Source organism: Catharus ustulatus, chromosome 6, assembly GCF_009819885.2.
Source record: "Catharus ustulatus isolate bCatUst1 chromosome 6, bCatUst1.pri.v2, whole genome shotgun sequence".
In the NCBI taxonomy this organism is placed as follows: domain Eukaryota; kingdom Metazoa; phylum Chordata; class Aves; order Passeriformes; family Turdidae; genus Catharus; species Catharus ustulatus.
This window is the reverse complement of record NC_046226.1, coordinates 18,133,974-18,194,921: the sequence shown is the minus strand read 5'-3', so window position 1 is coordinate 18,194,921 and position 60,948 is coordinate 18,133,974. Positions and strand designations below refer to the sequence as shown.

The following is a 60,948-nucleotide window of genomic DNA, read 5'->3' as shown; positions in this document are numbered from 1 at the left end:
ACATCTTTCTTATGTAATCTTACATCTCAAGAGAGATGAGTAACTGACAGAAGCAGTAGCCTGCATCTAAATGAGTTAGCTACTAAGGGATACGGGATATTTCTCCTCAGAGCTGCCTGAGAAATTTTAAGGCATCAACAGAATTTCAGGATCTGTTTTTAGGTTCTATTTCTGGTTTTATTGTAAGAATGCACATTCATGAGGAGAGTATTATGAATGCACATTCATAAGGCTGAGTATTAGCATTTCTAATTCAAGAAATAAGTATGATTGATTGATGCACAAAGGACTCCCATGAGACTTACAGTAATGTGAGACAAAGTCAACCTATTGCATCTATGTTTTTAAAATGAAAGTTGTATTAAGCGTTGATGGGTTCTATCCTACTCTCTTCTGTACATACTTTGTAAGAAGCTAATTCATACAGCTCATGATACATGAGATACATTTAAACTCAGAGTTTAAATATTAAGAGACTGTCAAAGAAAAGTTATAAAAACATCTGGAAAATGTAAATAATTTAAGGCATCTCAATCATTTATTCTGGAGGAGTGCATAACGACGAAAAACATTAAAGATATCTATCCATTCAGAGCCAGTATTCAGTATCAGTTTAAAATGTCCTCAGCAAAAAGGAAAAAACTATTAAAATAAAAGGTGAAAATGTGAAGCAGATTTAAACCTCTAAGCAACATTTCATCGTGACAAGGTATTGAAGAGTTAATTGAAACATGACTAAAATCCAGTACACAGTTACAGTTGTCAAAAAATCTACGTTTTTTTAAAAAGCTATTATACAAACCCATGTGTTTTCTGAATAAAAATAAATAACAATTCATTCTGTTTAGTAGAGCTCCATGATATTTTCATCTATAAATAACTACAGTGACAGTTTTTATTGCAGCCTATCTCAGGGACAAATAGTTTTCAAATCAAGAATAAATAATTGATAGAAGAGGAGCTGACCTTACTTCTGATTCCCGAATTTTTTGTTCTTGGTTCAAATAAACGAAGCCAAGGTTCAAATTACGTATGCAGCAGTGATATCATCACAATACTCAGGCTGTAAATAAATCAGCACCACTAAACTTGCTGCCCATTCACAGAGGAGGAGAATAGTCACTTAAAACATCCCAGTTAAGGTCAGGTCACCTCTAATACAATGAATGTGCATAGTTATACAAGACAAGCACATGACTTTTCTTTAATAAACCCTGGTGATTTCTGCAGTTATGTCACATACCTATCATTGTCCCAATATAGCACTGACTCAATAAACATGGAAGAATTCATTATAGTTGGAGAACATTTGACTATTATGATCAATTAAGAATTTTTATCTAAGGTAGTGGAAAGGACTAACCGCTAGACTACAAAACTTCTGGTAAAAAATTGCAGACAAGCCTATATTGCACTAAAGCCAGGCAAAATCCACATTTCATAATATCACACAATCAGACACTACTTGTAACATTTCATACGGGAAAAGATTTTGTCCACCTAGACAACCTCTCCCAGGATGCTGCTATTACAAAATTCTGATTTTTTTTCTGTCAATGTTAAACCAAAAAATTAAAATTTGTTCTTCTCCTACAAATCAAGTACATCTGAGGTGTAACTCCTCGAATTAATTTTGTTGAACTTCCCATAAAATTAATTTTCCTCATTTTGAGAGGGTGGGTGAAAGAAGTAGATAGCTCTAGCAAGCTACAAATAGTGCCTTAGCCCTGAGCTCTGGGAAAGAAACAAAGCATATTCAAAATAATTCTTTTTCCACACCCTACACACAAGTATACCAAATGTAATTCCTGAACACTGAGATTTAAGCACTACTAATGGTACTAAAAACAACCACTATGATTTCCCACAAGCCACTGAAAAGCTATCTTGTGATAGCTAAAACTTCCAGCCACATGACAATCTGTGTTGGTGCAGGCTCCTTGCAGGAGGAGAGAGGAGCCCATGCTGGAACAGGTTCATGGTAAGACTTGTGATCCCATGGAGGGCCCACACTGGAGCAGCCTGTTCCAGAAGGACCTGAACATAATTCCTGGCTGTTTAGCTTCCATGCAGTTACTCTGGAGGGGGACTGACACACAGGGCTCTACAAAGCACACAATGTCAGTTACAGGGACTCTCTGTGATGTATTCCAGGATTTTGTTAAGTTAGAGAAGTGGAATGTGGCCCCCCACAGAGATTAATATTTGGAGAAAGTACTGGTAAAAAGTTCAGATAATCAATACCAATGAGAATCCCCATGTTAGAAAGCTCAGAATTTTCCTCCACACAGGAAGTGAAAAGCAGTATTATCAGTGGAAAAGACTTCAGAGATGATATGCATAGGATGACCTGTGTACCAATACCACAGAAAAATTTTCTGGCTTCATACATCATGTAGAAACTGAAAAAACCTCCTTATCTGCAGCCAAACAGAGAACAAAAACCCCTTCCAGGGGGTGACTGGAAATAAGGAAAATTAATTTTCCTGTCATTTGCGACACTGCAAAATCTCATTGTAAAAAGCTGAAGATGCACCTTGATCTAATTGCTACCATAGGACAATATTAGTTCAGCTTGATCACTAAGTGCAATGAATACCTTTCCCAGCAGTACAGCAAATGAAAATTGCTGCAGAACCATCTTCCCCTTCCTTTTGATGAGAAGCTATACTGCAGCATCTACCCATCTGACTTCAGACTGTGACCTTTCCACAGGGTCACAGCTCCCTTTGAGCAGCCACCTGCTTTCTTCAAGCATTCTCTGCTGCCCTGCAGTCCTCCATGGGCTGCAGAGGCACAGCTGCCTCACCATGGTCTTCACCACAGGCTGCAGGATCTCTGCTCTGGTGCCTGGAACACTGCTTCCCCTTCTTTACTGACCTTGGTGCCTTCATAGTTTTTTCACATATTCCCAGTCCTGACTTGAGCTGCAGTCGTACAGGTTTATTCTCCCCTTTCAAAATTATTATCCTAGAGATGCTACCACCACTGGCCTTGGCCAGGAGCTCTATTGGACATAGGGGAAGCTTCAAGCAGTTTGTCACAGAAGCCACTCATATGGGCTCTCACCCAAAGCCTTGCCAATGCAAACCCAACAGACCTGTGCACTGTTTACAGGACAACCAAAGCAAAACTACTACTTCAGTTCAAGCCACTTACTCCCATAATTGAAGAAGTGATAGTCCTGGGACTGCCACTTCTGCTTCTCCATCTTTGCACCTGACATTGATCTTGCTAGCCTGGGTATTAACTTCATGCGTCTTAGACAAATTGGTAGTTTAAGTGAGAAAAAAGCAATAAAACCAGAAGGAGCTCTTTAAATGGCAAAAATGTGATTTTAGCAATCTTGTCAGTGTTCATCCCTTAAAGATTTTCACACCACAAATGCAGTTAGTGCTCCAAGCATCCCTAGGCATTCTTTCTTTACTTTGGTTGATGGTTGCAATCACCATTTTACAGTACACATAATCTAGGAGCAATTGTAGTCCAACTTTTAAATCTCTAAATATCTCAGTCTGATAATTTCCCTGCAAAAACTAATGAACTAGAGGAACTGATAGAGTCTGCAAGGCTGAAAAGTGTTGTTCACAGTAATCTGTACTTTTCTCAACCAGGGCTCCATGGCTCTTAAGAATATTTTACCAAACATGGATTAATGGACTGTATTATTCTTGTTTAGGCATTAACTCTAACTCCTCCAGATAACAGCACAGAAAATAACAACAGTTAAGAACAGTGAGGTTACTGGAAGTCTGCTGGTCCCAGTATTACAGGTCAAACTCTGCCTTCAGTCACCAATGTAATAAACCCACGAGAGGCGCTGGCAGGGAGGGGCCCGGCCGAGAGCAGCTCCGTGCCCGCGGTCGCAGGGCAGCTGGCCGGGACCCGGACCGGGCCCGGGACCGGCGGGGCCCCCGTAGGCCGCCCAGAGCCGCCTCCCGCACGGCCCCGGCGCTCCGCCCCACCGGCCGAGGCGGGGCTCGGCGGCTCCGCGGCAGCACCAGCGCGGCCCCGCTCGGCGGCAACGCGGGGCCCGGCCGGACCTCCTCGGTGATCCCGCCGGCGAGATGGGGCTGGAGCCGCTGTTCCAGGCCTGGAGCTACTTCAGGCGGAGGAAGTTCCGGGAGTGCGCCGATGTCTGCTCGCAGCTGCTGGAGAGGCCGCCCGACGAGCAGGTAGCGGGGGCCGGGCCGGGCCGGGCTGGAGGCGGCGGTGCAGGCTGGCAGCGGCCGCGTCCCGGCTGCCTCAGCTCCACGGGACCCCTGTGTGCCTGCTGCAGCCGCCGGAGGGGCGGGGTGTGATCCCCGTCAGCGAGGAGCGAGCGCTGGGCCGCGCTGAGCCCCCCGAGCAGGAGGCGGGGCAGTGCCTCTGCCCCGGGCCTGCGGGCGGTGAGCGGGCGCTGCGCTCCGCCCAGACACGCCCCGGGGGAGCCTCCCCGCCCGGCCCCGGGGTTGGGAGCGGGGAGTGGTGCTGCGGGTGCTGCCGGTGCTGCCGGAGTGCTCCGTGACAGCTGTACGGGCCAGGCTCTTCGCAACGAGAACTTTAACACACTGAAGGTTTTGCGGAGTTAAAGAAAGAAAAGCTGAGATTAAAAATCAGATCTGCTAGGGATGTTCTGTTGATTTGATACTGATGTTGAGATATCATTGCTGCTGTATGGACCAAATCACATGAGGTTAGGAGACTTGGATTTTAGCTCAGCTTACCTACGAGCCCTACCTCGTGTCAGGAGACGTTTGCATCTCTCTCTCTTTGCTCTTTTTCCAGCTGCAGAGTCTCTGGAAACGTAGGACACGTTTTTCAATGCCTACATATTTTCTCACCCTTCTGTAAAAGCACAGGATTTGGGAAAGTTGTTTCTGGATTAATGTTTACATTCATGTAAACATTTTTTACGCCGTATTTTAAAAACAGTAATTGAACAGACTTAAACACTTTACAGTAAATTTGTAAGTCTTTCAAAGCATCCTATAGACAGATGTTTTAAGGATCCTGAACATAGTGCTTTTTATCATAAAGGACAGGTCTTTAAAGAAAGCTGCATGATCACACAAGGGTGTAAATATAAAGCACAGTAATTATTTGAACAGGTTTAGGATAGATATTTAAAATACTCTTTTTAAAAAATGTTTTATACTGTAAACAAACAAGGAACCATCAGCAGAAACATTTTTAGTGGAGAAAGTATTCCAAGAACATTATTCCTGAACTCTAAATGGGACTCAGTTTTAGTTCCATGCTAGTGCTGTATTATTTATTTGTATTTACATTATTGGGTCGTTATATATGTGATCTTTGCATATGGAAGAACACTTGATTTGTGCAAGAAACTCTTGAAATAGCACAGATAACAGTAAATAAAAGTTGTAAAGATCATAATGCTTCTGTAACTCTTAATTTATAAAGTATTTAATGAGTAAAACATTTTTCAATCTATGATCTCAACATGGGAATGTAAAGACAACTTCATTTCTACTCTGTGCTTAAGCTCAAGTATAAAATATCAGCTCCAAACTTCTGCTGGGCTGTTTCCAGTAGCCCTGGTAAGGAATAGAAGATGTATGAGGCTGAGAAAAAATGCTTAGTAGAAAATTAACAAAGCAGCAGTGGGAGGATGCAGTTGGATAAGGCCTTGAGCAACCTGGTCTGGTGGAGGTGTCCCTGTCAATGGCAAGGGCAGGGTGGAACTAGATGATCTTTAAGGTCCATTTCAAATCCTTCACATTCTGTGATTCTCTGGTGTAGATCCTAATTGGTTTTCCTTCTTCCAAATATAGATTACACATCGTGAAGCATGTAAGTACATAAATTACATTATTTTCTTAGACAAGGATGCATTCTCCTTAGAGATCAAGGACCTTATATGCCAGCAATTAAGAGAGTTTTTCCAAATTCTGTATTGAGAGAAACAATTGATTACCTAATTGAATCTTTGAAATGTTCACACCAGCCTATGAGCTTCATCTTTTATAAGAATGAAAGGGGAAAAACATTTAAGGTAATTTCCTTTGAGAAGTGGTGAAGGGTGGTGTTGTGAACATTGTCTATACCAGATCAAATCATAGGCTCTTAGAAGTCTTATGTGAAGTCTCTGAATTTTAAGATCAAGTTTCATCATTACTTTGAAAAAATTTTCAGGCCACAGTTGTATGCAAATGACCAGACTTTATAATTCAGTATGTTCATTTCAGAACTGTGTTCCTGTTCACAGTTTTGTGTGCAAAAGGTATTCTTTAGCAGCACATTTCAAACCTATGGGAAAGTTCAGATGGAAGACAAGCAAACTTGAAATAAGATTAATTTGGTTCTTGCCTCATATAATCTTCTTGAGGAATCCTTATTAAGAACTCATTTTAAGCAGGAATTAATGACTTCTAAAAGTATTTGAAAATATATCTATTTGAGATTAGGAAATGTCAGTCTTTATAATATTTAAAAATGCATGGCAGGATGTTTCAGTCTTTGTCTGAAAAGATTACATACATGTTAAAGTAAAGTTTGTAGACACCAGGTGGATTTCCATAGAAGTATTTCATGTAAGGAATAACAATTTAGAGTGGAGAGATGATAAATAAATGGAAATTCAGCATGTTGTTTCAGAAGGATGATGGAGTATACTGCATTTGTGGTGTGTAATGGAATGGCTACACAGCTCTTTTCCATCATTCCTCTCTGTTAGTCCAGACAAAAAGCACAGCTCCTTACATGAAGACGTGTAGCATTATTTATACCACCTGTTCATTGTGATACAGCAGGTTGCAGAAACCAGAATATTGGTTTAAATAAATTGGTTAAATAACTTTCAAGAGTGCAACTTGAACCAAACTCAAACCAGTTCAACATAAAAATGTTATACCTAAAATCTCTTCATCAAAGCATTTTTTATTTTCTAATTAGAATATAACATTCATGGCAAGCTTAACATGTAACAGCATTTCTCTCTGTCAGTCAACTGTGTTCATGATATTGAGATTTTACCCTTTTTATTGTAATAAACTTTAAATCCTAATATTTTCTAGTTATCTGTTCAAATAAGCCTGTATTTATTTTATTATGTTGCTTCGCATTTGTAAGGGTGTTTTCCTTACCCATGTTGTTGCACTTTCACCTCATTACTTTCTAACACTTGCTACTTTCAGATTGCAATCTATCCTCTTTACCCTGTTAAACTTCAGGGGTGGAGTAATGGAAGTAGTAACATGCCTCAAGAATATGTTTTTTATGTCCTTGGAGCCTTACAAACTATTTTTAACTTACTTAATACAGCAGAATGAATAATTGAATCATGTTTATGGATGGTAGCATATACACCTTGCGTTTAATAAAATCGTTATTTTTCTAAAACCTTTGAAAGGTACTAAGATCCAAGGCTGAATACTGAGACTCAAATAAGTGACATATATTACTTAACTCTCCTGGATTGCCTAGTCTAATCCTATTTTACATTATTCTAATAAAAGTGAATCAGCTAATTCACTGCAGTTGTGAATATTGGAAAAGTGATCTATGATTATTTTATTTCCACATCAACTGAGAATCCAGGATCATTCTCAGGCAGTTTGACTTTGAGTTCTGATATCTCTGTTATTTTGAAAGGGCATGTTAATGAAATCTGTAGTTCCTAAATATTTTGATTGAAATTTTATTATCATCTTCAGCCACCTACCTGAAAATGTGTGAATTACATTAGTAATATTTAATATAAGCTGACAAATTACCTAAAAGTATGTATCACTTTTAGTACCTAAACCAGTAAGTGTGGTTTATAATGCTTAAAAACAATAGCAGTTCTGGCAGATTTAATGGTCAGGCTCTTAATGGTAGCACTTCTGCAAATCAAACCCAAGATATGCCATGTTGGGCACCAGAAAAGCAGACAGACAAATGACAGCACTTGCAGAAGGCTTGGATTAAGTGAGCTGCTGTTCAGCACGAGGCAATACTCAATGGCTGTAATCACTGTGCCATCTGTTCTTATCCTCTTGTCCCATATTCTGCTAAGCATGTGCTTTCCAACCTCTGCAACCAGGGAAAGAGGGGTCTTGTAGGAACAGTAGCCTCTCTCACTGTTCAGGGACTCACTTCTTTGAACGGCATGCATTAGGATATAATTTAAGCTACAGGAGCTGGTGTCCTTTAAAGACATGCCCAGGTTGAGTTAAAGAGTGACTTTTACAGGTCAGAACATTTTCGTGCTCAGGTAACTGGCCTTCTCCCTTGTAAGACATGTAGCACCAGATAAGTAAAGGAAGAGACTAACAATGCCTAACTGGAGAGTGTGTTCGTGCCTAAAGGGATGGCCTTTCCTGTGTGAAAGCCTGCACGTTTTTCCCAGCTCATCTGCTAAATCACAGCACCACTCCTGCTCCATTGCATCTGCAGCACTGTCCTAGAGTTATGGGCTGCTGAAACAAGGTTTTTACAATAGCCTTGGATGTAACTGCATTTTTGCCACCACACTTAGAAATGTAGTAAGAAATTTTCTTGACCAGTGTATCTTGACCTATGTCTTGATTTACCACTCACTGTCCATATAGTTTAGTATTCAGGATATGTTTGTTTCACAAGTATAATGACAAGAAGTTCTCCTTTAAGAACATGGCAAAAGATGATACAAAGATTTTAAAAATAAGTTTACTGATGATCCAGTCAATAGTCACATGTACATACATTTAGAGTCTATCTTAATTGGTGCAGAACTCTCTTTGAACCCTGTCACCAGATGCAGTAAGCCCTAGGAGGTTTTTAAAGTACTTTGTTGACCTTTTAGCTAACTGGGTATGGATCAGAAATATTCTTACATAGCAGTATCAAATACTGTGCCATTATAAATCTTGAACTCTTAAAGAGCACAACAACAACACAAAATTGAAATGTTTTAAAATCAATTAAGTTTTCCTGAACAGTTCTTAATAAATATCATTGTGATAGAAGAATAATTAGCTGCTACTGAGTTACATCTTGTGGAAGATTGCATTTTTTTTCTCTAAAATATCCTGTGCGTTTCTTCATTTAAGAATTCAGAATATAAATGGAATATAGTGGAATTCACTTCTATGCTGACATTCTTATCTTGAGACAAGTAAAAACTGTATTTTTGTGACTAGCATTTGGGCATAGAGATACATAAAATACTCGTGTTCAGTTTTATTATTTCCTATTGGAAGCAAACAGGCCTTGTCTTCTGTGTTTATAGTAATAGCATGACCTAGAGGAAATACAATCCAGGACTGTCTCTGTTGATCATCCTGATTAATCACCTAATCTGATTACTCTTTGTGTTCCATATGTCAGATTCAAGGCAATAAACAGAACCCATGTATGAGGCCTGCTCTAGTTTAACAATAGAAATAAAATGCCTAATATGATTAATAGACATATAGTGGATGTTCTTTCTTTAACTTGATTAATGGTCTTCTATGAGGATTTCCTTTTGTGCATTCATCCATTCTTCTCCATGTTGAACTTTCAGCTGCTCTAATTTGAATACTTGTTTTTGTAAGATCATAATAAAGTTATCACAGTTATGTTTATGGGCATTGAACTTGATTTGGAAAAGCATCTTCAACTGAAATCACTTATTGGTGTAAGAGACTGTAAGTTTATGCTTGAAAATAGTGACATTTTGGGTGAAGTCATTATTCCTTGGTAAAGGTTTGGGGTCTTTTTCTGTGTTTCTGCTCTTAATCATTTGAAGAGCATTTTCAGAATATAATAATTTTAATATTTTGCATGTATTAAATTATACTCACCTGAAGTTGTAGAATGAAATCTTATTAATAATATAAGGTATGTAATATATTCCTTCTTCCAGGCTATAAGCATAAAAAAGATGTAATTATTCTAAGTATTTTTGATATTCAAATAAACTGACTTTACGTTTTAATAAAAAAGTGCCCTCAGTGGATTTAGGGATCTGGATTAAATAGTTCCTTCATTGCTTTCACAATCTTTTGACTTTCAAGAGGGCTTTATACGTGTAAATGAAGAATAAATTTGAGCTTTTGTTTTGAGAGACAAGCTTACAGGGCAATGCTATTTGTTAATCCTCTCAAAGAACTCTTTATTTAAAATCTAGTTCCTGTGGATTACTTGCATGTGTAGCAACTGCTGGATCCACCCATGTTAAAGTATATTATATTTTAATGTAATTTGTGTTATTCCTTACATTTGTTTAATCTGAGGGTCTTGTTACTTGCTTGAGGGTTATTTAAAATCTAAAGTTACTTCTTGTCAAAAACTGAAACAATATATTAATATGTATGAACAATGCATACCCTCACCTACAGTTATGAGAGTGCAATAGTTTTAGTATTATTGATCAACTCTACTTTTTGCCAAAATCATGAGGGATAGAATTTCTGAATTTTATGGTAGTTTAAATGCTCTAACATAAGCAAATTTGTTTGATTTTAAAATTATTTTTTAACTAATGAACAGTGCCTCAAGTAAGATACACATCTGTAACATCGAGGCATTTTTGTATTAGTGTTGACATAATATTCTTAACTTGTCTTCATTAGTTACTGTAGCACATATGGTATGGAGACCACCTACTGTTCTTAAAATGATCTGCATATGTACTGCAATACTCGGACACAATGGGCTGAATAAAATGCAGGCTGACATATCTCAATGTCCTTTATTACTTAGAAAGCTGAATATTTATTTTTTCAGAAAACATCTGCTACACATAAAAGAATTGTAGTAGTTCATTTAATCATACAACTAAGATGAAAACCCAGTTTCAGTGCCTTAGTCAGGCCCAGGTATGTCACAGTCAATAGAGATTAATCCCTGAATTAATATCTAGTTCCACAGACTACTCAATATATAAGGTGTATTATGCATTCTGATACTAGTGAACAACTTTAGGCTTCAAATGCAGTCCTTGAAAGGCCACAAATTCCAGGACACTACAGAAGGAAGATGTCCTTCACCAATATTCCAGGTCCCTGCTGTCACAGAATTTACTGAGTACAAATGTTCTAATTGAAAGTAGACCAATGTCTCATACTACAGAGGGGTGATCTTGACATGGCCATTCTCCATGGAATAGAAGGCAGCTCTGTGTCTTGGCTGCAAAGCAAACCAGCAGCAGGGCAGTGCTTGAGCTGGGAGAAGATATTGGTGTGATCTAATAGCAGCCTTCTAATACATAAAAGGGAGGTTATCAAGAAAATGGAACCAGGCACCTCATGCAATGATGCAGGGAAGTGAAGGAGGCTTTGGCTTTGTATGAAGAAAAACATTTCTTGATAAGGATAGTCAGCAATGGAACAGGTTACCCAGTGGCATTGTGCAGCCTCTGTCCTTGCAAGTTTTCAAGATCCAATTGGACAAGACTTTGAGCATCCTCAAGTGACTTCATAGCTGATCTTGCTTTGAGGGCTTTGGACTAGAGACCTTCAGAAGTCCCTTTATAGTCTGAATTTTGTGAATATTGTATAATCAGTCTGATAGAATTGGCTTGTGATAGATTTACACAATGCCAGATATGCAAGAAATATTTCACTGCCTCTAGGAACAGAAATGATCTGACAGTACAAAAGATTAATAATGATTTTGAGAAAGTGACATCTATCTCCCACTTTCCTTGTCTAAAACTGAAGTAATGCGTTAGGAAAAACTCCTTGCAAGTCCCTGGAAGTGAACAGCAAAAGCACAGAAGGGTAGTATGTAAACATGATAATTACATATTAATTGGTGATAAACCTACATTTCTTCCTATCAGTATTTATTCAGTTTTACCAGAAGTTTTCAAGTAGATGCAAGCTCCAGCTTTTTCACTTATAGTAAACTTAATCTGGTCACTTTTCTTTTGTTTTTTGGTAGTGCAATAGGCTATTAATTTGACATTTATTCCACTTGCAATATTAGTGTCCAAATGCAATGAATACCTCATTGTCATCATAAAAGTACCATGAAAAAGGGCTGAAATTTTCTTTTGTCTTCTTGAATGGTATCATTGTGATCACCAGCAGCAGCTAAAAAAAGTGTGCAAAAATTGATTTTATTAAGTAGGCATTCTAAAGACTATGATGTGATAATCTGGTTAATTTTTAGGAGATGTGCATACATCTTCCAGGTTCATTTTCTTTTAATCTATCATTTTTCACCTTCATAATGCATGAATGTTAATCTAAGATTTGGCTAGGATAATCCAGCAGAAGCAAGAAAGCAAAGGTATCAGAAAGATACGCTCATTGCAAATTTGCTTTCATTGTGCAAAACGTTGATTAGTTCATAATGGGTGTAAGTTGAGATAATGTAATAAAATGGAAATTTGGATATATGTGTCAGAGAGAAAATGTTTGTGCAAAATGAGGTTGTCACAAAGTATGAATGCGTTTGTATTGATGTTTTTATTGTTTGGCATTTCCATTCCTCAGTTTCTATTTTCTCTCTTTTCAGGAGCTTGATTCTGAATACACTGTGTCTCAGGTAAAGTTCTTTCCATAAATGCAATTATTAGGTGCAGTAATTGGGAAGAATTTCTGATGCACTGAATAGTGGTTGTTTTGTTGTTAAGTTCTCAATAGCATGATTTTTTCTGTTGTTATTGGTAAGGCATTACATTTGATAAGGGGAAGATTTTTGATATTTTGAGCGGGCAGCTTTTATATTTGATAGAATTTTATTTCTCTCTTATTTTTCCTATATCTTTATTCAGCAGTTCAGTGCTTTCTAAAAGCTAAATTGAGTCTACCTTGAACTGAATGACCTTCATCTGCAGATGAGATTAGGAAGAAAACAATGTGTATTCACAGACAGAACAATGTTCGTGCTCTTAGGGCTCACTTTCATGTTTTATTTAATGCATGTCATGGTGGGCTCTTATCCATGCTGTTCCTGCTCTTGCAGCTCAGGCTCACTGCCTACCTTGTGTGTACTTTGGTGGCCTTTTAGGTGCTTGGTGTTGATTTGCATGAGTGATAGAAGACTGAGAGGAATTAATTAATTTTTACTCAGCTCACATTAGCTCTAGATTATTGCATTGGCAAGAATAATATTGTGCAAGTCATGGCATCTTTTGGCTCTAACCCACAGTCGAAAGAGATTAAATGCAATGTGAAATGGCACCTTTAAATACAGCTCCATAACATATTTTACAGGTCTTTAATTACACTCCATGAATTCATGCAAGGTGTTTTACATAAAGAATAGTTTGACTGATACACTGCAGGATATCTTCTTGAGTGTATACAACCTCTTAGAAAAGTTTATTCATATTCAGAGAAAACATTTAAATTTAAATACTAAGTTTATATTTTTAATTTGGTTTTTGGACTTTTCAGGAACAAGAAGAAAATACTTGATTCAGTTGCAAACTTCTCAAACTGAGTGAAAAATATTTTTTCACTTTTCTTTCTGGAGTTTAGACTTACATACTGTATACTGTATAGTACTGTGTGATATTTGAATTTTTTGTTGGCTGTGAAGCCTTGGACGAGGAGCTTTAGACTGGAAGAGATGCCTAAGGAATCTATTTTTTTATGACAGATATTTGCCCAGTAATTACAGAGACATGTTGATTTTAAAAGCACATTTTCACATTTTAGTTAGTGGAAAAATCACAATAATACACTTATGCCTATGTAAGGAACTGACCTCAGTATTAGAAATTAGTGTAAAGGAATTACTTCCAATTTCCAGGAAAAGATCATTACTATGGGCAGATTTTCTTACTTCTGGTAAGAAATTAGCCTGTGGTTGGCCAAACAAGAGCTCTAATTGAAGAATATTCCCAGTATAGACATGGCTATGTTGACTGCAGATATACATGTCTTTGAAAAGAACAGAGTACCATCAAAGTATTAAAAAATTCAACAAACTAAATACTTCATAGAATCATGAAAAACCGTTAAAGGTGTTGAACATCTAACAGAAATCTCAACCTTAATTAAAGGCTGTCATCCTACTACATGGGAAGAAAGTAAAAGAAAATAAAGCAGATCTGGATTATGACTGTCTGGCCTAGATTCAGATCATCCTGCTGAATTTCCTTCTCTTCATTCTTGAATAAAGATTTCTAATTGTGGTTGAATCAGCTGGCTGAAGCCCTCCTTTACTTCTGCTTGGAACAAAACACATTTTAAATGAATAGTTAAATATTTCAGCATCTTTAGATACACTTTCTTTTTGATTGACACAAATTTGCATAGAAGGGAAGTCTAGAGGAAAAGACAGGATGAATGAGAAGTGGCTCATTAAATTATTACTTAAATTATTAAATAAGCCTGAATTTCAGATCTTCTTGTACCTCTTACTTAGGGAAAAAACATTTCCATGTGTTTGACCTTTATTTCTATTTTGATAGCATCAGTCTGTTTCTGTTTTGAAAGGTCTCGTTAGCAAATATTAAATATGCTTTTCCACCAGATTGCTGTTCTCTGTGTTAGAAAGGAAACAAATCTAATTATTTTGGCAGTGATTTTTACTCTGAAAAATTTGTGATGATCTGTTCAATATCTGATGGGAGATCGGAGACTGGTTTTGTGACTTCCTTTATCATGCCAGTTCTATGAGTACATTACAAGCATATCAAATTATCAAAGTGGTTGGACCTGCACTTACTTTGTTGGGATTTCTATATGGCTACCACTAATTTTTCTTGGTTTTTTTTTTTCTCCCCACTGTCTTCGCAATCTACACAAAGCTTGTCACATAGGCTAGAGGTATACTTGCCTTTCCATGCTGCACACATTATCCTCAGACATACAATGTAATTTTTATTCCAATACTCTTACAATCTGAAATGCCTAGGGTGTGTATTTATACAGTGTTTTACAGCTGATGCTATGAACAAAGGACTTAGTCCCCTTTTATACCTCCGACAGATGGATATACTCAGCTGCTGTTGTAAGTCAATACCTTATTTAAGCCTAATCAAGCTGTGAAATGAATAATAAAGAAATGGTAAAATTGCTGATTAGAGTATTTACTTTATGTCTTGAAGATATTTTACTCTTTACTTATCCTTATTCAGGCTGCCTGGAGCCTGAAAACACGAGCTTTGACAGAAATGGTGTATGTGGATGAAATTGATATGGATCAAGAAGGAATTGCAGAGATGATCCTGGATGAAAATGCTGTTGCTCAAGTTGCACGTAAGATTGACTTTCACTTAAATACATTGAGATAACAAGAACTCTTTTAGCCATCCCTTATGTCATCTACCATAGAATAGTACAAACAGAAGTGACCTGATATAGCATTTAGTATTGGTTCAAAAAGCATTTTAGATCCCTTTATGGTTGCATGGCAATGTTGAGATCCACCATGTGTTCTTGATGTAGTACTTAGGCCTGTCAGATGAGAGTTCAGACCGCACTTAATCAAGTTTTGTCAGTTTTTCCTCTACATTTGGGGAAATGTAGTGAGCATACAAGTGGTCACTTGCTTTTTCCATCGGTGTGTTGATTTCTTTTGCTCCTTTCTGGCTTCTTTAGGCAGTGTGGGAAACTAGAGAAAAAATCTGCCGTCGGTGTACTGTGAATTTTATCCATGTCCCTATAGTGTGGACAACAGTCAGATATCACCTTTTGGCTCATGCACTGCAAATGTTATCTGAATTGATTTTCTTTCTTCTGCTTTTCTCTACTTCATTTTTCTCTTCCTTCATAGAGCAATTTTTCTGCTCTGCCATTATTTCTTCTATGCAATTCTTTTTCAGCTTCATCAGTTTCCTTCCAAGTGGATAATAATTAGTTGTTTTCCACTACTTTTTTGGCATTATTTGTATTTTTCTCTGTTTGTTTAGTACAGTCCACATGGAAATTTTTATGTAACTTTTTAAGTATGGCTCTCAACCACATGCTATGTGGAATTCGAGGGAAGAACTGGACATAGACCAGAACGATACTTGAAGTGTTAAAAGCTTTTCTTGTCTGTACAGATGCCGGCAATTGCATATCTATCTGATTACATTTTTTAAAATTTTCATTACATGCTTAGTCACAATCAGGCAGTACTGGAGATGTGTATATACATCGTGATCAACTAATTATATATTTCTGTCTTAAAATACCATAGTAATAAAATTTAGAGTTTCATTTGATTTTGTGCCCCCTGTGGTAGAGATTATCTTCCAAGAAAAATAGTTTGATGAATACTACTTAGAGATAAGACATTCTGGAAAAATATATTCATACTATGTTGGAACTGAAAAAAGGTGACTTTCTGGATTTCAAAACCAAAGAAAATTATTACTATAGTGTAACCTACACTTCTGAATCATTGAGATAAGACTTTGCTATTTGTGCTTCAAATCTGCTAGGTGTGCCAGAGATAGTATATAATTTTCAGAAAGTATAAGAACTTTCCAAAGATAGAGAACCCCCTGCAGTATTTTGTAAATGATTAAATTTACTAGCTTTTGTCAGTATACCCTGTCTTTAGGGGGAATTAGCAACTATAACTCCGCCTGTTGCTTCTTTGTGAACATTGTATACCTGATATGAAGTTATTTTCAAAGGTGTGTTTCCAAAGTAGTTAAATCTGTCATTAAATCATCCAGTGATCTTTTTTCCTTTAACTGAGTATTTAGAACCATCTCATCAACATCCACTTAACAGGTTAGAAAAACTGCTCAATCAAATGTCAGTGAATGAGAATCTATCTGCAGGACCTAGTAATACTTAATGATCCACTGTCAAAACAGAAATATGTGAGAAGGGGAGCTCTTTGTCAGTTGACCTGGGCTCAAGCTGGTTCAGTATTTTCATCGATGACCTTTGGATATGGATGAGCTCACACTTTACAGTGCTCTAAATTGTAGGTGGGGATCTTACCAGGGTCTAATGTCATGAGATACTATTCTCCATCTGCTCTGTAGGTGAAGGTTTAGATTTACTTACTCAAGTCTGGGTACCAGATAGAAAATATACCATTTCAAGTTAGCCTAGTCCTATTGTCTCAGTAACCTTCTTTCTTTAGCACTGTGTGGTGTTTCTGCAATGTTCTTGAGAATTGTTGGGTCAATCCCAGTAGGTACAGGGACTTGTTCGCTCCCTCCAGGTGGGATGGAGAAGAGGATGGAGAGGTGGAAAGAAAAAAACAATATTTGTTGTTTGGCAGATTTCTTTCAACAGTCTGTCAATTTGTCAGTAGTAGAATGCAGTATTTGGGGTTTGTCTTCTTTGCTTAGTTCTCTGTCCTCTCAGTTTAAGTAAAGAAATTTCTGGTTTACTGTTTATCATAAAACACAATCGTGTATGAAGTCATCTGGACAAGGGAGTAATATCTCAAAGTGAAGTGGAAAATGGTCTTTTTTTGTAGGACCGGGAACATCTTTGAAACTTCCTGGAACTAGCCAAGGTGGAGGCCCCAGCCCAGCTGTTAGGTATGTGATAGTCTATTTGTAAAAATGTAACAAGTTAAAAGTGAACAAATCATAAACCTGAACTTCTGAAAATTATATGTTTCGGGTATAACTGTTTAAATTCCCTGTCAATAAATACCGCTTAACATAAGGATAATGTACTTAACATCTTCAGGCCAGTAACTCAATCAGGAAGACCTATTACAGGATTTGTGAGACCCAGCACGCAGGGTGGACGGCCAAGCACCATGGAACAGGCAATCAGAACACCTCGAACAGCTCTCACAGCTCGTCCAATCACTAGTGCTTCTGGGGGATACATCAGGCCGGGCACGGTGAGTTGCTTGCCTCTGTTCCCAGACTGAAAGATTTCTTGGTCACAGTATCTGGCACAATGACACTGTAGTTTACTTAAATGCTGCATCCAAACTCAAGTTTGAACGAGGCAAATATTTTTATTTTTAAAAATTATTTTCAAAATACAGTTTGAAAATATAACTTCTTGTGCATTTGCTAGTCTGTTTATATATAAAAAATTACAGTAATTTCACGATTATAAGCTGCACCTGATTATAAGCCACACTTCCGGCTGTTGGCAACATTTCGTTCTTTGTCCATAAATAAGCCGTACCGGATTGCAAGCCGCACTTTCATTCGCAGCGAGGATCCATGTGCAACTTTCACAGAGTTGCCAATTAGTAACAGAATTGCAGGATCACGGGGTTTACTGGCTTGGCTCAGGGCTGTGCGGGCTCGGCTCAGCGCTGCCCCGCCGCCGGAGCCGTGTGGGTGCTGCTCGGTGTGGGGCTGCTGCGGGCTCGCACTTCCGGATTGGCAAATTTCTGTACTTCATTCATATATTGGCTGCTCTGGAATATAAGCTGCACTTCCAGGTTTGGACCAAAATTTTAGTCAAAATGGTGTGGCTTATAATCGTGAAATTACTGTACATAAATTCACAGTTTCACCAGGATTCATATAAATTCCAAATTCACAGACTTCTTGAGACATGTTTTTATTCATGGAAGACCATGCAAAGACTATGACATGATTTCACCATAAGTGTCTACTACAAAACAATTGCTAACCACTCAGTGTCAAAAAATAAGGAGAATAGTCTATACTAATTTATCCCATTCCCTTGGCAAAATTAATAAACTGCAAGCAGCATGAATATGTAATACATATTCAAATCACATTACCGGCAAAATGAGGCATCTTCTCACAATTGCAGGTAAGAGCTAATCTTCCTAAGTATTTTTTGAAGATTTCTTTTGGTTTTGTATCCCAACTACCAAGCTACGTGCTTAGGCACTGTATGGAAATAGTGGGGAGAGACAGAAAAGAAGGGTCTGTACTGCACAGTAGAGCAGTGGATCTAGAAATGTTTCATTTGGAATTTTGGTGGTTTTTTGTATACTAATAATATTTTGAAAATCTTCAGGAAAAGTGTAGGGGATCTTCCCACTTAAAAAACTTTTTTCCTCCTCAGGCTTCAATGTTAACAAATCCAGATGGCCCTTTCATAAATCTATCTCGACTGAATTTATCAAAATATGCTCAGAAACCCAAACTGGCAAAGGTATGTAACAATTTTAGTTAGTGTTGTGATACCTTTTTCTTGTTTGCTGGTGTCATTCCAATATAACTGTGTGTGGGATTGGGGATAAAAACGATGAACAGTGGTTTAGATACTAACTTCAGAAAAATAGTGTGTTACTCACCTTTTGATAGTGTTTGCCAGACTTGAAATTGAAAGTATGTCTAAAGAGGTTACGGTGAAAGCATAAGCTAGGAATAACATTCCTATAGGAAAAAAATATTCCACTGATAAGTAACTTTGAGCTGTGGATCTAGGAGTGATAACAGGCAACTAAAAAAAGGAAAAAAGAGGCCAGGAGCAAAAAAGCCAGCAGAACCTTCCTTAATGTCTGGAAATACGGTTCGGTGTACAAATAGATGGCAATCCTGGCATACAATTGTTCACAATGTTTGGATATTTTCCTTTGCTTTTATGGCATGAGTTAACACTTTTTATATAAAAAGGTACCATTTTTTGTTCAGAATACTTCTTCATTTTCAGTTAAGATCGTCTGATTGATGGTCAATAAAACTATCTGATAATAGAACAGGTTTTTCCAGGTTGTCTGCTCAACTTACAGGTTTCAGCTCTAAGTGGCAGAGAGCTGAAAGTTGTGTGAAGATTTGTCATTCTGTTGCCTTTCAGTTGAATCTTTCCCCAACACAACCAGTTAGCTGTGTGGTTGAACATGTTTTCTGTGCATAGTGTGTTCATAAAAAGCAACTGTTGGGCTGAGGCCAAGTGCTCATTTTGCACAACAAATCAAGCATTATCTCTAGGGAGCACAAGGTATCAAACACTCTAGGGGGCTGTATTTGGCTCTCAGCCTAAAGGTAAACAAACCAGTATGAATCAGTCTGTTTTGGGAAACATAATGGTGAGCATTGTTAAGAAGACTGGCAGTATGTGCTGGTGGAAATAGCTCTTCCAGTCAAAAACTTTGGTTAACAGTTTTTCATAAGCAACCGGGAAATTTCTTTGCTTTTTAAAGCCTGATCTGATGTAGGGCGTTGCATTTCAGTGTGATTTTGAAAGGAAATAAATCTTGTGTAATTGCACTGTACCCTTCACCCACTACTTGCATCATTGTCTCTTGGCCTCTTAACCAAACTAGGCAGAGGAATAGTTATCAAATGTACTAAGTTCTAGTCTGGTGAGGTAATTGAAGACTTCCAGACTAACATCTGAGGGCAGTTACAAATCAGTTCATTATCAGTACTGGAAAGATGCTGTGTGCTTTTGTCCAGTTATGTCCTTGCTGGCAATCAGCCAGCAGACACATTATTATAAATCAGTCTGGGAAACAGGGGTAATATAAGAAAGCTGGGAAGGATTAAAAAGCACAAGGAACATCCATAAAAACTAGGCTTAGTTCTTCTGCTTAAAGACAGCTACCTTTTAATTGTGATTGCTAACTACATGCTATTTAAATGGGTAGGTTAGCTTGCAGAGGAAATATTCTCAATAACAGCTCTCAGGAATAAGAAACATACATATTTTTAACAATTTTGGATTTTAATTAGCATTTTCTGTGGCAGATTTGTCTTCCTTCAGTTTCATATGAAAAGAAGCTTAAGCCAAAAAATGTAAATCAACAGTCACAGAAACATCCATAGGCAGCAAGTGTACTTGTCAGTATTATGAAGCTAATACATTATGACATTAACATTTCACACAGAATGTAAGATCTAAGTTAAATTTGGAGCTACATAGATTTATGACTTTTTTTTAAACAAAACAGCATTAAGGCTAAAGCCAGAGCAGGAGGTGAGAATGCAGACTGCACTCTCTGTTAAGAATAATTGATCAAAGTTTTGAAACTTTTTGAGCTGTTGCCTCTCCCAGTGCATAAAGGTGATAAACCTTGCAGTTGATGAATTCACATAATTAGCCAGTCTATTAATGTTTGTATATGAATACCTCCTACATATTTCTTCCTTATGTGTTAGCCTCACTGTATCTTTATGAAGTTAGATTATCTGTCTGAGGTTTTCCAGTGTTTTGAAGTATACAGAAATGTGGCTTCTCTTTGACTAACATTAGCCTTAATACCATGGTATACATGTAAGATATCACCTGTCACCAGAGAAAGCCTCTGGTAAATCCCAGTTAGCAACCATTCTCTGGTATGAAACAGAAAGCTTTCTTTTTTAGCTTGTGAATTTTTAATAGACTTATTAAGATAACTCTAGATATTTTTATCCAAGTGACTGTTCAGTCACTTAAATCCTTTTGAAGGTCAGAGTCTGTGCATAACAGCAGTAAATTCCTCATGTCAGCCGTGCAAGAAAACATCTTTTTTGTCACTTTAGATTTACACACTTTTACTGAATGCTTTTCTGTTATTGAACTAGAGGAGAAAATGTTCCACTACTTCTTTACTGTCCATTCTTTTCTTATCTACCTATTCTAAGCTCCTTATAAATGTGTTGCTATTTATAATTCTTTAATGTCTTTTAATCATCTGTTCAGAGTCTATTCTGACTGAAACTAGAAGAAAAGTAGGTTGTGGTGTATTTTCCTCACAACTTACAGTTCATTAGTAATTTTGTAGTTTCCTGAAGGTAAATATTTTAATAATTTTGTCTAAGAAAATCTGGCAGAAGGGTCATGGAAGCCTTTAGGAGACTGAGGTCTTGTTCTCTATTTCTTTCTTTATAGGGCAATATTTTCTCCTGGCTTTTTAGAATGAATTAAATGAATTTAGAAAAACATTCTGTTCTTTTGAAGCAATTAAGACTTGGGATTTGGATACAGAGAAAGGTTAAGGTTCAGCTCAATAACCTTGTGTTACTAGCACCTATAATAGATTTTTGGGAACAGAGGCTTCCAATCTTCACTTAGTTATCCAGTATTTTTCAATGTCATTTTATTTACTGAAAATGCCACCCCCATTACCTGATATATACTCATCTAATATTCTAGTGCAGAAGAGCTACGAGGTAGTATGACTTAATTAGCTTTATACTGGAGGAAACAAAGCTGCAGTTGTTTTGCTGTGTAATTGTTGTGAGCTTTTAAGCAGTTAACCATAGCACAGGTTATGAATGTGACTTCTTTAAGCTTTGATGTTATGATGGTGTGTTTGAGTTTCAGAAGCACAATATTATTAGCATTTATTTATAATTTGCAAACAATTTTCTAAAATATTTTTTTACTTCATAGATCCCAAAATATTGTAGAGATTAAAAAAAATTTTATCTGAAGGCAAAATTTGCTCAGCTTGCATTCTTAATAACCTGTGTTTTTTTAAGTAGGTTTAGCACTACATAAGCACCTCAGTGTCCATTGCAAAAAGCTTTTTTTAGATCACCGATTGTTGATTTTACAGTTAAAAGGTCATTAAAATGGTACCAGATTCTTGAATATATATTCACTTTCAAGTTATAGCTGCCTTTTTTGTTTTAAAGTGATGTTAAGCTCCAAGGATAAGAGGCAATTCCATAAATCTTTTGCAACTAATTAGGAATTAAGATGCTTTTCTGTGATGATAATGTAGCAAATCTCTAGATTTTGTCTATTGGAGTCTTAAATAAATGTAAATGTCAACATTTTTTATGTATGAATGTGATTGTTTTCCCAAAGAATTAATTTCTGCTTAGCATAATCAGCATTCTGTATTCTTCTAAAAGAATATTATCAAATTTTCTCATCAAATGTGACAATGTTTTAAATGTTCTTCTTGCAGGCATTGTTTGAATATATCTTTCACCATGAAAATGACATAAAAAATGTAAGTAACTCATGTTCCATTTTCAGATGTTATTATGTTTGATGCAGTTATTTCTGTCAGTATTCTGCTACACTAGGATTCCAAGTATAACATCACAAGTGCAGAAGTGGAACATTAATAGTTATTTAAGATGAAGAAATCCTTTCTTACGGGGGTGATAGTCAGGAATGATAATTGGCAAGTAGAAAGATATGGATTGCTATCTTTTTTGAGAAGTGCAACATTGTAATTCTTAAAACTGGGTCTCTCAGCTATCAATATGAAAAGTCTCTGAATGTAATGGATTCATGTTAATGGAATTTATTGGAACCTGAGTGGTATCTGAACTGCCTAGAAAGTTCAGAATCATGAGGTTTGAGTATAAGTTACAAAAGACTTTCCATTAACAGAGGAAGGTGAAAATACCTGACAAAACAGGTATTGTTGAACATCATTTGACATTTTGTACTCCTGAGATGATTGCTTAGGCATTTGGGTGAATAGAAAGAAAATGTATTTGGTGAAACTACATAAAAATAAATATCAATAGGATTTTGGATAATTTTTCTAGAAAGGTAAATCTGTAGTGCTGACTTGTTTTGTGATATCAAGAGAAAGATTATGCTGTCCATACAATTGTCTGTAACACTTATTCTTCAAATATTTGCCTAATTATAGTTTCCCTCTTAACCTATCCAAAATTTTTCTTCTGTGGTTCTTATGTTACTGCACTGAATGGGAAAAACCAAGTTTGGGTGCATATTGTTTAAGCTGTCAGAAAGGAATAAACGTTGCAGAGGTTTTATGGCAGTTCACGCAGGGAAAGAATCTCTTTATGGAATTAATAAAGTGTCAATGTATTTCATTGCTATCTTAGATACATGCACCCAGTTGAAATGGAATCACAATGTTCAAGTTTGTTTGAAAGAAGTTATTGTTAATAATGCATAGTTGACTAAACAATTAATGAACTTTCTGCAATACTACTAGCTGGTGTGCAATTAGAACTGGAGTTAAACTCTCCAGTTAATCAATAACACACACCAAAAATACTTTGCTGTTGTTGATATAGCTCCTAATAATTTCCAAATGTACTGCTATGTGAAGCTTTTTAATCTAGTATCAAATGATTATAGTTGTACACTGTCAATTTATTGCATAGCATTCTTTTAAGAGGATTGAATTGTAATTCACTATTAATCCAAAATATCATTGAAACAGTAAGTACAAGTGTCAGAAATGTCAGAGAGAAACAGAAATTAATATTTACCTATCCAATACTGAATATGAAAGAAGTACCTGGATTTTAACCCACTAGTAATTAAGAATTGTTGTTTGTTACTGAAAATCCAGTTCACTAAGAATAAAAGTGTCACTTGATATGATGCTATATGTGCCTACACTTTAAGGACATGCAGGATCTGTAGGCTAGACATAGATTCATATAACGCAAGTAATTCTCCAAAGACTCCAGAAAAAAATTGGAAGATGTTATTGCACTGTACTGCATGTATTTTGAAATCCTTGCTGAGAATCCCAAATCACTCTTGCAGAAAAAGCTCTGTCTATATGTTTTTACCCACCTGAGCAAAGCGGTGTCAGCTTAATTATCATCATTTACTGTGTAATGAGACAGAGATCAGTGTTTGGAGTTGAAATCACACATATGACATAATGAGGTATCTTTATAATGTAATGTGTATCTCTGAAGAGATATGTTTTAGCTGTTCAGTTCATTTTTTCTCATTTGCTTTCACTGACTTTTCTTATGTGCTTTCTACACCATTTTCAAAATAACTCCATTCTCCAAACTGCTCCCCCTTCCTTTTGAACCTCATCTGCATTAATTTTTCTTAAAAAAAAAGGAAAAACTTCCATGTCTGCTAAAATGTGGCTGTATCACTGTTCACCTCTCCTAGCAATGGCATTTCACAACTTCAATATCTTGCATCTCCCTGAAAAGAATTTGGTTACTTAGGGTTCTTCAGAGAAACAGCACATATGTTAACTTTTAAAAGTTGATCTGACTCTTGCTTGATCATTTTTTAGAGCATTCACTGACATCTCTTACATCTTTGTATTTCCTGCTGCTCTGTGATGATGGACATTCTTAAAACCCAACACTTTTCTGCATGAGATGAGATGAGATGAAAGAGCTTGAAAGGCTTTTAAGCCTGGGAAATTGACTTAAATTTAAAAAGTCTTTGCTTGGGGCTTTCTACACAGATAGAATACCACTTCTTGCAGTTTGCAAATAAAACACAAAGCAGTAGTGACAATATCCTTTCTTTGTCACTGTGCTGAACTGGAACAGTCTGTACCGTTCTCATTTGCATTATTATTTGAGAAACAAAAGAAGTTTTATTATTTCTGTTTCATATTCAACCAGTGTATAGAAAGAAAGAAAAAAGACTCAGCAATTTCAGTAGAGAATTGCCATTAATCAGTGCGCATTCAACTGGATAAATAGTGTGAGGAAATTGGTTCAAATTAAAACTAAATATATCTGTAATCTATCAATTATCAGAAACGTGGGTATGCAAGAACAGAGAAGCACTGAGCTTTTCAGTGCCTGAAAATATATTCAAAAGTCTTTTGTCTTATATAATGAAAAATTAAACCCTTGTCTGAAGAAAATACTATTTCTGTATCCATTATTGCTCTTGACTTGTTTCCTTTTGAGCACATATACTTAATAACTTTTTGAGCTATTTCTAAAAGCCATTTTATGGGCTAAATCCTGTAAGAGCAGGGCAGTTTCAAAGACTTACTGAGAAATAGTTCTGCTGCTACTTATTTTGGTAGACCGTGGCATTGTATTTTGCCATTATTCACAGGTGAGTAATGATGACAAAAACTTTGTCCTGAGGAAGCACAAAGATTGTACAATATATACTTGTGGGCAGAAGTCACAACATCTCAATTTTCTTTAATTCTTCTCAATACTTAGTAGTTTATACTCTCTGATAGAAATCTATTTTAAATGGAATTATTGTAATCTACAAAATAGAGAAATCCAGAAGACACTCACCAAAATAAATGGTGCTAAATTGGCAATGGCTAATGTAATTTCCTCAGCTATCTTACAGACTATCTGGTGTTGATTTTCTACAAATAAGACTTTAGTCAATAATTGTTGCTGGGAAAATGACTGCTATTCAACAGCACATGAAAGAAGCAGCAGATGCTCACTATTGTTTCCATCTATCTAATTTCTAGGTGCATACAATACTCTGTATGAAATTACTGTTTCAAATAACTGTACATTTACCAATTTAATTTTGCAATATAATAGTAAATTGCCACAACCCTACAGGCTATTTTGTACTGCATTACAGCTGGTAGATAGTTTGGAAGTCTTAGTTATAATACTGTTCAGCTAAGGAAAGTAATGGTGAAAAAGAAACTCAGAATCATGCTAAATACAATTAAAGAGTCTACATTAATTTTCATTCTTTAAGAAAAACGTTTTTTTAAAGGAAGCAGAAAATCCATCAAGTATCAGGATTTTTAAAACATTTTTATTTGCACAAACATAAGAACTGAGAGTAAAATAAATTTGTTCTGAAAAGCTACTCAGGGTTAAGACTGTTGTTGAAATGGACTCTGCATTCCTGATATGCTCAGTGCTCTAGACAATAACAACTTCAGCTCATCAGTATGTCCAGATGATGAGTTATATCCTAAAGTTTATTAAAACTTTCAGACAAGAAGCGTTTCAAACTGATTTGTGTATTACAATTTAAAAATCCTTAAAAGAGCATTCAGTATCTGCCAATTCCAAAATCCTTCCTGTTTTTCCCTTTCAGTTATTAGTATGGGTACACCAATGTCCAGCAACACACAGGAGTGCAGGACAGGCATATCACTACTGCTCTTATGGATTGGTTTTAAATTAACATACTGTGCAGATTGAACATTGATTTGTACCCAAACTGTACAATTAAAAACCCAAAATTTGCAGCAAACTGAAATTTAAATATGCTAGCAGTTGTTAATGACATGGCAAGTTGAAAGCTTTTACTTTTAAAAGACTATTTTAATCCATTTACTAAAATTTCAAGGGCCAGATTGTCAAAAGATTTTTTTAGTAATACCAACAGAAGTTTTTAACTGTTAGCATGCACAAAGCCTTCTCAGGCAAACACTTTTCAGAAGTATTTGTAACTTTGGTAGTAATTTTTGATTGAAGTTATTGTAATTGCTTGTAAAGTATCAGAATCAGGATCTTCCTACTCCTTTCCTTTTTCATTAACTGGAAAATATAAAAACTGGATTGAATTTAATAAACTAACTTCAAATTGAAGTCATGCTGTGTTTCTTGATGTTAGTAGGAGATCCCAGGAAGAGTTCAGGATCTGCACTGACAGATAAACTGCTGATACTACTGTCTACTAAGCCTGAAGCAGTCTTAGTTCCCATTTTCCAATCACAGCCAAAATTGTTAACCTTGCATCAAATAGTTATCAGAAGCAATTAGGGTACCAGAAAGAAACCTGAATGTGTAGCTACAGAAGAGATAATTTTCTGAAACTCAGTCCTCCTTGAGCCCTTGCCATCAGAGAGCTCCGAGGAAAGCTCTTTGGGGCACAACATTTGCAGTATGATCCTTACTCCTCTGGAGTGGCTGCTCCTGCTGCGTTACAAGCAGGTGTGGTATTTGACAGTTGCCCATGTTGTTTATACGTTTGTAAATGTTTTGACATCAACTACTTCCTCAGATTTTCCAGTACTGGGACAAAATTGCTTATGTATCTTTATATGAAAGGACGAATCTGTCTGGAAGGGTATCTGCACAATTTCTGTCTTGAAGCAAGCTTATGCCCCGTTATTGTGGTAGCATCCAAAGGCCTTGTTGGGCAATTTGCAAAGACATTAAGAAACAAAGAGCAACCAAGGTAAGGGCTGCTGTCTAAGGCCTTCAAGAATTCCACCTAACCTGAAGAAACAGTGAATTCAGAGTTGTAAATTTACCTGAGTTTTCTCTCTCCTGTCACAGAGGCAGGGAATGACAGATGTCCCTTTCTGTTAGAGACAGCACCGATGCAACTACTAATCCTGAATTGCTACAGCAAACGAATTATTCTTTCTCACAAAGCCGAAAGAGAGCTACTTGTCTAAATCATCATAGCTCTGCTGACTTTTCTTCATTATGTCAGATCTAAACCCACTGACTACTTGCAGCCTCATTTTGCTAACAGAAAGGACAGGAATCCAGCATAGGTGTAGATGTCACTAAATTGGGCTCTTATAGCATTTCAAGATTCAGATTAATTTTTCCTGGAATTATTTTTTTCTCTGCTACTGAATGACTGGTGCACAGAACTTTTGCATGTTGTTCCTAATAGATAACTTGTTTCTGATTTCTGTGGTCTGCAAAGTGTTTACCAAAAAAGTAGGCAAGAAAGGTCAGTTCTTTATTATAAAAACTCTGTACTAAAGCTTTTTGCCCTACTTCTGATGATATCCTGAAAATATAACAAACATAATATGGCTTTGATATGTTCTGAGACAAAATGAAATTAAAAAAAATAAATGAATAAACACAAGTGCTTCTATGGTAGTTTGTGGTGCAAAAAAACCTTATATTTGCTTTAAGAGGTGTTGAAATTATAGCTAGAACATGAAAGGCCACAGCTTGTGGCTATGGTGACTGATCATATCACACTGATTAGCTTACCTGCTTTTCCAGCACACCAGACAAAAGAGATTTTAGACCTCCGCTGTCTTCAGTAGATATCTATTTCTTAGAATATTTTTCTGTTTTTCCTGTAATAAAATAATTGTTTACGTTACAGACCTTTTAAAGGTAGTAGTATTTCTTATTGTACACATTTGAGAGTTTCCAGAAGTGATGGCAACCTGGTATTAGCAATGAGGTGAAAATTTCTACAGTATTTCAATCTCACTGGACTTATTTCTTTATTTCAGTTTTATTTTTACTTGGTTTTAACAACTTTTACTGAAAAAGGATGGGAAGCTTGGAAGAAGTGTTTGTGCTTAAACAAACAGAAAATTCTGAAGTGGCACTGCAGGAGTCTGATCAAATTAATTTTCAATTTTCTCTTTGATTTAGAAGAAACCATAGTGCTTATCTTTATAGGGACAAATAATCCTTTCAGCTATTTTATGCACTGAACTATAAAAGTAATAAACAAAAAGCAGTGCCTCCACCTCAAGTTAGCTGACTTTTGTTCAAAATTTTCTCTTCACAAAAATCTTTACTGTGTTTTCTTTGTGTAAACATTAATTTTGAGATGATGGGTTTGTTTTGGAAGGCTCTAGATTTGGCAGCCCTTGCCACTGAACACGCACAGTTCAAGGACTGGTGGTGGAAAGTCCAAATTGGAAAGTGCTACTATAGGTAAGCCATTGTTCATTTCTTCTGTAGCGAGTGATTGTGAGTGCAGGACCTGTACTGCTGGGTGTGTTGGGCAATGCTGAACAGAGAGAAATAGCTCAGAAAGTGTTTTGCTGGAGAGTGCTGTGCTTGCACTTGAATCTCCTTTAATGTACAGAGAGACCACTGCTTGAGATAAAGGCATTAGTTGCAATTTTGCCTTTGTTAATGGATTTCAAAGTAATTATTTGAAAAGTCAGTCAATAAATGCAAAAGAACTATTGTTAAAACAGACCACATAAAATAAATATTACAGTATTAGTTTGAGAAATAACCTGTCAATGAGGGCTTCAGATTGATGAAATAATACAGAATAAAATATTCATGTTAGACACTTGCCGTCAGAATTACATATGCTGAGGCCTCAGGCTGGCACCCCCATACACAAGCATCAAATCAGAGTAGGATAATGAGAAATATTAGCAATTCTTAAAACAACTACCTGCCCTTTCCTTTTTCCTGGGCTCAACTTCACTCCCTATTTTCTCTAACTCCTCCCTTCCCAGCAACACAGGGGCACAGGGAATGGAGATTGCAGCTAGTTTGTCTCTGCTGCTCCTTGCTCCTCAGGGGAAGCACTGCTGACACTTCCCTTGCTCCAGCATGAGTCCCCCCAGTCCCCCACCACTGCTAGTAGACCTTCTCCAGTGTGGGCTCATCTCTCCACAGGGCCACAGATATTGCCAGGAGTAGCTTCCAGCAAGGGCATCCCATGGGGTCACAGCCCCCTTCAGGCATCCACCTGCTCCAGCATGGATCTCTTCACATGCTGCAGGTGGATCTCTGCATTCTCTTATTCTTCCATGGGCTGCAGGGGCACAGCTGCCTCACCGAGGTCTTCACCAAGGGCTGCAGAGGAATTTCTGGAGCACCTCCTCCTGCTCCTTCTGCACTGACCTTGGTGTCTGCAGAGCTCTTCTCACAAGCTTTTACTCTTTTCTCTGCCTGCCACTGTACTGTTTTTATCTCCTTCTAAAATGCATTATCCCTGCATGTTATTCCTGTGCTGATTATGGAGGCACTGCCACCATCATGGGTGGGCTCAGCCTTGGCCAGCTGTGAGTCCGTCTTGGAGCCCTCTGGCATTGGCTCTGTCACACATCTGAGACTTGTCAGCTTCTCATAGAAGCCATTCCTGAATCCCCCAGCTACCAAAACCTTCTCATGCAAACCCAATATGTGAGCTTAAGGTCATTCATTATTTTCAGGATTTTTATGGATGATGTTATAGAGATTAATGCATCCAGGCAGGTGCATGGACTTCCAGGATCCCAAAATACCTTATGCCCCCATTGGCTGTGTTTCTTTGTTTTAGCTGGCTTGTTCTGTTTGTGTTTTACATTTCTTCAGCAAATACGTGTTCTTTGGCTGAAGGAAACAAAAGGTAATTTGTGTATGAGAAAGTGTGCCATTTTCTGTTGTTGAAATTGCACAGACCTCTTAATTTGTAGTTATGTAGATTTTATCAATTAGTGCAAAACATTTGACTGTAATTATGCAAAATAAATGCCTTTGAGATGAAATAGACTTCAGTGATGTTCATACACAGGGGAGACTACCAGTGGGATCTTTACCATGGGTGAGGAAATTCTGGTCTGAAACTGTTTGGGTAGAGTTGAGACATTAATTGCTCATTTTCTACCATCTGTTCTAAGAGCAGGAGGAATTCCTATGAATATGAGCACATCATTATTCACCATTCAGCCGTTCCAGAAGGCTCCATGTGTAAGAGGGGACCAAATTTCATGGATTTTTCTTTTTTATAGTTTTGAATGGTTGTTTTTTTGTCTTTATATAATGACATGGTTTTTGTTAACATGCCCACAGATATGTGATCATAAAGTGTGCTTTCAGGCAGTTTAAGTTTGATTTAGTTTAAACTGCTCCATTATTTAATAAGCTTTTAAAAAAATATTTTAAAACCCAAATAAACAAGTATCTTCTATATGTATGTTGTCTTTTTAGGTTGGGATTATATCGTGAAGCCGAAAAACAATTTAAGTCAGCTCTTAAGCAGCAGGACATGGTTGATACATTCTTGTATTTGGCAAAAGTAAGTCATAGATACATCATTGTGTTTAAAAGTGTGTGGTCTCCATGCCTGAGGCGATACATGCTAACAGTTGCAACGGAAGTCAATAGTTTACAAAATTATTTTAGAGCTCCCAGTTTTCACAAACAAGATTTTAAAAAATCTCCTATGTTACTGAATTCTTTGTTCTAAACTCCAATGAGGATTATGTAGCTAAAAAAATTATTGGACTTCCAGTATGAAGAACAGTGTGGCTATATTTGGCCTCCTAGGAAACAAATGCAATAAATCTGTAAATAAAGAGCAAAGCTCAAAATCCTGCTTTCACAAGCAAAATCAAAACAAAGTGAGCTTAAAGGAAGCAATCAGAGACCTTGAAATAGGGAATGCTGTGTCAAAATAAAGGCACAGCTAAGTCTCAGAACTACTTGTTTACCTGGATACACATTAGATTCTAAATGTTTTCTAAGACATCCAAGAAAAGTTAGACTGTGAGAAACTAAAACTGCATCTTTCTTCATCATGTCCTAGAATGAGATGAAACCAGCTGCCACAGACCTGTCTAAAAGTCATCACTGGATGGATAATTCAGATATTCATATGAGTAATTTATGTTTTGTATTTTAATTAGCATCATTGCTATCTAGAGACATGTCTTCAGTACTGTGTTCGAAGTTTATTGAAGCTTATTAATTTTCCTGTCTCTATCACAAGTCACTCTACAAAATACATAGAATCACAAAATGGTTTGGGTTGGAAGGGATGCCAAAGATCATCCAGTTCCAATCCCCACCCCCTCTCCCATGGACAGGGATGCCTTCCACTAGACCAGGTTGCTCAAAGCCCCATCCAACCTGGCCTTGAACACTGCCAGAGATGGGGCATCCACAGCTTCTCTGCATAACCTGTGCCAGTGCCTCACCACCCTCATAGTAAAGAATGTCTTCCTACTATCTAATATTAACATAACGTCTTTCGGGTCAAAGCCATTCCCCTTGTCCTGTCACTACATGTTCCTGTAAAAAGACCCTCTTCAGCTTTCTTGTAGAGTCCTGTCAGGTACTGGAAGGTTGCAATTAGGTGACCCCCACATCCATCTGTTCTCTAGGCTGACTCAATTCTCTCAGCCTTTCCTCCCAGGAGAGGTGTTCCATCCCTCTAATCATCTTGCTGGCCCTTCTCTGGACTTGCTCCATGAACTACACAGAATTATTGAATTGCTAGAGTAATTGGATTAACAAACAGCGATTCATTACAGGAGATTTACATCCCCCTACATCAGTATTTCCTCAGGCAGGACCTGCATTTCAGCTTCCACCTCCCACTCTGTAGACCAGCTTGCTCAAGTATAAACATTGCACAGCATGATTTAGTGACTGTCAGTGGACAAGAAATAGAGTAAGACACTGAGATATGGCTCAATTTAAAAGAAGTGGAAAAATCAGGCTTGAGTTAAGCAGCCATTAAAAGATAATAAGATTGTATAAATTTCTGTGGAAATATACTGATACTATGATACTAGTTAGTTTTGTTTATATTCATTATTGAAACAGCTATCTGGGTTTTTAATAACATTTTCTTGAAAGTGAGCTCTCCCTTGAAATGCAGTTTACAAAAATATAAGACCAAAAGAAAAAGTAGGAGTCTAAAGCAGTCAGGACCTGCTGCGAAGTTATAAAGTATTTCATTACCTAGAGGAGCTAGAAATGGAGTATTTTTACAAGAGATAAGCGAGAGACCAAAAAGAGAAGAGAGCTGTTCTGCTTTTAGTGTATAAACCATAATTACTATAGCTGTAGTACTTTTAAAGGGCAGGTGTCCCCAAAGCAACTGCAAGTAGATGAAACTTTCCCCACCTTTTTTTTTAAGTTTCTCTTCCCACTTAATCTAAAGAGCAGCTCTACTGTCTACAGAGATGCTGCATATCACACTGGATATGGGAATTCCATAGCAGAGTACTGTGGCTGTGTGGTTTTAGCATTGGTAGTGAGCGTATCTTTGGAGTCAACCTCTAGATAAAGCAATAGACCAGATTTAAGTCATTAATGCTCAGAAAACATACTTCATAAACAAATATAATAATGTAAAAAGGGGTAGATCTAGGGGAGTTTCAGACTGTCCATTTTTTTAACTGGATGCATCATTTATGGATAATGATGTAATTAGTTCAGTTCTAATCTACTAGGTACCAAGCCCTCCAAAACCCTTGCCCCTTTGTAGATTTTCACAAGAAGGCATTAGTTTTCTAGCTCAATACAGGAAATGTGAGTGACATTAGCAGAATGAAATGCCTGTATTTTTTTCATTTTGTCAATGACCAACTTGGAATAGTAGTCCCTTTCTTGGGAGACACACTTGTCAGCTCTTTGACAAATAAGAATGTCATTGAGTGGTCATAAAAAAAATTCTTTGCAAATGTCTACAGCAATATATATCTATGGGATTGCAAAAAAAGTTGGCAGTCAGAAGTCCATGAAGTTTAAGGGCAAAAGCAGAAATCATGATTGGAAGTTTCTCAGATGTTCATATCCTGAATGAAACTATTTGTCTTACATTTCATCACAAAAAGGTTGTAGCAAGGATACCAGTCACAGATTCTTTCTCTTTTTTAGTAGCATCAAATATTTGCACTGATTATTATACTATTTCTCTAACAAAATCCTTTTCTACTCAGTGGAAGATAGATAAATCATTCTAGTCATCTGGTTTCCCAAAGCATGTGTGTAAAGTTTTTCCCTTTGCTGCTGCTGTGTGTTCCATACCCCACAGCAGGAGGGCTTTACAGTTGCACTCTCAGACAGCAGCTGAGGTGCTCCCTATCAACACTGGACATATTGGATGTCCAGTTCTCACACAATTATTATCCACATTGCACATTTTCACAATCAACACAGAAGTCAAAAATCACAGAGGCAAAACTGCTCTCTTTCCATAGGATTTTATTGTTTGTGACAGGGGAGGTTGGTTGAGTGGTAAGGACATTTGAAAGTGTCACCGCTCTGCACAGTACAGTCTTGTTTGACTAAGTAAAACATTCTGATATTCCAGTATTATCAACCTGAAGTTCCAGTTCTTTCAAGACTAAACACAAGTTTTTGAAAATACATTAAACAGGGAAATATCCAAGGTGATACCTTCACCTCAGTGTCAAAATATATTATAATAAATAACAAGATATTTTAAATTAGTAATATTCGAATTAATAATATATAGATGGTATGAGGTAAATTTAATTATCTTAAGTAGCCTATTTTATCCTCATTACACAGATTTATTCAATATTCACTCCATTATTTTGCCAGTACTATTCATCATCTCAGCTAATGGTTTACTGCATAAATGGAGGTGTCATCCTTCTATTTATCTCCCTTGTTAAACAGCAGTACATGTATAAAAGCCAGACATTTGACATCTATATACACTTTTTATTTACTTAGGTGTATTTGCGCTTGGATCAGCCTGTAACAGCTTTGAACCTTTTCAAGCAAGGGTTAGAGCGATTTCCTGGAGAAGTGACTCTCATTTGTGGAATTGCCAGAATCTACGAGGTATGAACCCACTATCTAATCCTTATGGTGACCAAATTTAGCTACTTGAGCAAGAAAAAAGAGTAAATAGTTGAATATAACTGTAAGGTTATCAAAAACCAACTGTGCTGATTTTCAGTGTCACTAATGCAGAACAGGTAACTTTCCACAAAGCTAACAAGGTAATAATGTCAGGGGAGCCCTGCAGGCCTGTTTGTTTCAATGATTAATCACTCCAGTGAGATCCCATTTGCCCTTGGCATGCAGAACTGAATCCATATTAAGTCAAGTTGTCCACATGTTGTCCTTGCTAGTTTATATATTTAATCATACTAAAGTTCAAGTCACCAACTATTAAGCAGCAAAATAGTTTATTTGTCTGTGTTGTTTTTATTAGCACTATGTGTTACCATTAGTTTCTTAACACTCTGAGAACAGTTAGAATGTGAATGTTTCTTGGCTAGGAAATAAATGTTGTTTAAAGTAGGATTAGTTATAAAGTAACTTAATTACTAGTTATTAGTTATTAGTTATAAAGTTTCATTTTAGCATGGTAACAATGTATTTTGTATTTTAAAATTATGTATTTTCACATCAAACAGTAGACCTTATATTGTTTTTCACTGAAAGTTGGTAATGTACTATTCCAGAACAAATGTTAAAAACAAAGTAATGAATGTATTTTTTTGTCTATATTCATGCTTGGCATTCTATCCTGTTCTCATCATTCTCATCCAACCCCTAAGCCTTAATCCATTTTCATATTAAATCCTTTTTGTCCTTCAGCAAGAAGAAAACAGCTGCATAATTTTTGGAGGCTTTTCTTTCTGAATTGTTGAATAGTTTTTAATATGGATATTATTTTGCAGAACCGTACATAACATTGCATAACCCTTTAAGGAATTGTTAAAGAGCAGCATATATTTGATAGGATTCAGTTCTGCTCTGACACTTGAGTGCAGGATTATAGCTTCATTAGCAAAGATTTGTACTGCAACACAGGGCTGCTTTCATTACATAGACTCACAAGTGGAATATATGTATCAGGCATCTTAATCAGAGCTTTTCTACTCAGTCACTAACTTTTGACATTATGAAGAGTTGTAGAGCGTTTTTGGTTTAAAACACCCCACAATTTAAAGGGTTTGCTGTATTACTATTTTCTTTAATTGCAAGAAATCATTTTTTTTCCTTTTGTAGCTAAATACATGGCTGACGTTATATAAAGGCTTATTCTTTAGTTATGTTGGGAGCACATTGTATCTATACACAGGTAGAAATTATTCCTGTATAAACACAGAAGTGAGTTTGATCTTTTAATTGTTTTTTCTTATAGGGGATAGGGTTCTCAGGACCTTGCACTCCTCAGAAACACTGCAGTGTCATTTGTAGCAGTGAGTTTACCCTAATTCATCTTCCAAGTAGCACACATCTAAGCACATATTTATATACAATACAGTTCTCTTAACTGTCATATCGTAGGTAGTACAAGTTTTGGTAAATTCATAATTCCTATTTTCAAAGGCATATAATAGATTTTCATATGCAATTATATTCTTCTTTGTGTTCAGAGCAATTAAAGAGTTGATTTAAAACGCACTGAAAATAGTTGAGACACTGTCTGGGGCAGTGAGTCTGTTCTGTTACCATGCTGGAAAACTGAGTGCACAGTTCTGGGTATCACAAGATGTGCAAGAAGGGGCAGCTGTCTATTGCCCATGGTGCTGCTCCAGCATGGGTCTCCAGCAGGGTTGCAAGTTGTGTCAGTGAACCTGATCCAGTGTGGGCTCCTCTCCTCGGGGGACCACAGGTCCTGCCAGGAGCCTGCTTCAGCACAGACTTCCCACAGGATCACAGCCCACAGCAGGGTTACCTGCTCCAGCATGGAGCTCCTCCACACGCTGCAGGTGGATCTCTGCTCCCCATGGCCCCCCATGGGCTGCAGGGGCACAGCTGCCTCACCTCGTGGTCTGCACCATGGGCTGCAGGGCAATCCCAGCTCCAGAGCCTGGAGCACCTCCTGCCCCTCCTTCTGCACTGACCTTGATGTCTGCAGAGCTGCTCCTTACGTATTCTCACTCCACTCTTTCTGGCAACATTTACATCTGTGCAATAACTTTTTTTCCTTTTAAAATATGTTGTTTGTTATCACAGAGATGTAACTAGCTTCTCTGATGAGTTCAGCCTTGAGGCCCGCGGTGGGTCCATCCCAGAACTGGCTGGCATTGGCTCTGTTGGATATGGAGGAAGCTTTGGCAGCTTCTCACAAAAGCCACTCCTGTAGTCTCCCTTCGACTTCTAAACTCAATGTAATAGGCTGTCTCTTTTTCTAAAAAATAAAATCCAAATAAATCTCTTTTTGTAGCTGTGGCATAGAGTTAATTTCTGGTAAAGATATTACTAGTAAGTCAATATGCATTGCTCTCATGGATGTGTGTGTTGATTGTGAAAATGCCAAACAGTAGTGTTGAATGGTACAATCAGAGAACTTTAAGAGCATATATAATTAATCTCAATTAGGTAATGTACAAGGCATAGATGAAGCACTCAGTAGATTAACATTTTAATAAGTTCCACATGAAAAATAGGTGATAAACCGTAGAAGTAATTGGAATTTTTGTCCAATTGTATAGGAAATGAACAATATCTCCTCGGCTGCAGAGTACTATAAAGACGTCTTAAAACAAGACAATACTCATGTGGAAGCCATTGCATGTATTGGCAGTAACCATTTTTATTCAGACCAACCTGAGATAGCACTGCGGTTTTACAGGTATCTGTACTCATGGAGTGGGAGGGAGGGGAACAGAGTGTGTGAGAAGGTAATATAAAGGGTTGACTTTGTAATGCAGGATAAATACAGTAATTTCACGAATACAAGCCGCACCAATTTGACCAAAATTTTGGTGGAAACCCGGAAGTGCGGCTAATATTCCGGGGCGGCTAATCTATTAACAAAATTCTAAAAGCTGCCAACACGGAAGTGAGAGCCCGCGGCAGCCCCAAGCCAAGCTGGAGCCCGGCCGGCCCCGGCAGAGGTGGGAAAGCCTGGCAGAGGCGGGGCCAGCAGTGTCGGGGGCGGGCGGCAGAGCCTGAGCCAGCAGGGCGGGGGAGCCCGGGAGAACTGGGGCTAGCAGCGCAGGGGAGCATGGCAGAAGCAGGAAGGCCGGCGGGTGGGGCTGCCTGGCAGCGGGGGAAGCCCAGCAGAATCGGGGCCAGCAGCGTGGGGGAGCCCGGCGGTGCGGGGGCCTGCAGTGCCGGCCAGGGCGAGGAAACGCGGCGGCGGTGCAGACGGGAGGGGGCGGCCGGCGAGCCTGGTGGCAGCGGCGGCAGCCCTGCCGGCGGGGCGAGCGAAAGCGCCGCTCGGCAAGCCGCGAACCGCGAGCCGCGAACCGCGAGCCGCGAGCCGCGAAAGCGCCACCGCGAGCCGCGAAAGCGCCGCGGGGCGGGCGCGGCGCGGGGCGGGCGCGGCGCTCGCGAGGCGCGGCGCGGGGCGAGCGAAAGCGGCAGCGGGGCGGACGGCGAGCCCGGCGGCGGCAGCCCTGCCAGCCGGGCGAGCGAACGCGGCAGCGGGGCGGTGCTGACGGGAGAGGGGGGCCAGCGAGCCCGGCGGCGGCGGCGGCGGCAGCACCACCCGGCCAGCCCCGCCGAGCCGTGGCGCTGAGCCGTGGTGCTGAGCTGGGCCACCCGGCCCCGTCGGCAACCATGAGCGGGCCGAGCCTGCCTGGCCCCGCCCCGAGCCAGTAAAGCCCGCTATGCCGCGATCCTCTTACTAATTGGCCAATTTGTGAAAGCTGCGCACGGATTCTCGCGACGAACGAAAGTGCGGCTAATATTCGGGGTGCGGCTTATCTATTGACAAAGACAGCAACATTGTCGAGGCACCGGGGGTGCGGCTTATAATCCGTGCGGCTTGTATTCGTGAAACTACTGTAATTAGGAGATTGGCATGGAAATATGAATGAACATTTGAACAAATATTACCACAAAATCAGTTTACCAACTTTTGTATCGTTTTGTCCAGTGATAAGTACATCGCTACAAAATTGTAATAATTACATGAGGAGTATGTAGAAGTATCAATAAAGATTATCAAAACAGTTACCATTCAACCAATAAACTAGGAAAGTTCTTTCACAGCATGAGGCAGTTTGAGAACAGTGGCTCTTACCCTCAACTACAATTGTATAGAAGGCACAAGGACTTCCTCTTTAGCCCTTACTCCACCTGAGGTGACCAGGAATTGTGACCACAAAATCCCTGACTTGGAATGTGGGCTGGCCTTCCTGTGTGTTTTACTGAAAGCAATGAAAAGATAGTGTTAAACACCGCTGCTTGATTTTCATTTAAATACATTCAGAGTGCAAAGGAGCCTGATGTTCGCTCGCTAAGAGCAGATTAAGTCAGCAAGAGCACTGTCATCACATTTCTGTTGGACTTGAGCTCTTTTATGTTTCAGGTTCACAAACTCACACTCTTGCTGCAGACAGCATCTCTCTTTTTCCCTGGTCCTCATGGCATTTCTGGTTTTCCTATAAATATTAATAAACAGAATTTTTATAATACATTTCAGTTTAAAAAGACACATTAAACAATATCAATGTGAATCAAAGTCTGAGTTACGCTTGATGTGTAGGATTAATATAGATTCACATCTAAATATACTATTGCTAATTAGAGCAGTACTGAAGGATAGGAATCAAGCAAAAAGTCTTAAGAGTTATGTAAAGTAACTGCAACAAACTACAGCTTGATTGATGTCAAGGGATTGGAAAGAGGAAAGAGAGAAAGTCTGGTGCATCTCATCTTACAGTAAAGTCAGATCTTGTGGCCCAGTCAAGAAGACAGAAGTTGCTAATTTACACAGACTTTTGCACAGGTGTGAGTCTAATAAAAAATACCTTGCACTGCCCTTCATGAAACCAACAAGTGTAAGACTATAACACTTGGTTTTTATACCCTCTCAGAATAGGGAGACAGGAGGAGAGAACTTTTTCTTTTAGAGCAGAACTCGTACTTGAAATTAATTTTTTAAAAAATGAAACAAATGTTTTCTTTCTATCTAGACGGCTGCTGCAGATGGGAGTTTATAACTGCCAGCTCTTTAACAATCTGGGCCTCTGTTGCTTCTATGCCCAGCAATATGATATGACACTATCTTCATTTGAACGGGCACTGTTTTTGGCTGAAAATGAGGAGGAGACAGCAGATGTGTGGTACAACTTGGGTCACGTGGCTGTGGTATGAAAAGTATTAACCATCTTTCTGAATAAATACAATTTATAAAAAAATCTAAAAAACTTATTAGGAAGGAGTCATTTTCCTTCTTGGAAATACAAAATGTGATAATGTGCAGGATAAAGTCCAGTACAGATGGAATGTTTATTTGCACTTCAGTAGGGAAGAAGCAGCAAGAGAAAAAACCTCTGTACTTTACTGAGTGTGGCTTTCTCTTGCTAAAAGATATTCACTCCCCACTGTCTTTAACTTTCCCATCTTTCTAAAAAAATTGCAACATATACCAGCCCTAGAAGGCCTTGGCTGCAAAACAATCTAAGCTGACCCCCCAGAAAATGGAATTCAATATATTTTTCTGGAAACTGTTGTTTGTTTTATATGGAGAATTAGACTGTTTCTCTTGTCATAAAAGCACACATTCAACACCAGGTAGCCAATAATAAAGCACTAAGTAGGTCATAGTTGAGAAGGTATGTTCCTCTGTCTTAAAGGCAGCTATAGAAATATTGTGTAGTTGTGTGATAAGCTTTCTTAAATTTCTTCACAAATTTTCTTACAGTCTTGCCCATTTTTGCAGATGTTCTTCAAGAAGTTGTGTTGGATTTCTCTTTAGCTACATGCCCAGAATAAGTTTGTTGAATAAAGTTTTTGACAGCTTTCTAACATGAGTTGTCTTCAATTGCTGATAATGATTTGAGTCAGAAACACAACTGTTTGTCTTGTACTGCATCTAAGATAAACATAGTAATTCATACTGCCTTAAAGATTGAAGTTTGAACTGATGTGCCTGTATTTCTCAACATTTGTCACTTTTGATTTTTAACCTGATGCTGTGTCAGTGTCAGTCGTAACACTAGTAGTAGTCATCTGCTCCATCTGAGAAGTGAATCTTAAATATGTGTAGAGGCAGAGAGGCAAGATGACTTCCTCTCTGGAGACATCTGTTTTTCTTACCCTGCTATAGACAGTAGCAGATAGCATAATCTTTGGATGACACTTTAATCATCTAAAAGTTAAATTAGATGAAGTGAATATCACTTGAAGCATGGAAGTTTGTGCTGAAGAGAAATGATTCTGTCTATAGAAAGAATAAAAAAAATCAGAGGATCTGGAAAGCAAAGCACATATGTTTCTGATCAGCACGTTTTTATTGTAATTTGCATTCCATTGTAATACTTATGGGTGAAAAGTGCTTATGGGGAAAAGATACTCCAAAAACCAAAACAGATGAATATTGTTTGCAACCTTTTCATAAATGAAAACACAGTCTTACTTTTTAGGGCATAGGAGACCTGAATCTGGCCTACCAGTGTTTCAAGCTAACATTAGTCAACAATAATGACTATGCAGAAGCTTACAACAACTTGGCTGTGCTGGAAATGCGAAAAGGTCACACTGAGCAGGTGAGTACTGAATCTCAGCCTAAGCAGGGATTTTGTATTTAACAAACATGTCATTTCTCTGAGGTGGAGGCACCATATGAATGTCTAACTTAATATTACAGACAGAAGGCAGGGATAACTGTTATACATGTTTCAGTGTAAGCTCCATATTGTCATGCCATTTCCCATTAAACTGCTTATCCTTTGGCATATACAAATGAATCATCGAAGACCAGCAAGGTTTCCAATAGTTTTGCAGTTGCTGAGATTTTTTTTTTAATTGATACCCAAAGAAAAACCCCTGACTTTGTAATCATCACTTGAAAGACAACTTTAACTTTTACTGTATATTCAATTTATAAATGTAGATAATATACTTTTTTTGTTGGCTGGCAGAAAAGAGCAGTCAGATTAGCTCTTGAAATTGCGGCATTTTTAGCAAGGAGAATGCACTAGAATTTTGTCAGAAAGCAACGAGTTCTTGTTAAATACTTTTGCATCAATAAGCTTGGTGTTTCATCTTACTTAATGTGTACTAAGTGTATTGTGATTAGATGTATAATTGCATGGTAGAATAGATGTTACCAGTTTTATACACATACAGGGAAAATTAATATGTGTTTTTTGGACTGTTTTGGACAGACCTACTGTGGGCTTGCTTTAAACCTCATGAGAGCAAGCTAATTTGATGGATATGTACATCGTACAGCTAAAATAAATGATAAATACTTTTTTAAGAGCAAATTCTCTTAGACAGATGTTAACATTTTTCAGATAACCTAGCGATTACCATGGAAACACTGAAATGAACCCAGCACTGGATATTTCCAGTGACAATTAAACTTTGAGTTTAGTTTCAGTTTCATAGTCAGTAAATGTATAGGCATTTAACTCCCTAGCAGAGTATACCCTCAGTTGTTGAAGTTGTGATTCCTCATAATAGCACTGCAGAGACTTTCCATTAGAATAGATTCCTGTCTAGTTTAGTTTTTAGCTTAAAATTTTCAGGTTTTTTTCTTGAATCACATGTATAACTAAAAATTGGGATCATTTTGGCAATAAAAATATGCACAGAAGAGTAAAAAAAAGGGATGCTATTTTGCTTATCTTTGATTTTATTTCACAATATTCTTTCATAAGTACTGTTGCATGTACTCAGATTTTTCAGATGTAGGAAGTTTTAATAAGTTTCTAGTTCAGTCTTGCAACAGTTTACAGTTACTTTTGTTTTTAAATATTTTGGAGTTTTCCTCATTAAGTTCTCAATTTTTTTGTAAAATCTTTCACAAGTAGACTTTAATTCTACATTGGCCTTGCAACTTGAAACTATACAAACTGATTCTTAGGGGTTTTTTTTACCTTTTTATGCCTCTACTTTGCTAGTCAGAAAAAAACCTGAATTTCATTAAAATGTTTGAGTGTGAAAGCTGTCATTTATATGATAAAATTTATGGTTTCAGGGATGCTTAAGACAGAGCTGTCAGACACAACCAATAAATACAGTGGGGTATTCTTTAAATACTTTGGATTTTATTTAATTTACTTGATATATTTTCCTCAGGGTTTAAAATTCAATTGCCTAATTGACTATGTCCCAGTAATTTTTTCCTGACTCAACCAAAGGTCTTTATTTGATTCTGTTATGCCTACACTATTGATGTAAGCTTTTCTTAGTAAAGACTTAGTAAGCATAGGATGATTTATTTTTAAGAATTATCAATATTGCATTAAATTCTTGTTACTCTCCCTCCCAGGTTTCATTATATTATTTTTTCATTTCTCTGTATAGGCAAGAGCTTTGCTGCAGACCGCTTCATCTTTAGCACCTCACATGTATGAGCCCCATTTCAATATTGCCATACTCTCAGAGAAGGTAATGCATTATCCTGTTTTTGTAACCTAAGAATTGAGCCTTGATGAGGCAAGTGGTTTTTTATTGTTATTACTGAGAATTCCAGATAGATAAGATAAAGGAGCACAGAGTGCATAAACTGAAAGAAAATGCTAAATTACATTTTCATTTTAATACCTAGAAGTGTGTCAAAGTAGCCATTCCAATGTTTGCTTTTGAGAATAAATGAGGCCAACTGGCTATGAAGTGTAATTGTCCAAAGATAAATAATTTATTAACAATTTCATCTACACTCTTTACAGTCATAAGCTTTTTCAGAATGTGAAGTGTATGTATGATTTTTTAATAATGATAGAAAGAATATCCTTTACTGGTAATATCTTACTGATCTCAAAAGGAAAATCCATTCTTCGGCTTTACAACCTCTGATTTTTTTGTGTTAATAATCTATCTCATTCAGAGTGTCTAAGACACTGTATTAACAGTGTCCAGCATTCCTGTTAATAAGAGAAACTTGTACAAATTTTTTTCTTACTTATTCACAAGAAAAAAATTACTCCTTTGCTTGTGCCTACACCTTCATGATTCTGTTATGATTCTGTATTGTGTGGGCAGTTCCACTCCTACAGATGCTGAAGTACACACTTCAAGAAGAGAATAACCCATTAATTTGTAAGTGTATCCTCTCCACTGTGAAACACAAGAGGGTGTTGAATAATTGCAATTTTTACTTACTGACTGGGGAGTAAATCCTAGTCTGCAAATGTCTTGTTATGTAAAATTTGCACGAAGAACCCTTACAGGTTATGGGAGAAGACAGACAGCTACATCAGCCAGGTGTAGGTGCAGTGGGGTAATGCAATCCTTACATTCAGTGTAAGGCCATGCTTTATAAAACATGACTTCTAAGGCCAAGACCTTGGCTTTTTCTCCTTCAGAGAATTCTTGCTGAGCTGAAGCTCTATGTTGAGTGATGCACAGGCAAAAAAGGCCTCCTGGCTGTCCATAGCTCTTCCTTTTCCATTCAGGAGTAATCACTTTTACTAGATATGTTCCCAAATATTTGGGTTCTTTTTTGCTAAACCCACCTTCTGAGGTGCTTTCCTTTAAATCTTTAAAAAAAACATTATAGCTGTTTAGAAAAAAAGTAAGTTCTCTAAGTAGAGAACGATTTCTTCTAAAAGCAACAGAGGAGCACCATTAGTTCTCCAACACTGTTGTGTATCTCTGTAAGGAAGCAGGAAATCAGAGTTGTTTTTTTTTTACAGAGGCTGATGGGTTGTGTTTTGCTTGTATATACAGTAGCACTTCTATGGAGTTTGAAAGAAAAACAATGATTTTTATTCCGCCTTACTTCAAGCACTGGACATGGTGTGTACCTTGTCATTCTCCAAGAAGTTGGGTGAAATGGAATATATTAAGTTGATGTCTCAAAGCATCCCTCCCATTAAAATCACATTTTTGTCTTTCTTATCCCTTGATGTAAGTGCAACATAATCCTGCATCCAGACTGTTCACTCTTCAGAGCAGCTGTGTTTAAAATTTGTGAGCATCAGAAATGCAAGAATACATGATGCAGTGCTTGGATTTTCAAAATTAGTTTGTGTGTTTCTTACAGGTTGGAGATCTTCAGAGAAGTTACACAGCAGCTCAGAAGTCTGAAGAAGCATTTCCAGGCCATGTTGATACACAGCAGCTCCTCAAACAGTTAAAAGAGCACTTTGCTATGCTCTGATGAGCAGATTTTTTATTATGTAAGAAGTTAGCCAGAGCAAATGTCCCATACACATTTTGAGAATATCAGCTCAAAGTAGTTGAGCTATACTTAATGCATTCCTGTGGCAAAGCTTGTGTTACTTTGAGTAGCAAGAAAAGATTGAGTTACAAAGTTTTTTCATCTTGAAAGATAACACTTATTCAAATGCATCTAGAAAACTTTGCAGCTATGTACACAAGATATTACAGAAAAGTGGTTTTTTTCTGGCTTTTAGGCAGAAAAAAAATGGTTTTATACATTCTCCTGTGACAACCTGTGAAGAAACAGAGGAAAAATATTTCCTAACTGGTTTTCAAGTTGGCTTTTGATAGTATAGTTTTGATATATGTTCTTACTGAATGTAGGGCTTTAAAATTAAAATACTTAAGAAGAATTTTGAATACATACGTGAAGTATAAGTTCTTATATTCCTTGTACTGTATGAGTTAAATAAATTCAGTTTGTATGGTTTGTCTCATTTGTTTATGTAAGTTAAATGGCATCCGTATTGCCATGAAAATCTGGGTTGATAGTCTTAACACATTGTGAGAGTCCACAAACCTAAACTGGTACAAAATCACATAAATGCATGTGTTCCTCTCTACCCAGGAGGGAGCTTATTCTAGATCTCAGTGAGGGAGAAGGATGTTCAGAAGCCTGCAGAATTAAGAACTAATAGTTGAGAGAGAACAAGGCATTGATGGGGTGATTACGTGTGCTACCACATAAACACTGTTTTGTTAAATAAATATTTGGATCCATCTAACTACAGGAATACTGCTACTAACAACAAATGAAGACTTTCTGTCATACTTTGTGATTTAGCTAAAAGGAATAAATTTGCATGAATTCTGAACCTGACCTTTTTAAAAGACCTTTAAGAAATGTGGGATGTTAAGGCAGTCTGAACAAGCACATCCTGAAACAGATCTTTGAAATCTTTTCATGTTTCTCTGATATATTAGGGGGATGTCTTAGCTTAAGGGGCAACCCGAAACATGCTTATGAATCTTACGTCATTTTTTTAGTATTTATAACTTTGCCACCCTCATCTTTGACTGTTGTAGCTGGTGAAGGTGGATGCTGGGGAGCTTAGAGAAGTGTGCCCACAGGTTCCCCCACAGAGCATTCTGTAGGTGACAGAAACACTCATTAATTGCTGTCGCATGGTGTGAAGTGCAAAAAGTATTATTGGCTGAATAGATGCAGCATATTTTATGGAATTTTATTTTATCCATTTTACCTTTTATATTATTGAAAATGCATCACAAACTATATAAAAGGGAATCTTAGTTACCAGTAGTTCTCATTAGTTAAGATTTCACTTGCTGCCAAAACACAGTAATTTAGAGGGAAGTTCTATCCTTTGATCTGTGGTATTTATGTCTTTACAGCTGTCATTACTAAACTTAGAAAGGTACTAGAAAAGAAAATTGTCTTAGCAATTTAAACACAGCTGTTGAGAATTTTTGAATGTCATATTACTAACTTAGTAATTTTCAAATTGCATAGTAAATAAGCCTATTTCTATATGAACTGGAACAGAAATGAGTAATGAAATTCTAGTTTTTAATCCAGTGTGGCCGCTTGATAGTTCCTTACAGGTGCGTATAAGATGCCACTTACTGTTTTCCCTGCTCAGGTTGATGATTGAGTATATCTTTTTCTTCTAGCAAACAGTGCCCCTTGCAACATGGATCCAAATTCATTATTCTTTTCTTATTGAGGAATGTATGAAGATTGAAAGGAAAAAGGATTGTGTATTTAAGGAATCCTTCACACAGTATGCTTGTGCAAATCAGATGTTAAAAAAATTTCACCTCCCCGCCTCCAACCCAGAAAATACAAAGTTCTAAACAAGGATTAAAACCTTTTTAGCTCCCTATTTGGCAGCATCTGCAAGCCGTTCCAGATTTATCTTACGTGGTGTATTTTGATTGTCCCAAAAGGCAGCAGCAATTTGCTTTGTTGATCTTTTGTGCCCCAAAGCAAGGGTCTGACAGTGTATTTTTCACAATTAGCACTGTACAAAGGAAATCAAATGTGGTAATGAGTACAGCAGCACAGTGCAACAACAGATGAATCAGCAGGCTGTTCATTCTGGAAGAATCTTTCGATTTCATGGCGTGTTAATTCGGTGTGAGCCGCAGCAAACAGGTGAATTGGCAGCCCCTGGGGCAAAGCGCCTTTGGTTAATTGAGGGCGGCACTGTAGTGAACAATACATCGGATCCCTGTAGCAGGATCGTGCTGGAATGCTGTGACCTTAGTATTGCAAGCAGTATTTCTGTAACACAGAAATCATGTTTCCTCTAGCTTGTAGCACAGCTCCGTGTATGTCTGGCCAGCATTTACAAAGCCTCTTCAGATTAGAAAATAGAATACAATTTTAAAAACCCATGATTTTTTAATCTACAGTGCTGATAGTTCCACAAAAAAGCTGCCTGGAAGGAAGCTCAAAGCAGATGTCTGGGAGGATCTTGAAGTTTTTGTGTCCCTGAAGGAAAGGTCTGTACAGTTTATGGCTGTTGACATCAGTTTTGTCCTTCTTCTTGACCATCCTTATTACTGGGGTCTTTGTAATGGATAAATCCAATTAAAAGGTGATAATGTAGGGTTAGGTTATTAAAGGAATTTAATTCTTCTGCTAGATATTATAGCCGCAACTTCTATAGCCACAAAACTGTGGCTGAAATCAATAAAAATTCACACTTAAGGGTGGTGGATGATTTTGGCTGCAAAAAGTAGCTCAGAAGTTGTACAGGACAGAGGCAGTTTGCCATTAGGGGCCAGTTCAGTCAGTGTATGACTGGATAATGATTCAATTGCTAGTGCTGGTGGGTTTTTTCTTTGATTGATTCCTGTCTTTGTAAGTTAGAGGGACAGATTTTTGGGTGATTCAATCTTATCTCTGGTATGACATGAGTCAAACTTTTTAAGCCAGGAGCTTCTTCTAATGAAGTTATTTTGTACTTGAGTGACAATTACCTGCTGAAGCAGCAGCAAGTTTTGTGAAAGAATTTGTATTTAGTCGCTCTCACTAACTACCACTGTTTGTCTTCTTTCTGATGGATACTTTCAATACAGTTTAGTACCGTACTGTATCCCACCATCATGGGGAACAAGAAAGCAGGTGTCAAGTGTAGAATGCAAAATGCTCTTTTGTCTGAAAATTAAAACAAAATTAAGTTTCTCTTAATTCTTCTGTGCCTTGGGAGATGAATAAAGCAAAAGCAAAGAGAATTTGATATTTAAGTCATTTACAGACTTGTATCCCAGTCACTCTTGTGCTGGTAAGATGGTGTTACTAGTTTCCCTGAATAGCGGAATTTTTAGAGTTAATGAGTGCTCAGAAGCTGCAAATACTCAGAAGCATCTGTAAGCAGGTTAAATCTGGAAGATATGCCATGAAAGCAATTTTTTTTTTGCAAAATTACCAAGTACACATACCCTGAATTATGCTGAGTAACTGAAGGAACTGTACAAGTACTATATGTACTTTCATTCTGTTGATTACTTACAGCAATTGCTTAGTGCCTTCTCCTTGTGTTCAGTTTGCTAAAAGGTCGTAAAGAATTAGTTGAAAAAGATTCTCTATTTAGGTACTAAATATGAATAAAACGTGTAAAAAAAATCAAGTCAACGAGTTCATTGTAAAAAACTCTTCCCAACACATAGTGCATTATGTTAATTTTGTATAAGAATATATCAGCCCATACAAATGTGGGGGGTTTCCCCCATTTCCTGCTTGCTTTTTGACAGGTATTTCCAGTGAAACCAGTTATAGTGTGAGCAAGATAAGTCTTGAAGCCATTAGAAATGAGATACAAGAAGAAACAGCAGGATGCAAACCTTACTCAGCACTATGGAAAGGGCAAAGTCATTAAGAGCCAGGAAGCTTACTTCCAGCAAGTAGACCACCCCAACAGTTTCATCTCTTTTTCAGCTTATTCAGTTTACATAACTGTAAAGTAATTGGAAAGATTCTACATTTTGGCATTGTTATAATTTTATACTACTATCAGTTTGATATTTTTCGAAGTCTATATACCTTAATACTACCAAGCATCTTTAAAGCTATTGCACATGTTAACTAATTCTCCTTTCCAGCAATAAATTTAGATTGTGCCAACCAAGGGTCATTCATCAAGACATGGCACTAATGGTATATGAGTATCACCCAAAAGCCAATTTTAAAGCAGCCCTGGAATATTTTTATTCCTGTGAATTGCTATAAACCAACAGTTCAGGGTTCAGGTAAAACCACAGCAATATAAAGTACAGTAATTTCACAATTACAAGCCACACCGTTTTGACTAAAATTTTACTCCCACTCCAGAAATGCGGCTTACACTCAGGAGCAGCTAATATGTGAATAATTTTCTGACATTTCCAACCCTGGAAGTGCAAACCGAGGTGCCGAGTCGAGCACCTGCCAGTAAAACCCGGCATTGCGTGATTGTTACAAATTGGTTACTGTGTTGCGCGGCGGGTGGAGCCGGGCTCTGTGCTGGCAGCGCGGGGCGGAGGGGGGGAGGTGGTGGAGCTCCCTCCTTCAGGCAGCGCAGCACGGGGGAGGCGGGGGCTCTCTCCTGCTGGCCCCGCGGCTCGGGGGGAGGCGGGGGGCTCCCGTCCCCGCCTGCCATCACCGCCATGGGTGCCAGTGGGCTCCATCCCCGCCTCCCACCACTGCCACGGGTGCCGACGGGCTCTGTGCCCCCCTGCCACAGCGGCACAGCGCCGGGCCAGGGCAAGCAAGCCCAGCGGCAGCGGCGGCCGGCCCCAAGCGGCAGCACCGAGCTGGGCCACCTGGCCCCGTTGGCAGCCCCGAGCCCTCACGGCCCGAGCTGAGCCAGTAAACCCCGCCATCCTGCGATTCTGTTACTATTTGGCAACTTTGTTGCGGGTCCTCGCTGCGAACGACAGAGCAGCTTATAATTGGGTGCGGCTTGTGTATGGACAAAGAGCAAAATGTTTGCCAACATCTGGAGATGCGGTTTATAGTCAGTGCGGCTTGTAATCATGGAATTACTGTATATGACTCTTTTTTTGTATTGGTAGAACAAAAACAGATGCACATATCTGTCTTAGTTTTCAAGGATGTAATTGTTAGTTCTTGCAGAGATACTGATGGGGGAGGCCCAGTAGAAAAACTCTGAAAGCCCCTGACATCTGTCTGCAGTCTTGCAATGTCTAATGGATAGGCTTAACATGCTGTCATCACTAAGCATTCATTTATTAAGGTAATAAATGGTTGCTATTTGAATGAATGTAAGATTTGAAATTCCATATAAATTCTGGAAAGGCTAATAAGCAGACAACCACATTTATCAAAAGTCTCAGCAGCATAGACATGGCTGTCATTATTACATATGTGGAAGACATCCACAAATAGCCTGTGTCTTTAAGTCAGGGAGTTACAGTGGAGGAAATAATTATCCAGGAGTATATTAGACCCCCGTCTAACAGGACACTTGGAAGGGTGGGTGGAATGAGAGATCCTGTTTTGCAGGGGTATATGTTTATTAGCAAAAAATAATTAATATAATAGTACAGTAATTTCACGACCATAAGGCACACCGGACTATAAGGCGCACCCCCCGGGTGCCGGCACATTTTGCAACTTTGTAGATCAGATAAGGCGCACCGGACTATAAGGCGCACTTTTTTTTTGCAGCAAGGCTCCGCCCCCAGCTCTCCCTGTGCGGTTGCTGACTGAGGCCCTGCCTCAACCCGGCAGCCATGGGCCCCTGAGTCTGCCTGTACCCGGCGGGGCCGGGCTATGTCCGCCACCGCTCCGTGCAGCATCCCGTGATTCCGGCGGCTTTCCCCCACCGCCACACGGCGGCTGCCCCAATGCCGGCGAGCCCGCCCCGCGGGGCCACCTCCCCAATGTGGGCAGCTTTGCCCCCTCCACCCGGGCTGCGCTGCCGCCCTTTCCCCCCCCACCACACAGTTGCCGCCCCGATGCCGCCGGGCTCGCCCCAGCCCAGCGCTGGCCTGATGCCACCGCCAGGCGGGCTCTGCTTGGCTGGGGACTGTTGCGGGCTCGCACTTTTGGGGTGGCAAATGTCGCAACTTTGTACATCAGATAAGGCACACTGGACTATAAGGCGCACTTCTGGGTTTGAGGGAAAATTTTAGTCAAAAGGGTGCACCTTGTAGTCGTGAAATTGCTGTAAATAAAACGTGTCTACTTATAAATGATTGACATTCTTTACACTTTTCAGCCATACCCCAGCAGTTGGTGGTCTTTATAATCCTTATTAGCCAATGTGCATGTATTCATCAAAGATTAACTTTTAAGCAATTACAAGTCAAGTTCACAGATTTTTAAACTACTGGTATTATGTGACAAGTCTCATACAGTTTACCAGAATACAATATCATCTTAAGGGAAACAGTTAGACATACTCAGCTATCTCAGAAAGTGGCTCTAATTAGGCTGAAGCTTCAGGTGCTCCAATGCCTCTAAAATGAAAAAAACATCACTACCAGAATAGATGCCTTTCCAGTTAGATCAAAACTTAAAATTCTTGAAAAAAAGCCTGAGTAATGACAGATACTTGATTCTGAAGGGAAAAGAGAGTTGTTTCTTGGGGTAGTCTATGGCTCATGTCACATCACCACCTGTAACTTCATACCATATTATCTTGGTGAGCGCTACTGTGCTGCAACATAAGCCAATGACACATTGTAAAGTAACAGAAGATGTAAGCAAAATCCCTTCAGGCTAAATATCTGTCATTTCTGGGAAAACAAGGTAATTCAGGCACAAATCTCTTGCATAAGAAAGAGTAAGAGAAAGCTGGAAAAGTGTTAGTTGGATTGGAAATAATGTTTTCATGTAATACTAAAAGGCACCTTTGGGTCTCTTGGAGTTTATTCCATAGCAACATAGCCAACTTTGTCAAGATTAGATTCTGTTGCAGCTCAGTATCATTTATAGCAATGTGCAAACAGACAAACTTTACCCATAAAGGTCTCTTCAAGCACCCTAAGGAAAAACAAACACTCTTGTTGCATGGGATTCTAAGACGTACATACTATAAATAAATTCTCCTCTGGAAGCCCCACTTTAGTTCAGATTCAGAGCAGCACAGCAGGTAGTTTGACAGGCTTCCAATAGTTTGTGGTTTACCACAAATCTATTTGTTTTTAATGGATCCACAGAGTGCCATGCTCCTGGGAGCAGTGCCATCCTTGTCTTTGTGACCATGGATATTTGAAAGTCAGTACTAGAAACGGCCATAATGTTTTTCTGCCCCTTCAGGAGTTCATATCACCAGATATGGTGAGTATAACTAATCTGTTTTAACAACATCAAAGGAGCTAAATACAGGGAAGATGAGGGCTTCTTTCATGCTTTTTTCTCCATGCATATCCATAGCAGGTGTCAGTGGTGTGCTTCCCATCACTTGATTATAACTGTATAGTAGAACAATTTTCTTTCATCAATCCTGATTTTAGGAGTTTGTACCAATGTTTTCATCTCTACTTAGATGATGAAACTGCATACAGCAGAGACACTATAGATGTAATAACTCCTCATAGCTGTTGGGAAATAGGAGCACTCTCAGGCTGAGTGCATCTCACCAGGCAAGGAGAAGCCTACCACCCCATGGTGCTCCCAGCTGCAGGCAGATCTGCTCTCTTACCTGGATAAGCTTCAAGGCAGATATTGATTAAGTTTTAAGTAGCTAAAGGTGCACATGATGAAAACCTCAACAGACACCCCAGGACTTTGTTTTTAAGGCTTGTCTTACCCTTGAAATAAAGTTGTTAAGAAGATGTGGGTGCCCCAAGGTTTTGCATATCTACCAAAGGCTTGGAGGCTGCCACTTCCCTTGACTGGCACACTGCTGCCACTGAGGAAAGGAAAGAGCTGTCCCCCTCTCCTGGGAGCTATAGCCCAGCTGTGTGCTGCACAAGGCTGACATGACAGACAGCTAATGTAAGAAGTTCCTTCCATTTCTGGAGTAATACTTGCAAAATTTGAGTTTTCTTTAAAAGTGACCTGAAATGAGAATCATTTTGGTCTCTGTGAAATCCATCCTTGAACCAGACACTTGATCTGAAATGCCAAGTAACCTGGGAATTGCTAATGAACGATAAGTATGTTTTCTTCTTTTTTCTCAGATTTTATGACCTAGTTTCATCTTTTCTCTCAGGATGTGTTCATCTTGCCTTGCTGCACTTGCACTTTCTGTGACTTCACATTCTGTTTTCAGGCAATTTGGTCTATATGACCCCAAAATATTCTTTTCCAGCTGCTGAATGTGTAAGCCTGGCTTTTCCCAAAGAAATGCACTCCTCGGACAGGCTTCATCTCCGTCTGCCCAAACTGTCACCATGCCAGGGCCAGCTTTGCAACACAACTACCAATAACTCTGGAAGTTGTTCAGATTTGCCATTTACTTGAAGAGAAATGAGAACAGTCCATTTTGTCTGGGCTTGTCCTGTGGATACATTTGGAAAGCAAATTAAATTTCATTTAATTGATCATGCTGACTAACAGGAATTTTATCCTTTTCCAGCCTGACAACTTGCATTTAATCTGATGTCTTTTTCTTGTGTTCTGGACATTGAGAAGACCACAGCTGTAGACATGAGCAATATTTACTTTTATCTATCTTAACTACCTCCTTTTTTAACATACTGGAAACTTCTTCCATGTCTGGTGAGGCCCCAGCACCCATTCCACTTTCTGTTTGACAGCACTCATGTCTCCTTACATTGTGGCATATTGTCTCTGTGATTTATCCTTCTCATCACCCTCCTCCCTAGTGTTGGACTGTCCAAAAGGAACAGGAGCTAAAACATTGGTACAGGGTGGAGTTAAGCACAATAGAAGTCAAACATGCTAATGGGATGTGAACCAGGGCTGGTGTGAGCCAAGTGATACAATCACACCACTGAGCTGCTGGGGGAGAATGTTCATCCAAACTTCCTGATGCTTCTCAAGAGGTGTCATAAATATTACTGAGGGTCGGTGAGGATCCCTGAACCTTGAAGAGCTGCGTGAGGCTCCCCTAACAAGTTTTAGTCATATTTAATAAAGAATATCAGAGAGCAATCACACGTTGGGATCACAAAATTTGGTCTAGTCATTAGAATAGAGACCTGGAAAACGGAGGACAGATGTCCAAGGCCCAGCTAGTGCTCCCAGCTTCAGCACATTGTGGTTTTCTATGTCTATGGAATTGTTGCTGCTATTATAATTATTATAAATGAATGCATTTTCTGCCAGCTCACCCCATTTTTCAATGCTTGCACCCAGTGACCACTGAGGTTTTCCCATGAATAGTCCTCCCGAAGCAATGGTGAGAGGCAGTGTGCAGAGGGGTGACAGGACAGAGTTCTTAAAGGATTTTGTCTTTGATTTCCCTCAGTAACCCTCACAAGCACTGAGAATAAAATCTGTGCATGAAGCTGGAGTGCTGCAGGCGCCCTGGGCTCACAGAGCTTCTCTTCCTCTTGGACAAAGGCAACATCTTCCCTCGCCTGCCGTCACCTCCCATTAATGTCAGGAAAGTTCACTTGCTGCAGCTTTTGGAAGTGCAAAGCAAATGTGCTCTTGAGGAGGGAAATGAGGCCATTTATTTGTCTAATAAGATAGTGCTAACACCATAAATGGCATGTTGGGGTTCAGAAAATAGCATTTCTTTTTGAATCATGCAGGAGGTTCTCTTCATTTTATTTATTCACAGGGCCTGAATCAACAGCTGCCCAGACAAAGATATTTAACAAGAGCAAACACAAAGGAGGTTGTTCACCCTGGGCTCCAGATACAAATAGAGAAGAAAGAATAAATGTCAAATCTGCATAAACCCTGTATGGCTCCCTGGTGGATATAAAAATACCTCTTCTGAATACCATCTTGTAATTTGAAAAAGTTGAGGTAACCTTTTCTTATTTTCAGCAAATATTTCCCTTCTAATCTTAATGTCATGTTTCACTTGCTCAAGTTGCAATCAAATTCCAAACCCATGCCTCAGTTTGTTGCTCAGACCTTACACCCATTCTATTTATTAAAAATAAAATTGCCATATCTTTTTTACAAAATACAAAATATATAGTGTATTTCTCACTCTGAAAATGGGTAGTGCAGGATGGCAAATGAATTGCTGGTGGAGTCAGAAAACTTCTAAGTGATTATCTGATGTATCCTGATTGGGTCTGCATGAGAACTACTGTATTCAGTTCCAGGCCCTGCACAACAAGACACTGAGGTGCTGGAGAGTGTGTGTGCCCAGAGAAGGGCACTGGAGCTGCTGAAGGATCTAAAAATGTTTTATGAGGAGTAGCTCAGTTCCTTAAGGAGGGGGTTAGTCTGGAGAAAAGGAGGCTCAGAGGAGACCTTATTGCTCCCTCTATCTGGAAGAAAGTTGTTGTGAGTTGGGGGATAGTCTCTTCTGTCATGTTTCAAGTTCAATAACAAGAGGAAATGGTCATAAATTGCACCAGGGGATGTTCAGATTAGGTATTAAGAAAAAAAAAGTTGTCACTGAGAGTGGTTAAACATTGAAATATGTTGCCAAGGGAGGGGTGGGGGGGGGTCACCATCTCTGGAAGTGTCCAAGAGGCTTCTGAGTGGCATTTAGGTATGTGGTTTAGGAGTGATTATGGTGGTGCTGGGTTGATGGTTGGACTCAATGATCTTGAAGGTATCTTCCAAGCTTGATGATTCTGTGATTCTTGTAATCCATTTCATGGGCAGGTTTTGCAGCATATGTAACCCTTAAGTCCATAGAAGGCTGCAGAACAAGAGCTAACAAAAAATCTCTTGTGAAAAGGATGGTGCTTTGAGGAAGGGAACTGTTTATTTAGTGCAGCTAAAACTTATGGTCAGACAATAGAAAACCCCTTGTGAGTACTGGAGTTCATCCATCAGCAGCTGGAGTCCTGATAGCTTTTCTACTGCTTTGTGAATGGCAAATAACCTGCTGCTACCATCTGGAGCTCAGTTCCTGGAGGAAGCCTGCTGGCCCCAGGAGAAGGTGGGCATTCATCATGATCATTCACTCTGCGACACTCCCTGGGCCCCTCACAGACCAATGCTGGAGACAAGTTCTGTGCATCTCCTGCTGAATACAGTCAGAACAAGCCTCTGGAACAGCTTAAATAGCAGCAACATGAGAAGGAAACAACATGATTTGACAGGGAGATTCGAAATAGAACAGATTCTTCCTACCTGCCTCTTTATCAAGAGAGCCCACCACTTTCTGGGGAAGTGTTTTAAATGCAGAAATTCATTGCCTCTTTGAAACGTGATCTGATAATAAACACAATTTTGGGAGAAGGAAGAAAGGCTCACTTTTAAAGTGCAGAACCAAAAATAGCATTCCCTGCCTTCAGGATCTCACTGCTGCTCCCTGTGCAATGCAGTGAGCAGATGCAGAAGGTATCAACCACAGAATACCTTCATCTGGGCAAGGGCAGTGATGTAGGGAAAGTTTGAGATGTGTTTTTTCACAGAAGGATTGCCACTACCCAACAAGGACATAGCCATAGGATACCACAGCTAGTGTGCAACTTGATTCAATTGTCCATGAGAAATAAAATAAGGCTGAAAGCTGGGAAAAGGAAATATCTGCCATTTGCAAGATATTGCAGTACAGGGGAAAGGAGGGCAAGTCACGTTCTCCTGCATTCACAGGGCTCAGATTATCTACTCATTATGCTTCCCAAAATACTGCTTCCCACAGCACTCTGCAATGCAGTCTACACAAGTGGAAGTAATCTGGGCTGCACAGTTGACTTCAGTTCTGATAGAGCACTTGGTTGTGTTATGTGTAACGCTCGTGTTATTGTCAGTGCGCCAGTAAATGTCATTGCTTTTTCTGGGAATATACCATGTCAGAAAATCATTTGGGGTAGGATTTTAATTTTCCATTGGATTCAGCAGTAGCTGAATGCTTTCCTCAATACGTGTCAGCAGATATGAGTCCATCCTTCTGCTTCCCATCAGCACGTGGAATAACAGCTTCCAGTCTCAGCAGTTGCAGCTCCCCCATCCATGAGTTAAATCAGGATTTGTGTTATGGCCTTATTTTGCCCCGGCTGTGCAGCACTGTGATTTTTCATCTTTCCACAACAGTGACAGGAGTCCTCAGCATCCTGTCACAGCATTGCACTGTGAAATGTCATTTTGGCAGCTCCAAGTTTCAGGATGAGTTCCACAGCCCAGTCCCATGGGGCTAGAGGTGCTCGGTCAGTGCCCCACTGAGCAAATCTGAAGACCCCACTGGATCAGACTCCACCCAAATCCAGGAGGGACAGACACATGGTCCCAGCTCCAGAAGCTAAAACTTGGAAAACCAACCCAGATGTCTGCCTACCTCACTTACCTGTTGGAATGTCCTCTGGGGAAAATTTCCTGGTATTACATAATTTTTAAACACTTCACATGTCAAAGTCTCAGGTCTTTGCTCCTAAAACCAACATGGCATAGTCCCTTCACCTACACAGTCATGAAATTAATAATAAATGGATTTGAGTTCATTAACTGAGAGGAGATATAGAAGTGTGACTTATTTTTAATAATGCATAAGTAATAATTTATTTAACATATCTCTGTATTCCTCATCAGGTTCCTGAACCTGACTGCACTTTCCTGCTCTGTCTGCTAGCTCTCTCATGAAAGCTAACAATAAGCTTCAGACTTTTTTGTTGATTTTTTTTTTTAGAGTAATGAGATACTGTGTCACAGTCATTAAATTGTGGCACCTGTTCTGTTAAAAAATAGGATATCAAGTTTACACGGAACAGGATATGACAAGAAATTAAAAGAATCAAACAACTACTTTGTAAACACAATTTGTTCGATCCAGTAACTAGAATTAGTCTTGTTTCTCCACAGTGAGTTTATGCTGTAATGTGGCACATTTGTTTCAGGGCCGTGAAGTCTGGAGGGAGTAAAATAGACAATTCAAACACTGAACGCTGTGTGCTGCTCCCTCTGCAGAATCAACTTGTTTCAAAATGACACAAAAATACAGCAAATGTTTATTCAGATGCCATTCAACTATACAAAAGGAAAATATTTTTCCAGGAGAAAATAAATAAATAACAGTGTGTCCTCTCTATAATCTGCAGTGCAGGGGTACATGTCTGAAGTAAAGCAGGCAAATATTTGGAGGCTGAGGCTGGTGCAAGAGGTTGGGCTTTGCCAAGTCAAACACAGAAAATCCTGAGTCATCCTCACCTCCAAAATCAAGCACAGTAAACAGAAAGTTGTTTAGATCTATGATATTCTGGGTAATCTGGATATTTCTGATGAAATCTGAGCTTGTTCTCTCATTGACAGCAAATGGCAACTCCTGGGGAACACCAAGATACCACTGAGTTTGAGGGAACTATGGCTTGCTGTTCCTGACACAAGCATAGGAGAGACTGGTGGCCATCTAGGATTTAAATCCAGGTGAGGAGAAGTATGGGTGCCATTTCTTGGTTTAGCCTTCCTTGGGTTTAGCCTTCTCAAGAAGATGCACTCACTAGGGGTGTTCGTATCTCTTTTGCTTGGCAGCACCCACAACAGGTAAGAAGATGCAGCTTTTGAGGGAAGCAGCGCCAGAGTCCAAGAAAAAAAGCAACTGAAAGAGATTTCTGTTACTGGGAGATGTGTATCAAACTTTTTGCAGGAAGGGTATCTCACTATCCTCTGTTAAAAACTTTGAGACAGAAAGGCACCTTACCTGGGCTTCAGCCTCCCCATTAATGCTCTGGTTAAACAGGGAAAAGGAACAAGCAGAGGATGATAAAGGAGCACAGTCAAACTTCATGAGATTACTCAAAGTTGGTGTGAGAACCTGTTCAGAGAAATCACTTACTGAGGCTGATGTAATAATGTGACAGGAACTGTTAAGAAAATTATTGTTTTACAAATACATTGTGTGAAAGGATAATACTTTAAAAAATATTTTCTAAGCAAAGCTTTGAAGCTTATAAATTGTTTGGAGCACAGCTGGAAACAAGAAAAGCAATCCACTGACTGAAGCATTGGAGGTTCCACTGGAACTCACTGGAAGGTAATTTTTATCTGTTTACTAGTAGGAGCAAAGCAATGGACAGTATTCTGCGCAGCTTTTGACTGGGGAGGGATTTCTCTTCTGCTGGATTCAGGGAAGATATAATTTCTGTCATTACATCTCCAGTTTAGACATATGGACTTGCTGCTTCTTCATTTTATCCTCTCCCCCTAAAAGGACTGCAACCACCTTTCTCTGTTTCTATACTCTTTCTTGCCCTTGTCCATAACAGGGACCTCTTACACAGCTCAGGAAGCACCATGCTCAAGGGGTATAGCCTTTCACACCTGCCTCCTGAGTAGTAACCTAAAGACTAATAATAATAATAATAATAATAATGATAATAATAATAATTTCAAAACAAACAAACAAAAGCCCAGAGAGAGAGAGAGAAACAACCTAGGCCAAAAAGGAAAATAGCAGCTGTTGCCTTAAGAACATTTTTCTTCCATGTAGGTGTAATCAGAGCTGCAACACTGTGTTCCATGGCGGTCTCCAGACGCCGGTAACTAAACCCAGGCGTATAACCCTGCCCTTGGTTCTGCCAGGGATGGCAGAGGACTAAGCAAGGGTCAAAAGTTTATCGAGGCAGTGTGTGTGCCGGCACGTGGAGAGGAGCATGTCCCTGCGGCACACACAGCACGCACGGGCTGCAGAGGTCAGGGAGCCGCGGGCTGAGCCCAGCCCGGCAGGAGCGAGCGGCTCCGGAGGGGACAGCGCCGAGCGGCCAGCACGGACACCAGGGGGCTTCTGGGGAATGGGATGTGGGACACGGGGACACGTGGAGAGGGAAATGGAGAGAGGCGATAATGGCAGAGGAGCATCGCACGCCGGGCTGACAATGGACTGGTCTCACACAGACAGATGGTATGCTTGGCAGGGCAGAGCAGGAGACTTGATAGGTCTCCCAAGACTGGGAGAAGGTCAGTAACACAGAGATTATCCCACTAACAATGTTACAATGGAAAGGAATAAAAGAGAGTATGACGCAGGGAAGGAAGCTGCACAGTAGCTGCTGTACCATGAGGCGGGAATCACTGTTCTCGGCTGCTTTGGGGTCCAGAGAGAAACACCCCACACCAAAGAGAGCACCTGATGCTAAGACAAAACTGGGCAGCTGGGTCTCAGCTGCCTGCAGCAACCCACAGGCTGTGACCTCCAGGAGGCATCTCAAGCTGTGCCAGACACTCTTGAACCACTGATTGCAATGGTGAGATGAAGACAACATGCATGTGGGAAGGCATCCCCCTCTCCTGTAAAGAGAAAATACAGAAATGCCCAGTTTTATCCCACTCTTTGTTTTTATACTTTCTTACCTCCAAGTACATGCAGTGCAAGATGGAGGTGCCTGCCCATGACACTGACATCGCCCATTCTTTGTGCTTTAAGTCTTAAGTATAAGATACTTGCAGAAGTATCAAAGACTTTACTATGCTGAAATGAATTTCAGTCTCAGATTTGGCTTAATTTCCTGTGGCATTAAATAAATCTTCCTACTAATACCAGAGGAGCAATGGAAGGCAGAATCTTCATTATCCATGTCTAAAAGAAGAAAAGGAAGAATAGTTATCAAACTGATTGATCTCAGTATTATTGTTTCATAGCTAGCAGGCTCCATCAGCACACAGTTGCCTTCAATATGGAAGAGCCCTTGACTCAGCTGAGGCTGGTACTCCCTGTGCTAGGTGTGGACTGTCTCTGAGACAGTCCTTGTCCTCATGAGTCATCTAAGTGGATAAAACAGTTCAGAAAGGCAGGGAACAAGCAGATCCCTGAGCTCCAGTACTAGACAGACCGTATTTCCCAAGAATATTTTTTTCTAATGTGACTAGTTTTTTGTCACCTTCTACAAGGTGACCTTGTAGACAGAAGTGCATCTACACTGTATAAAGCTATTACAAAAAAAAAAAAAAAATTAAAAAACCTTTGAAAAGGCTGGCAGGCTGACAGCTTAGTGCACAGACATCAAAAGTAGTCTTTGCAGAGCAGGACAGAAGGCAGCATGCTAAACTCTTTCAGTTACAGATCACTAAATTTGAAGGAAAAATGAAGGAAAAAAAAGACAAAACACAAACTCCAAATCCTCATCTGTTCTGAAGGAAACCAGCACTCACT

General features: G+C 38.9%; 1 protein-coding gene across 1 annotated transcript; it reads left to right on the top strand.

The window, feature by feature from the left end:
- The first annotated feature begins 3,987 nt into the window (after positions 1-3,987).
- On the top strand, positions 3,988-45,275 carry TTC8 (tetratricopeptide repeat domain 8). The gene is made up of 15 exons (XM_033062615.2): positions 3,988-4,175; positions 12,415-12,444; positions 14,990-15,110; positions 17,281-17,344; positions 17,499-17,658; positions 18,816-18,905; positions 22,594-22,638; positions 28,896-28,981; positions 30,983-31,070; positions 34,487-34,597; positions 37,210-37,349; positions 39,643-39,817; positions 41,095-41,217; positions 42,986-43,069; positions 44,667-45,275. Exons 1-15 carry the CDS (start codon positions 4,068-4,070, stop codon positions 44,781-44,783), a joined length of 1,542 nt encoding a protein of 513 aa, XP_032918506.1. The 5' UTR covers positions 3,988-4,067; the 3' UTR covers positions 44,784-45,275.
- The last annotated feature ends 15,673 nt before the right edge of the window (positions 45,276-60,948 follow it).

What these genes read in the sequence shown, in the direction of transcription:
- TTC8 (XM_033062615.2), top strand. Translation starts at nt 4,068, where the DNA reads ATGGGGCTGGAGCCGCTGTTCCAGGCCTGGAGCTACTTCAGGCGGAGG. An exon ending in CATTCTTGTATTTGGCAAAA is followed by an intron (nt 31,071 to 34,486) that starts GTAAGTCATAGA and finishes TTATTTACTTAG; the next exon opens with GTGTATTTGCGCTTGGATCA. An exon ending in GAATTGCCAGAATCTACGAG is followed by an intron (nt 34,598 to 37,209) that starts GTATGAACCCAC and finishes CCAATTGTATAG; the next exon opens with GAAATGAACAATATCTCCTC.